General features: G+C 38.9%; 1 protein-coding gene across 1 annotated transcript; it reads left to right on the forward strand.

The window, feature by feature from the left end:
• The first annotated feature begins 15,088 nt into the window (after positions 1 to 15,088).
• LOC106094284 (uncharacterized) lies at positions 15,089 to 55,432 on the forward strand. The gene is made up of 3 exons (XM_059369649.1): positions 15,089 to 15,216; positions 34,677 to 36,130; positions 52,549 to 55,432. Exons 2-3 carry the CDS (start codon positions 34,680 to 34,682, stop codon positions 55,268 to 55,270), a joined length of 4,173 nt encoding a protein of 1,390 aa, XP_059225632.1. The 5' UTR covers positions 15,089 to 15,216; positions 34,677 to 34,679; the 3' UTR covers positions 55,271 to 55,432.
• The last annotated feature ends 16,657 nt before the right edge of the window (positions 55,433 to 72,089 follow it).

The following is a 72,089-nucleotide window of genomic DNA, read 5'->3' on the forward strand; positions in this document are numbered from 1 at the left end:
TCAATATTAAGTTTAAAGTGATTTTGACAGAGGGACAGGCGGACGGAAACGACTAGATCGACTCAGAACGTCGAGACGATCAAGAACATTTACACTTTATGGGGTTTTAGACGAATATTTCGAGGTGTTGCAAACGGAATGACTAGATCAGTGTACCCGCATCCTATGGTGATGGGTACACAAATTTGTAGTAGCCTGGCGACTAATTGGAAAATTTCGAAGGAACGACATGGGAAACAAGTAAAAACGTGTTATGTTCGGCCGTGCCGAACTTTGGATATATTAATCATCATATTTTATTATAACTCCACTACCATATCTATATTTATATCTACGAGATCTATCTACCTAAATAGGGGCTGGTATGGATCACATTTATTCACAGTTTCAGCGAAATTAGTCAATAAATCTGCTTTTTATGGGATTAAGAAATCGGCCTATGTGACAGCTATATCATATATGGGTCGAATATTGGAAGGTTTAAAGCGGCTCACACTATCGACTGATCCGAACCATATTTGGAACGGATGTCGGGAGGTTTCAAATAGCATTTTTTAAGCTTTTATGGGCTTCAGACCCTTTATCGGCAGATCGGTCTATATAGAAGCTATATATATATATTATGTATATAATCCGATCTGAACCACATGTGAATCGGATGTCAGAAGGCTTAAATAAATATTTATGGGCTTCAGATCCTTTATCGGCAGATGTAGGATTGGACCACAACTGGTTTAATTTAGTTTAATATCCTGCCTCGCACCACCTAGGCACTAAAATTTTGCACATAATTTCGTTAACACTTCAGATATAACCATTCAAAATTTCAAAGAGCTATCTCTACCAGTGTTCCACTCGAGAGAATTATTTCCTACCAAAATTTAAGAAAAATCTTACCAAACCCATCAAATGTTCTGCATTCCAAAAGCGGTCACACCACCGAAGAGTTGGCCATTTTGGCACCCCATTCGGGACACAACAAGTAATACATTTTGAGAATATATTTAAGTTATCCTTGGCGATTTTTTCAGTAATTAATATGGTATTTATTTGCCAAAAACGGCAATACGGATCTCCACTATTTTTTAAACGGCATTTATTTATTTTTTTTTATTCTATCCCACTGTGTTTCGCTTATTTTATACCCACCATCATTATATCCACCGATATCCGATTTCGCTGCAATTTTGCACATAGTATTCTGTTATGACTTCCAAGTACGTTCCAAATCGGCCAAGAACCTGACATAGCTCCCATATAAACCGATCTTCCGATTTGCCGCAATTTTCATCCGATTTGGCTGAAATTTTGCATGTAGTGTTCTGTTTCGATTTCCAACAACTGTGCCAAATCAGTCTATAACCTGATATAGCTCCCATATAAACCGAGCCCTTATAAGCCGCGATTTTCATCCGATTTGGCTGAAATTTCGCATTTAGTGTTCTATTACGACTCAAGTACGGTCCAATTCGGTCTATAACTAGATGTAGCTCCCATATAAACCGAACTCCCTCTTTGACTTATTGAGCCCTTACAAGCCGCTATTTTCATCCGATTTGGCTGAAATTTTGCATATAGTGTTCTGTTATGACTCAACAACTGCGCCAGATACGGTCCAATTCGGTCTATAAGTAGATATAGATACCATATTTTAGCAGAATCCATGGTGGTGGGTTCCGAAGATTCGGCCCGGCCGAACTTGGCACGCCTTTACTTGATTTACATAGGTCTAATTGAACCTATTCCGCAGAAAGAAAAATAAAATGGAAGGACGTGAGTGCGAGCGAATTGAGATGTACAGGAGTCAGAATGAAGTCCGGAAATTCTACCAAAGAATTAAACACCAAACCGATGGCTTTGGTGCAGGCACATCCTCCTGCAGAGACAAAGAAGGAAATCTGGTAACTGACACAGACAACATGCTGAGGATATGGAAAGAACATTTTACCCAACTGCTAGTGTCCGATGTTGGCGGCGAAGAGGATACCGCAGAACCTATCCCTGATAATGGTATAGAATGTTTACCTCCTAGTCAGAATGAGGTCCAAGTAGCAGTAACCCGACTAAAGAACAACAAGGCAGCAGGAGCCGACGGGTTACCCGCTGAACTATTTAAGACCGGAGGCGACACGCTGATAAGGCGTATGCATCAGCTTATCTTATGCGGCTTTAGACCAGGTAAATCCACCCTAGACCAGATATTCACACTGCGCCAAATGCTGGAAAAGACCCGAGAAGGACAAATCAACACCTACCACCTCTTTGTTGACTACAAAGCCGCCTTCGATACTCCTTTACGTTCAAAGGTATTTCAAGCCATGTCTGAGTTTAGTATCCCTGCAAAATAATAAGACTCTGCAGGATGACACTTGCTGATACGCGTTCCTCAGTAAGAATGGTAAAGAATCTCTCCGAACCATTTAATACCAAACGAGGTTTCAGACAAGGAGACAGCCTCTCGTGTGATCTCTTTAATATAAGCTGGATATGGCATACTAATCACAAGAGAGCACATGCTACTTGCCTATGCCGACGATATCGATATCATAGGTCGGTCATCGGAAGTAGTAACTGCAGCCTTTGAAAGAATCGAAAGAGAGTCAGTGAAAATGGGTCTGGCAGTGAATGGAGATAAGACGAAATGGATGGTCTCCACTCCCAAAAAGCCTTGTACAACCGAGCAGATAAAGAACATGGAGAAAGTTGGGAACCACAACTTTGAGATAGTCAGTAACTTTATCTACCTCGGCACCGCCGTAACCGAAACGAATGACACCAGTTTTGAGATAAAGCGAAGAATAATACTGGCAAACAGATGCTACTTTGGACTAAGTAAGCAGTTGAGAAACAAGGCCACCTCTCGACAGACGAAGACTACACTTTACAAGACACTGATACTACCCGTGCTGTTATATGGTTCTGAAGCATGGGTACTTGTGAAAGCAGATGAGGCAGTGCTTGGAGTATTTGAGAGAAAGATTCTTCGTAAAATATATGGACCAGTTTGCGTTAACGGAGAATATAGGCGACGTATGAACCACGAGCTGTATGAGCTGTATGACGACGATAGCATAGTTACACGCATCAAAATACAACGGCTGCGTTGGCTAGGTCATGTTGTCAGAATGGATGAAGAAGCTCCAGCAAAGAAGTCTTTTGAAGGCAAATACGGTGGTACACGCAAGCCGGGAAGACCAAAAGCCCGATGGAAAGATCAAGTTGTGGGAGACACCTCGAAACTTGGTGTCAGAGATTTTAGAATGAGCGCAGAAGATCGAGGCGCTTGGAACGCTATTCTACGTTCGGCTAGTGGAAGAAATATTCTGTCACAGCCAATTAAAGTAAAGTAAGTAATTGAACCTAATTTTGGTCAGTACCTCTAGAACGAAGTATTTCGTCATTTCCCAGTTCGACTGATCTGAATATATTTTTATAATCTCCACCATCGAATGAGGGTATACTTATTTCCTCGTTCCGTTTGTAACACCTCGAAATATTCGTTTAAGACCCCATCATCGATATAGCCATGTCCGTCCGTCCGTCCGAATGTCTGTCGACTCTTACTTTCGAAGGAGTAAAGCTAGCCGCTTGAAATTTTGCAGAAATACTTCTTATTAGTGTAGGTCGGTTGGTATTGTAAATGGGCCATATCGGTCCATGTTTTGATATAGCTGCCATATAAACCGATCTTGGGTCTTGACTTCTTGAACCTCTAGAGTGCGCAAATCTTATCCGATTAGAATGAAATTTTGCACGACGTATTTTGGTATGATATCCAACAATTGTGCCAAGCATGGTTTAAATCGGTCCATAACTAGATATAGCTGCCATATAAACCGATCTTGGGTCTTGACTTCTTGAGCTTCTAGAGTGCGCAAATCTTATCCGATTAGAATGAAATTTTGCACGACGTATTTTGGTATGATATCCAACTATTGTGCCAAGCATGGTTTAAATCGGTCCATAACCTGATATAGCTACCATATAAACCGATCTTGGGTCTTGACTTCTTGAGCCTCTAGAGTGCGCAATTCTTATCCGATTGGAATGAAATTTTGCACGACGTGTTTTGGTATGATATCCAACAATTGTGCCAAGTATGGTTTAAATCGGTTCATAATCTGGTATAGCTGTCATATAAACCGATCTTGGGTTTTGACTTCTTGAGCCTCTAGAGGGCGCAATTATCGTCCGAATTAACTGAAATTTGGCACGTAGTGTTTTGGTATTACTTTCAACAACTATGCTAAGTATGGTTCAAATCGGTTCATAATCTGGTATAGCTGTCATATAAACCGATCTTGGATCTTGACTTCTTGAGCTAAGTGATGGCGCAATTCTCATCCGATTTGGCTGAAATTTTGCATGAGGTGTTTTGTTATGACTTCCAATAACTGTGCTAAGTATGGCGTAAATCATTATAGAACCTGATATAGCTGCCATATAAACCGATCTGGGATCTTGACTTCTCGAACCTCTAGAAGGCGCAATTCTCATCCGATTTGGCTGAAATTTTGTACAAGGCCTTCTCTCATGACCTTCAACATACGTGTCTAGTATGGTCTGAATCGATCAATAGCTTGATACAGCTCCCATATAAACCTATCTCCCGATTTTGCTTCTTGAGCCCTTACAAGGCGCAATTGTTATCCGAATGAACTGAAATATAACACAATGACTTCTACAATATTAATCAGCATTCAATTATGGTCCGAATCAGACTATAACTTGATATAGCTCCAATAGGATAACAGTTCTTATTCAATAATCTATGTTTGTCTAAAAAGAGATACCGCGCATAGAACTCGACAAATGCGATCAATGGTGGAGGGTATATAAGATTCGGCCCGGCCGAACTTAGCACGCTCTTACTTGTTTAGCTATTATCTTTTTCACTGTCAAACATCTTCAGTTTGGTGTATAATTTAACCATGAATCGTCTTACAAACGAACAACGCTTGCAAGTTATTGAATTTATTATCGAAATGCGTGCTCTGTTACAAAAATTCATGGCTCAAATTCGAAGCTCATTTTTGGCACGTAAATAAGGAGAATTGTCGATTTTGGAGTGAAGACCAGCCAGAAGCATTGCAAAAGCTTCCAATGCATCCAGAAAACGTCACAGTTTGGTGCGGTTTATGGACCGTTGGCATCATTGGGCCGTACTTCCTCAAAGATGGTACGAATCGTAACGTAACTGTGAATGGTGATCGTGAGATGATAACCAAGTTTTTTTTTTTTTTTGCGCAAAATGCAAGAGCTTGACTGGCATGACACGATGCCACACAGCACGCGTAACTATGGACTGATTTAATTCGGTGAACATTTTATTTCACGTTGGGGACCGATCAATTGGCCGCCTTGACTGTGCGATTTAACGCCTTTAGACTGTTTTGTGTGGCACATGTCTATGAAGACAAGCCCGCTTCAATTGGCGCACTGGAAGACAACATTGAAGCATTTATTCGTGAGATACCGGCTGAAATGTTGGAAAGAGTATGCCAAAATTGGACTAAGCGGATGGATCATTTGAAGCGCAGTTACGGTCAACATTTGCACGAAATAATCTTCAAACATTAAATTATATGGACCGTTCTACCGATTCAAATAAAGAATTTTTACATTTTTCTGAATTGTATGTGTTCTTTGTCGAAAAACGTTCATATGGCTCTTAAAAAATCACCCTTTATAATAATTATTTCTATATATCTAAAAATTAAATTGTGTTTGTTTCTTTGTGAGTTTGTCAATTTGTTTGTTCCGTATAGACTCAAAAACGACTAAACCGATTTCTTTCAAATTTCCACAGATTGTGGAGAGTGTTCCGGAAGGAGCAAAAGGCTATATAAATTTTTGATATCGCAAGGGTGGCTGACCCTCCCCCTTACCCTAAAAGTACCACTTCAAAATAAAAGAGGACCGATCGGGACAATATGAGACTTAAAAAATGAAAGGTATTCAAGAGCAGAGTGCGAGTAAATGAGAAGGGTCGCCCCGAACCCAAACCCCCCAAAATAGATTTATTGGACGCTAATGACAATATGGGGCTCGAATGAAAGGTATTCGGGTGTAGATTACTTATATGGTCAGGAAGGAGCGGTAGACTATATAATTTCTTGATATTGTAAGGGGCGGACTCCCCCCCCTTTCCTCCAAAAACACCACCCAAAATCAAGGTTGACCGATAGAGACAACATGGGTATCAAATGAAAGGTATTGGAGAGTAGAATACGAGTATGGTATTAAAAGTTGGGTCCAAGGAATCCAGGGGCCACTCCAACCACAAAAGTTCCCCAAACAAGAACTAAATGATGAGTATTTAATAGGTACTCATGCAAATGCAAATTTTGCCATGAACATTCCCCTAAGAAACAGGGACAAACTTCTCACATATCAACAAGTGCAGTCCGATTCAAGTTTTAGGCTCAATGATAAGGGGCCTCCTTTTTATAGCCGTAGTACGACACTTCTTTGGAGAGAAGTTTAACAAGGCATAGTACCTCACGAATGTTGCCAGCATTAGGAGGGGAAAACCACCGGTGAAAAATTTTTCTGATGGTCTCGCCAGCATTCGAACCCAGGAGTTCAGAGTCATAGGCGGACATGCTAAACTCTGCGCTATAGTGGCCACCGGCCAGGTACACATATAGTCATTTATAGACAACTACCACATGATGATCAATGTTATAGGCGTTAAGCCACTCCAAGCGAGTAGTAGCACTAACATTTAAGCTAGCGCCATCTACTGGCTGTTTTGAAATGGATTTAGTTTATCCAAATAAAAACATGAACAGAAAGAGGGCAGAGTCTTCAAAATAGATCATACAGCATTTGTCTTCGTTATGACTTCGTTGCGGTTGTTTGCGGTTTTATTTTTTAACTTTCACACTCTAAGACGGGCCTCAACAATAATTTTCAAAAACCCCAGAATCAGAATCTGAGGTGAGGTGTCAAGGAAGGCCGCCCACTGCCAAAACCCGCCAAACGGATTTATAGCCAATCACTACAGTATGGGTAACAGATTAATGTTATTTGAGAGTAAAAACGAATCTGATGTCCTATTAATGGGCTAAGTGTTTCGTGGGTCACCCTACCCCCAAAAAACCACTCAAACCGGATATATTAACCAACCATGGTAGTATGGATCTTAAATGAAAGGACTTTGGGAGTAGAGCACGAAATTGACTTCCACTTTTGAGACCAAGTCGTTGGGGATACCCTTAAACAGAACTCTTACTGATTGCGGTGTTTGACAATAGAAAAATCCGTAGGAAAATTGGAATACCTTTTCAACTGAAATTAGGCAGAAATTTCCAAATTAAGACTACTTTTCTCCAACATAGCATTATCGGGCGCAGCAGAGCGGGCCAGGCACAGCTGGCATTACAATATGAAATGGTCAATCTGACATACTTCAATCTTGCTACGTCAGTATAGATTTATATTCGTTATCAGTATAAAACTATAATTAACTTATGTACGTACTGCAAGTAAATCTATTAATAAATAGTAGTAATAATACTGTTGTTGGGCAAGAAAAACAGAGATGCCGACATTTCATTCTCTTCTTCTACTTCATGTTGACGTATATTGCAAAAACATCTGCATATGCTCGTTGGTAGTGGGGTATATACAATAGTAGTATACATTTGTGGCAGCAAACAGAGTTGCCTACTATATTTCCCAAATTATAGATTGATATTGTTCCCAAGAAGGTGGCATATTGGGAATTCACATAACATCCATATATAATGTGAATGATGAATCGAACTATTTTGTAAGCTTTTTTCGATAGGTGCAATAACAGACCCATTAACGAAGAATGAATGAAAAAAGGGGAAACAAGTAAAAGCGTGCTAAGTTCGGCCAGGCCGAATCTTACATACCCTCCACCATGGATCGCATTTGCCGAGTTCTTCTCCCGGCATCTCTCCTTAGGCAAAAAAGGATATAAGAAAAGATTTGCTCTGCTATTATTATATAACTACATGTTGGAGACCTGTATAAAATGTCAGTCAATTCGAATAAGAATTGCGCCCTTTGTGGGCTCAAGAAGTAAAATAGAGAGATCGATTTATATGGGAGCTGTATCGGGCTATAGACCGATTCGGATCATAATAAACACGTATGTTGATGGGCATGAGAGGATTCGTAGTACATAATTTCAGGCAAATCGGATAATAATTGCGATCTCTAGAGGTTCAAGAAGTCAAGATCCAAGATCGGTTTATATGGCAGCTATATCAGGTTATGAACCAATTTGTACTATACTTGGCACAGTTGTTGGATATCATAACAAAATACGTCGTGCAAAATTTCATTCCAATCGGATAAGAATTGCGCACTCTAGAGGCTCAAGAAGTCAAAACCCAAGATCGGTTTATATGGCAGCTATATCAGGTTATAAACCGATTTTAACCATACTTGGCGCAGTTGTTGGATAACATAACAAAACACGTCGTACAAAATATCATTCCAATCGGATAAGAATTGCGCACTCTAGAAGCTCAAGAAGTCAAGACCCAAGATCGGTTTATATGGCAGCTATATCAGGTTATTAACCGATTTGAACCATACTCGGCAACGTTGTTGGATATCATAACAAAACACGTCGTGCAAAATTTCATTCCAATCGGGTAAGAATTGCGCACTCTAGAGGCTCGAGAAGTCAAAACCCAAGATCGGTTTATATGGCAGCTATTTCAGGTTATGAACCGATTTTAACCATACTTGGCGCAGTTGTTGGATGTCATAACAAAACACGTCGTGCAAAATATCATTCCAATCGGATAAGAATTGCGCACTCTAGAGGCTCAAGAAGTCAAGACCCAAGATCGGTTTATATGGCAGATATATCAGGTTATGAACCTATTTTAACTATACTTGGCACAGTTGTTGGATGTCATAACAAAACACGTCGTGCAAAATTTCATTCCAATCGGATAAGAATTGCGCACTCTAGAGGCTCAAGAAGTCAAGACCCAAGATCGGTTTATATGGCAGCTATATCAGGTTATGAACCGATTTGAACCATACTTGGCACAGTTGTTGGATGTCATAACAAAACACGTCGTGCACAATTTCATTCCAATCGGATAAGAATTGCGCACTCTAGAGGCTCAAGAAGTCAAGACCCAAGAATGGAAATAGTTGAATAAGTTTTTGCCTCGTTTAGGGTCATGTTTAGGAAGAAATTAACTGCCGGTACTATTAACTTTTTATACCCACCACCATAGGATGGGGGTATACTAATCTAGTCATTCTGTGTGTAACATCTCGAAATATTCGTCTAAGACCCCATAAAGTGTATATATAATTGAGTCGATCTAGCCATGCCCTTCCGTCCGTCCGCCTGTCGAAATCACGATAGCGGTCGAACGCTTAAAGCTAGTCGCTTGAAATGTTGCACAGATACTTCCTTTTGATGTAGGTCGTTGGGGGATTGCAAATGGGCCACATCGGTTGAGATTAGATATAGCTTCCATATAAACCGATCTTCCGATTTCACTTCTAGAGTTTTGTCCGAATCGGCTGAATGTTTGCATGTGGTGTTCCATTATGACTAGCAACAACTGTGCCATAGTACAGTCCAAATGGTATATAACCTGATATAGCTCCCATTTAAACCAATCCCCCAATTTGACTTCTTACAAACCGCAAATGTTGTTCGATTTGGCTGAAATTTTGCATATAGTGTTCTGTTATGACTTCTAACAATTGTTTCAAAATACGGTCCGAATCAGTCTATAATCTGATAAAAAGCCCCCATATAAGCCGGTCTCTTGGTTCCTAGAAGCATTAATAATTGCTGATTTGACAGAAGATTGGTTGCGCACTCTAGAGGCTCAAGAAGTCAAGACCCAAGATCGGTTTATATGGCAGCTATATCAGGTTATGAACCGATTTGAACCATACTTGGCACAGTTGTTGGATGTCATAACAAAACACGTCGTGCACAATTTCATTCCAATCGGATAAGAATTGCGCACTCTAGAGGCTCAAGAAGTCAAGACCCAAGATCGGTTTATATGGCAGCTATATCAGGTTATGTACCGATTTGAACCATACTAGGCAACGTTGTTGGATATCATAACAAAACACGTCGTGCAAAATATCATTCCAATCGGATAAGAATTGAGCACTCTAGAAGCTCAAGAAGTCAAGACCCAAGATCGGTTTATATGGCAGCTATATCAGGTTATGAACCGATTTAAACCATACTTGGCACAGTTGTTGGATATAATAACGAAACACGTCTTGCAAAATTTCATTCCAATCGGATAAGAATTGCGCACTCTAGAGGCTCAAGAAGTCAAAACCCAAGATCGGTTTATATGGCAGCTATATCAGGTTATAAACCGATTTTAACCATACTTGGCGCAGTTGTTGGATAACATAACAAAACACGTCGTACAAAATATCATTCCAATCGGATAAGAATTGCGCACTCTAGAAGCTCAAGAAGTCAAGACCCAAGATCGGTTTATATGGCAGCTATATCAGGTTATTAACCGATTTGAACCATACTCGGCAACGTTGTTGGATATCATAACAAAACACGTCGTGCAAAATTTCATTCCAATCGGGTAAGAATTGCGCACTCTAGAGGCTCGAGAAGTCAAAACCCAAGATCGGTTTATATGGCAGCTATTTCAGGTTATGAACCGATTTTAACCATACTTGGCGCAGTTGTTGGATGTCATAACAAAACACGTCGTGCAAAATATCATTCCAATCGGATAAGAATTGCGCACTCTAGAGGCTCAAGAAGTCAAGACCCAAGATCGGTTTATATGGCAGATATATCAGGTTATGAACCTATTTTAACTATACTTGGCACAGTTGTTGGATGTCATAACAAAACACGTCGTGCAAAATTTCATTCCAATCGGATAAGAATTGCGCACTCTAGAGGCTCAAGAAGTCAAGACCCAAGATCGGTTTATATGGCAGCTATATCAGGTTATGAACCGATTTGAACCATACTTGGCACAGTTGTTGGATGTCATAACAAAACACGTCGTGCACAATTTCATTCCAATCGGATAAGAATTGCGCACTCTAGAGGCTCAAGAAGTCAAGACCCAAGATCGGTTTATATGGCAGCTATATCAGGTTATGTACCGATTTGAACCATACTAGGCAACGTTGTTGGATATCATAACAAAACACGTCGTGCAAAATATCATTCCAATCGGATAAGAATTGAGCACTCTAGAAGCTCAAGAAGTCAAGACCCAAGATCGGTTTATATGGCAGCTATATCAGGTTATGAACCGATTTAAACCATACTTGGCACAGTTGTTGGATATAATAACGAAACACGTCTTGCAAAATTTCATTCCAATCGGATAAGAATTGCGCACTCTAGAGGCTCAAGAAGTCAAGACCCAAGATCGGTTTATATGGCAGCTATATCAGGTTATAGACCGATTTTAACCATACTTGGCGCAGTTGTTGGATATCATAACAAAACACGTCGTGCAAAATTTCATCCCAATCGGATAAGAATTGCGCACTCTAGAGGCTCAAGAAGTCAAGACCCAAGATCGGTTTATATGGCAGCTATATCAAAACATGGACCGATATGGCCCATTTACAATACCAACCGACCTACACTAATAAGATGTATTTGTGCAAAATTTCAAGCGGCTAGCTTTACTCCTTCGGTAGTTAGCGTGCTTTCGACAGACAGACGGACGGACATGGCTAGATCGACATAAAATTTCACGACGATCAAGAATATATATACTTTATGGGGTCTCAGACGAATATTTCGAGTAGTTACAATCAGAATGACGAAATTAGTATACCCCCCATCTTATGGTGGAGGGTATAAAAATGTTTTCGCAGAAAATTTCTACATTTAATTTGGTGAGATGTATGCCAATTGGGGTTTTGAAAGCATTTGGAGGATGAATGGAAATAGTTGAATAAGTTTTTGCCTCGTTTAGGGTCATGTTTAGGAAGAAATTAACTGCCGGTACTATTAACTTTTTATACCCACCACCATAGGATGGGGGTATACTAATCTAGTCATTCTGTGTGTAACATCTCGAAATATTCGTCTAAGACCCCATAAAGTGTATATATAATTGAGTCGATCTAGCCATGCCCGTCCGTCCGTCCGCCTGTCGAAATCACGATAGCGGTCGAACGCTTAAAGCTAGTCGCTTGAAATGTTGCACAGATACTTCCTTTTGATGTAGGTCGTTGGGGGATTGCAAATGGGCCACATCGGTTGAGATTAGATATAGCTTCCATATAAACCGATCTTCCGATTTCACTTCTAGAGTTTTGTCCGAATCGGCTGAATGTTTGCATGTGGTGTTCCATTATGACTAGCAACAACTGTGCCATAGTACAGTCCAAATGGTATATAACCTGATATAGCTCCCATTTAAACCAATCCCCCAATTTGACTTCTTACAAACCGCAAATGTTGTTCGATTTGGCTGAAATTTTGCATATAGTGTTCTGTTATGACTTCTAACAATTGTTTCAAAATACGGTCCGAATCAGTCTATAATCTGATAAAAAGCCCCCATATAAGCCGGTCTCTTGGTTCCTAGAAGCATTAATAATTGCTGATTTGACAGAAGATTGGTATGTAGAATAAAATTATGCCCTTCAACTAAATTTATGTACGCTTTTACTTGTGGTTACTGCAAATGAGCGGTTTTCGTTCGCTCTTATGTCAAAACCAGCTGATTTCACTAAGCAAAAACAGATGATTGAGTGACTGGAGTCCCTCACTGTAGTGACACAAAGTTAGTGGGCATAATTTTATTCTATATACCAAACTTCTGTAGAATCAGCAAAAATTAAAGCTTCTAGGAACCGAGAGACCGGTTTAAATGCGAGCTATATCAGGTTGTAGACAGATTTGGACCGTTTTCGGTACAGTTGTTGGAAATCGTGCAAAATTTCAGCCTAATCGGACAAAAGGTTGCGGCTTGTATGGACTCAAGAAGTCAAATCGGGAGATCGGTTTATATGTACAGTTTTGTACAGTTGTTGATAGTCCTAACAGAACACCGCAAGCCAAATCGGACGAAAATTTCAGGCTCCAGAAGTCAAATCGGGAGAGCGGTTTATATTTATTTCAGCCAAATCGGACAAAAATTGCGGATTACAGGGGCTTGCGGAGAAGTCAAATCGGAAGATCGGTTTATATGGGGACTACATCTAAATCTGAACCGATATAACTCATAGAAACCGGTCTCTCGATTATCCTTCTTGGCATGTAGAACAAAATTATGCAGTTGAACTATATTTAGTTTTTATAAATTTTAACGGAATCCATGGTGGTGGGTTCCCAACATTCGGCGCGACCGAACTTAGCACGCTTTTACGTGGTTTTAATTAAAACAAAAAAAGTTGTGGATAACAATGAAATTCTTTATTTGTGTGAAGTCACGGCAACGACCAATATGTATGGAACTCGATTTCTTTTGCATGGCCACTACGGGCACGCTTGCAGAAGTTGCACCTAATTTTCGACAATTTTCAAGCATAAATCGGCCGGTACTGCTGCAATTTCGTTTTCGATATTCGTACGAAGTTCATCAATCGTCGCTGGCTTTTTGGCATAGACTTGACGTAGCCCCACAGGAAATAGTCTAACGGCGTCAAATCGCACGACCGAGGCGGCCAATCGACTGGATCATTTCGTGAGGATGGATCATTTCGTTCTCCAAACTTGTGTGGCTTGAGGGTCTTAAGCCCGCAAAAGCGGCGTTTTTTGTCCGATGTCACTGTAATTCAAAACAGAAAGTTGTGCTAGGGGCCCTATATGCCATAAAGACCGATATGCCGGTTTAAGTTTTAAGTCCATAAAAGCCACATTTTCTGTCCGAATTCGCTGAAATTTAAAACAAACAGATATTTAAAGCCGCCCGACGTCGCACCTGAAAATGGTCCAGATAGGACAATATTTAGATATTTAGTTGCGATATAGACCAATCTGCTGATTTAGGGTTTTAAGCCCATAAAAGCCGCATTTTTTGTCCGATTTCGCTGAAATTTGAAATAATGAATTGATTAAAGCCTACTGATATGCGTCTCGAAAATGGTTCGGATCGGTCTCTATTGAGATATAGCTGTCATATAGACCGATATGCCGATTTAGGGTCTTAAGCCCATAAAAGCCGCAATTATTATCCGATTACGATTATGGGAGGCTTAAAGTGAGTTTATTTAAGCCTCCCGACATCCGATTCAAATATGGATCACATCGGGCTATATTTAGATATAGCTGTCATATAGACTAATCTGCTGGGCCTTAAGCCCATAAAATCTGCATGTATTACCCGATTTCAATGAAATTTGACACAGAGACTTGTATTAAGCCTGCCGTCATCCAACCTGCATATGGTCCAAATCAGACTATACTTAGATATATTGGGTTGCCCAAAAAGTAATTGCGGATTTTTTAAAAGAAAGTAAATGAATTTTTAATAAAACTTAGAATGAACTTTAATCAAATATACTTTTTTTACACTTTTTTTCTAAAGCAAGCTAAAAGTAACAGCTGATAACTGACAGAGGAAAGAATGCAATTACAGAGTCACAAGCCGTTGAAAAAATTTGTCAACGCCGACTATATGAAAAATCCGCAATTACTTTTTGGGCAACCCAATAGCTTGTTTGTTTTTGGGTGATTGGGTGATAATAGAAAAATTAAACGGCAACACTGGTGTCATTTTTCTCACTATTTCCAATTTCCGTTACGAACTACTAGTCCGGCCTTTCATAAACAGGTTTAGTTCTGCATATATGAGCACTTTAGAGCATTTAATCGTGCAAGCTATACTTACCATTTATATATTTTACTTTATTTTATTTTATGTTATTTAATTATTTTAGAAAAGCATAGGCCGATTATAGATTGCAAGCAACGTTTATATGTGTTAAAACACCGTTTCATCATTTTAAATGGATTTGAATGGTGATATACATCACCCTTAAAATATCAAACGTACTTGCTGAACTTCTGTGTGTATGACCGGCCTTATTTTATTATCCAGCTTGCAACGACAATATTGCTCACAATTACTCTCACTCTCTTTCAGTATCCACAGCAGCAGTGTCATAACGTTGCATTACGTGGTCTTGCTCTTGCTTGCTTTTCAGTCTTTAATTTACATTCAGTGCGATAACATATGCGCTTGCAGTGTACGCTTGGCAGTTTGTAAAACAATTGAACCATATAGGGTAAATATATTCTGGAAATTTCTTCGAGTGTGTGTTACATTTTTGCCTTCAAAACTTATCTATTGCGGTTAAATTCCGGGAAAACAAGTAAATCAATTGTAGCATGCAAAAGAAATGTATTGTTGTTTAACAACTGGCTCAGGCGAAGTATAAGTGTTTATTTATTGAGACTGGACGGACTCCCAAGTTATATGTGAACCCCATATATCAAATTCCTCTCATAGTGATAGTTACACTTGTTTTTTTTTAATTAATAAATTTGGAAACATGTAAACTAAAGGAAAGGAAATATCCTTATCTGAAAGAAAAATAATTATTAAATTGTGGAAAGAAGGACAAAGCTTTAGAAATATTGGTGGAACAGTTGGAAGAACGTATTTTTCTGTCCAGCGCGTATTAATAATTACAAAGAAACCGGCATTATAACTTGAAAGCCTCGACCTGGGCGTCCAAAAAAATTATCCGTTAGAGAAGAGAGCAAAGTGATTAATATGGCAAGCAACAACCCTCGTATAACATCAACCAAAATTGTTGAAAATATTAAAACAATGTTTAAACAAGTAAAAGCGTGCTAAGTTCGGCCGGGCCGAATCTTATATACCCTCCACCATGGATCGCATTTGTCGAGTTCTTTTCCCGGCATCTCTTCTTAGGCAAAAAAAAGGATGTAAGAAAAGATTTGCTCTGCTGTTAGAGCGATATCAAGATATGGTCCGGTTTGGACCACAATTAAATTATGTGTTGGAGACCTGTGTAAAATGTCAGCCAATTCGAATAAGAATTGCGCCCTTTGTGGGCTCAAGAAGTAAAATAGAGAGATCGATTTATATGGGAGCTGTATCGGCCTATAGACCGATTCAGACCATAATAAACACGTATATTAATGGTCATAAGAGAATCCGTAGTAAAAAATTTCAGGCAAATCGGATAATAATTGCGACCTCTAGAGGCTCAAGAAGTCAAGATCCCAGATCGGTTTATATGGCAGCTATATCAGGTTATGGACCGATTTGAACCATAATTATCACAATTGTTGGATATAACAACAAAACACGTCGTGCAAAATTTCATTTCAATCGGATAAGAATTGCGCCCTCTAGAGGCTCAAGAAGTCAAGACCCAAGATCGGTTTATATGGCAGCTATATCAGGTTATGAACCGATTTGAACTATATTTGGCACAGTTGTTGGGTATCATAGCAAAACACGTCGTGCAAAATGTCATTCCAATCGGATAAGAATTGCGCACGCTAGAGGCTCAAGAAGTCAAGACCCAAGATCGGTTTATATGGCAGCTATATCAGGTTATGGACCGATTTGAACTATACTTGGCACAGTTGTTGGATATCATAGCAAAACACGTCGTGCAAAATTTCATTCCAATCGGATAAGAATTGCGCCCTCTAGAGGCTCAAGAAGTCAAGACCCAAGATCGGTTTATATGGCAGCTATATCAGGTTATGAACCGATTTGAACTATATTTGGCACAGTTGTTGTATATCATAGCAAAACACGTCGTGCAAAATTTCATTCCAATCGGATAAGAATTGCGCACTCTAGAGGCCCAAGAAGTCAAGACCCAAGATCGGTTTATATGGCAGCTATATCAAAACATGGACCGATATGGCCCATTTACAATACCAACCGACCTACACTAATAAGAAGTATTTGTGCAAAATTTCAAGCGGCTAGCTTTACTCCTTCGGAAGTTAGCGTGCTTTCGACAGACAGACGGACGGACGGACGGACGGACGGACAGACGGACGGACATGGCTAGATCGACATAAAATGTCACGACGATCAAGAATATATATACTTTATGGGGTCTCAGACGAATATTTCGAGTAGTTACAAACAGAATGACGAAATTAGTATACCCCCCATCTTATGGTGGAGGGTATAAGAAAGCATCTGTGCCGAAACTGCCAGAAAAATATTACATAGAGCTGGATTTCATGGAAGAGTTGCTCGAAGAAAGCCGTATTTTTCAGTCATAAACAGACAAAAGCGGACTGCATTCGCTAATACTTTCATCAAAAAGTCTCCTGAATTCTAGAAACAAATTATTTTCCCCGACGAGATCAAATTCCGTATATCTGGCATTAAAGGTCGGCAAATAGTGTGGCGCAAATCCGGGACTGAGCTATTGGGTTGCCCAAAAAGTAATTGCGGATTTTTTAAAAGAAAGTAAATGCATTTTGAATAAAACTTAGAATGAACTTTAATCAAATATACTTTTTTTCTAAAGCAAGCTAAAAGTAACAGCTGATAACTGACAGAAGAAAGAATGCAATTACAGAGTCACAAGCTGTGAAAAAATTTGTCAACGCCGACTATATGAAAAATCCGCAATTACTTTTTGGGCAACCCAATAGAAGAACAAAATTTAGTTGGACCGGTGAAGCACGATGGTGGTGGAGTTATGGTGTGGGGATGTATGGCTACTTGTGGAGTGGGTCAATTAGAATTTATTGAGTCCAAAATGGATAAATGGGGTTATCTCAATATTTTGAAAAAAAAAACAAGTAAAAGCGTGCTAAGTTCGGCCGGGCCGAATCTTATATACCCTCCACCATGGATCGCATTTGTCGAGTTCTTTTCCCGGCATCTCTTTTTAGGCAAAAAAAGGATATAAGAAAATATTTGCTCTGCTATTAGAGCGATATCAAGATATGGTCCGGTTTGGACCACAATTAAATTATATATTCGAGACCTGTGTAAAATGTCATCCAATTCGAATAAAATTGGCGCCCTTTGGGGGCTCAAGAAGTAAAATAGAGAGATCGATTTCTATGGGAGCTGTATCGGCCTATAGACCGATTCAGACCATAATAAACACGTATGTTAATGGTCATGAGAGAATCCGTCGTACAAAATTTCAGGCAAATCGGATAATAATTGCGACCTCTAGAGGCTCAAGAAGTCAAGATCCCAGATCGGTTTATATGGCAGCTATATCAGGTTATGAACCGACTTGTACTTTATTTGACATAGTTGTTGAAAGTAACAATAAAAAACGTCTTGCGAAATTTCAGCCAAATCGGATAGAAATTGCGCCCTCTAGAAGCTCAAGAAGTCAAGTCCCCAGATCAGGTTATAAACCGATTTGAACCATATTTGGCACAGTTGTTGGATATCATAACGAAATACTACGTGCCAAAATTCATTCAAATTGGATAAGAATTGCGCCCTCTAGAGGCTTAAGAAGTCAAGACCCAAGATCGGTTTATATGACGGCTATATAAGGTTATGGACCGATTTGAACCATACTTGGCACAGTTGTTGGATATCGTAACAAAACACGTCGTGCAAAATTTCATTCCAATCGGATAAGAATTGCGCACTCTAGAGGCTCAAGAAGTCAAGATCCCAGATCGGTTTATATGGCAGCTATATCAGGTTATGGACCGATTTGAACCATACTTATCACAATTGTTGGATATAACAACAAAACACGTCGTGCAAAATTTCATTTCAATCGGATAAGAATTGCGCCCTCTAGAGGCTCAAGAAGTCAAGACCCAAGATCGGTTTATATGGCAGCTATATCAGGTTATGAACCGATTTGAACTATATTTGGCACAGTTGTTGGGTATCATAGCAAAACACGTCGTGCAAAATGTCATTCCAATCGGATAAGAATTGCGCACGCTAGAGGCTCAAGAAGTCAAGACCCAAGATCGGTTTATATGGCAGCTATATCAGGTTATGGACCGATTTGAACTATACTTGGCACAGTTGTTGGATATCATAGCAAAACACGTCGTGCAAAATTTCATTCCAATCGGATAAGAATTGCGCACTCTAGAGGCTCAAGAAGTCAAGACCCAAGATCGGTTTATATGGCAGCTATATCAGGTTATGAACCGATTTGAACTATATTTGGCACAGTTGTTGTATATCATAGCAAAACACGTCGTGCAAAATTTCATTCCAATCGGATAAGAATTGCGCACTCTAGAGGCTCAAGAAGTCAAGACCCAAGATCGGTTTATATGGCAGCTATATCAAAACATGGACCGATATGGCCCATTTACAATACCAACCGACCTACACTAATAAGAAGTATTTGTGCAAAATTTCAAGCGGCTAGCTTTACTCCTTCGGAAGTTAGCGTGCTTTCGACAGACAGACGGACGGACGGACGGACAAACGGACGGACATGGCTAGATCGACATAAAATGTCACGACGATCAAGAATATATATACTTTATGGGGTCTCAGACGAATATTTCGAGTAGTTACAAACAGAATGACGAAATTAGTATACCCCCCATCTTATGGTGGAGGGTATAAAAAAGCATCTGTGCCGAAACTGCCAGAAAAATATTACATAGAGCTGGATTTCATGGAAGAGTTGCTCGAAGAAAGCCGTATTTTTCAGTCATAAACAGACAAAAGCGGACTGCATTCGCTAATACTTTCATCAAAAAGTCTCCTGAATTCTAGAAACAAATTATTTTCCCCGACGAGATCAAATTCTGTATATCTGGCATTAAAGGTCGGCAAATAGTGTGGCGCAAATCCGGGACTGAGCTATTGGGTTGCCCAAAAAGTAATTGCGGATTTTTTAAAAGAAAGTAAATGCATTTTGAATAAAACTTAGAATGAACTTTAATCAAATATACTTTTTTACACTTTTTTTTTTCTAAAGCAAGCTAAAAGTAACAGCTGATAACTGACAGAAGAAAGAATGCAATTACAGAGTCACAAGCTGTGAAAAAATTTATCAACGCCGACTATATGAAAAATCCGCAATTACTTTTTGGGCAACCCAATAGAAGAACAAAATTTAGTTGGACCGGTGAAGCACGATGGTGGTTGAGTTATGGTGTGGGGATGTATGGCTGCTTGTGGAGTGGGTCAATTAGAATTTATTGAGTCCAAAATGGATAAATGGGGTTATCTCAATGTTTTGAAAAAAAAAAATTGAAACCAAGTGCTGCTAAACTAGGGTTAGCAACGACATTTTGGTTCCAACAAGATAACGATCCAAAGCATACATCGGAGGTTGTTAGGCTTTGGCTTCTACATAACACTCCCAAGCAGCTTAAAACACCACCCCCAATCACCAGATCTCAACCCCATTGAGCATCTTTGGGATCTATTGGAGAAACCAGAGAAACTTTATAACCAGCAAGGAGATGTTACGAAGTGTCATGCAGGCAGAATGGGGGAAAAAACATCTGAGGAAACAGAGAAGTGGGTAAACTCCATGCCAAATAGACTAAGCGCAGTCTTAAAACAACGTGGCTCTCCTAGCAAATATTAGGAATGTGTTAATGTGTTTTTATTTTGTGTTTAAATAACTCTTTTGTTTATTTTTAATTACTGAACAATCATATTTAAATCGCTCTAGAGTAAAAGTGCTTAACCAAACTTAGAATTTTGTTTTTGTTTTTTGATGTTAGGAATATGAAGAAAAAATATATGTAAAGGAGTTGATTTGATTTATATTGGGTTGCCCAAAAAGTAATTGCGGATTTTTCATATAGTCGGCGTTGACAAATTTTTTCACAGCTTGTGACTCTGTAATTGCATTCTTTCTTCTGTCAGTTATCAGCTGTTACTTTTAGCTTGCTTTAGAAAAAAAGTGTAAAAAAGTATATTTGATTAAAGTTCATTCTAAGTTTTATTAAAAATTCATTTACTTTCTTTTAAAAAATCCGCAATTACTTTTTGGGCAACCCAATAATTTTATTTTGTGTTCTTTAACCAATCATAAAAGTTTGTCAGGTGAACGCAGACTTTATGGGCTATGTGTATATTCTTGATCGTCTCGACGTTCTGAGTCTCGATCTAGCCATGTCCGCCCGTCGGTCAATATCACGATAGCGGTAGAACGGGTAAAGCTAGCCGCTTAAAATTTTGCACAGATATTTAATATAGATGTATGTCAATCCCATGGCAGCCGGTTGTTCGTACCGGATTGTCTCGATGGTTTCCTTCATCGGCAAAGGCTGCCATTTTAGTGTACAACACTGCTACAACAACAACATTGATGTATGTCATTGGATATTGCAAATGAGCCATATCGGTTCAGATTTGGAAATAGCTCTGATATAAACCGATTTGATTTCTTGAGCCCCTGGAAGCCGCAATTTTCATACGATTAGGCTGACTTTTTGCACATTGTGTTCTGTTTTGACTTCCAACAACTGTGCCAAGTACGGTCCGAATCGGTCTATAACCTGTTATAGCTCCCAAATTAACCGATTTCTCGATTTTTGTTCAATTTGGTTGAAATTTTGCACATTGTGTTCCGTTAGGACTTCCAACAACTTTGCCAAGTACGGTACAAATCTGTCAAGAACCTAATGAAGCTCCCATATTTTAGCAGAATTCATGGTGGTGGGTTCCCAGGATTCGGCCCGGCCGAACTTGGCACGCTTTTACTTATTTTATGTATTAAATTTCATCACATAGAATGACCATTAGATCATTCTTTCTTAATTAAATCTTTGTTTATCCATATTAATTTATGTATTTCTACAAACTGCATTTTCGCATACTGCATCTCGGCAATACTGACGGCATTTTTTCTCAATATCTTTTTCCATTACCAACAGGCTTAGTTCTGCCAAAAGACTTTTATGTGGAATATAATCAAATTGAGCACTTTATAGTATTTAAACATGCAAGCTTAACACACCATTGCAGAGTGTAACAGGATAAGAAGAATGTTTCATATATTTTATTATACCCTCCACCATAAGATGGGGGGCATACTAATTTCGTCATTCTGTTTGTAACTACTCGAAATATTCGTCTGAGACCCCATAAAGTATATATATTCTTGATCGTCGTGAAATTTTATGTCGATCTAGCCATGTCCGTCCGTCTGTCCGTCCGTCCGTCCGTCCGTCCGTCTGTCTGTCGAAAGCACGCTAACTTCCGAAGGAGTAAAGCTAGCCGCTTGAAATTTTGCACAAATACTTCTTTTTAGTGTAGGTCGGTTGGTATTGTAAATGGGCCATATCGGTCCATGTTTTGATATAGCTGCCATACAAACCGATCTTGGGTCTTGACTTCTTGAGCTTGTAGAGTGCGCAATTCTTATCCGATTGGAATGAAATTTTGCATGACGTGGTTTGCTATGATATCCAACAACTGTGCCAAGTATGGTTTAAATCGATCCATAACCTGATATAGCTGCCATATAAACCGATCTTGGGTCTTGACTTCTTGAGCCTCTAGCGTGCGCAATTCTTATCCGATCAGAATGAAATTTTGCACGACGTGTTTTGTTATGTTATTCAACAACTGTGCCAAGTATGGTTGAAATCGGTCCATAACCTGATATAGCTGCCATATAAACCGATCTTGGGTCTTGACTTCTTGAGCCTCTAGAGTGCGCAATTCTTATCCGATTGAAATGAAATTTTGCACGACGTGTTTTCTTATTATATCCAACAACAATGCCAAGTATGGTTCAAATCTGTCCATAACCTGATATAGCTACCATATAAACCGATCTTGGGTCTTGACTTCTTGACCCTCTAGAGGGCGCAATTCTTATCCGATTGGAATGGAATTTCGCACGACGTGTTTTGTTATGATACCCAACAACTGTGCCAAGTATGGTTCAAATCGGTCCATAACCTGATATAGCTACCATATAAACCGATCTTGGGTCTTGACTTCTTGACCCTCTAGAGGGCACAATTCTTATCCGATTTGAATGAATTTTTGCACGAAGTATTTCGTTAAGATATCCAACAACTGTGCCAAGTAAGGTTAAAATCGATTCATAACCGGATATAGCTGTCATATAAACAGATCTGGGGATTTGATTTCTTGAGCTTCTAGAGGGCGCAATTCCTATCCGATTTGGCTGAAATTTTGCATGACGTATTTTATTTTTACTTTCAACAACTGTGTCAAATAAGGTTTAAATCGGTGCATAACCTGATATAGCTGCCATATAAACCGATCTGGGATCTTGACTTCTTGACCCCTAGAGGTCGCAATTATTATCCGATATGCCTGAAATTTTGTACGATGGATCCTCTCATGACCATCAACAAACGTGTTTATTATGGTCTGAATCGGTCTATAGCCCGATACAGATCCCATATAAATCGTTCTCTCTATTTTTCTTCGTGAGCCCCAATTGGCGCAATTCTTATACGAATTGGCTGAAATTTTACACAGGTCTCCAACATATAATTTAATTGTGGTCCGAACCGGACCATATCTTGATATCGTTTTAATAGCAGAGCAACTCTTTTCTTATATCCTTTTTTGCCTAAGAAGAGATGCCGAGAAAAGAACTCGACAAATGTGATCCATGGTGGAGGGTATATAAGATTCGGCCCGGCCGAACTTAGCACGCCTTTTCTTGTTTTAATTAATTACATCCTCCACCATAAGATAGGGTTATACTAACTTCGCCATTTTGTTTGCGACACATCGTAATATTGGGCTAAGACCCCATAAAGTATATATATTCTTGATCGACATGACATGTTAAGTGGATCCAGCCATGTCTGTCCGTCTGTCTGTCCATGGAAAGCACTCTTTATTCGAGGAAATAAAGCTAGACGCTTTTAATTTTGCACAAATTTTGGCTGGGATTATAAATGGATCATATCGGCCCATGTTTTCATATAGCTGCTATATAAACCGATCTTAGATCTGGACTTCCTGAGCCTCTAGATGGTGCAATCCTTATCCGAATTGACTGAATTTTTGTTATGACTTCCAACAACCGTCAAAATCGGTTCACAATTTGATAAAGCTGCCATATAAACTTATCTCGGATCTTGATTTTTTTAAGCCTCTAGAGAGCGCAATTATTATCCGATTTGGCAATAATGTTGCACGAAGTCTTTTGTTCGTACTTCCAACAAGTATGGTCAGAATGGTATTGCCAAGTATCGGTTCATAACCTGATATAAACTGATCTCCGGATTATACTTCTTGAGACCATAGAAAGCGCAATTTTTATGGGATTTGGTTGAAATTTGTACAACTACTCCTACTATGATCTTCAACATGTGTGCCAAATATGGTCTCCACTACAAATTTTCCACAATGATTTCTACCCTGGTCATGTCGGAGACCAAACCAAGTATGGTCCGAATCGGTCCATAACCTGATATGGCTTCAACAGCATTACAATTTTTGTCCATTATCCTTTGTTTGCATATAAAGAAATACTGGACAAAGAAGTTGACAATTGCGATCCCTGGTGGAGGGTATATACAATTCGGCCCGGCCGAACTTAGCACGCTTTTACTTGTATCATTTCATTTCACTTCATCTCATTTTATTTCATTTCATTTCAATATTAACAGCAACAATGCAGTCATGTTCCAATACGTGGTCTTCCTGATTCTCAATCGTTAATTAACCATCAGTCGGAAAAATCAACATCTCCCGATTCTCATTAAAGCCTCTGTTGCTAAAAGGCACATAAGCTGTCGCGACAGATCTGTTAAAAGTGGTCATAAAGCAGCAACAATGTCATTAGGCAAGCTAGTATTTTCTGCTAACGCCTTCGACATATGCATACAGCCCTCTACAGCTGTGGTTGCCGATACATTTTCATGGAATGTTTTTGACACCAAACTAAATAACGCACTACATGCAAAACTTAATGATATGGTCAAAAAGGCAGATTTAAATATTTTGCACTCCGAGATTCAGCAACTTCGCAAAAAAAAAAAAAATAAAAATCTCAAATCAGAACTAACCGATAAGAAGCTGAAAATGGAAAAGCTGTCAAAATGATGCAATGTTGTGCTCTCAGGCAGAAATGTAGCACAATAAAAGAAGCTGACAATGGATTCTCCAGTCTTTGCTCAAATATACTAACTACGAGATCAAACGTTACTAAACGTAAACTTCCGTTCAACAAAGGTTTATTGTTTATGTTAAATTCTAACATGGAGTTAAATACTGTCTTATCCACGTGACAGACTATTCACTTATGACAATTCGAAAAAATAGGGCGTTTTTATGGAAATTGCAAATTTAGCCATGAACATTCCATTGCAGGAACAGGGGCAAACTTCTCACATATTACCGAGTGCTGCCCGATTCCACTTTTAGCTCAATGATAAGGACCTCCCTGCTATAGCCGAGTCCGAACGGCGTGTCGCCATGAAGGAAAGTGATGCTGAATATCTAAGCAATCGTATTGGAATAGTGAAGTTCGTTTATACGATTACGATTAAGAAGAGAATTAAGAATTGATAGTTGGGTAAGCCATAAAGGTATGATGAATGAGTTCCAGATAATATGTTTACTTCAACGAACCTGGCACATATGAATTTCAACATTGGAAGAAAGACTATTGTGTTTTCGTCGATTTTACGTTCGCATTCTATAGGTTTCCGCGCAACTCTTAATTGAACAAAACTATCTGCCATTGGGCCCTCGACCAAAACTGATTTATCAGGGCAATATTAGTAAGGTATGGAACGGTAGTCTATTATCGGATGGTTTCAGAGAGTCAGACAAGGTCATCTGTTGAGTCCCCTGCTGTTCTCACTGTTTTTGAATAATATGCACAATGAACTGCCCTCCGGTTTAGTTATGGAGGATATGGAAATCAAGCTGCATATGCACGCAGACGACCTATAATCCTATTGGCGGACTCTCCTTCAAAATTACTCTTCCCGAAATTAATGCTTAAAATGGGCTCTTCAGGGGAATTTTTAGGAGGGACACCCAAGGTTACATGGATCTCATCCCATACAGTTAGTTCATAAATATAAATATGTTGGGATTAACGTAACCTATAAAATGTAATTCAGAAAACATCTCGATAGAAATTAGAGGGATCTAAGTTGACAATAAATGCCACATGTGTACGATAATTTTTCGAAACGGCAGCAATGTTGGTTTTATTCTCGGTATTCGAATGTTATGAACAGGCAGGGAAACTTTTAAACTTTTAAAACTAAAAAGATTTGATTTCTACCTAATAATACCGAAAATAACATGATTCATCTGGAGACTGGTCACCCCAGTATGTGTTCGGAAACACTTAAAATGAACTTCAAGTATATGGCGAAAGTACTCTCAATGCCTTAGGAAAGGCTCCCCCGAATTGTGGCCGATAATGTTATTCATACTGACAACTTACGAATAAGAAAACCGGGGGGATTTATCTTCGGATCTAGGAATTGTAATGGACTTCAGCCTCATGATGTATTGTATATTCAAATTTCCAATATAACAATTAACATATTTTGTGGATATGAACTCATACAAGAAGATGAGTTTGATATTTCCAGCAAGAGAAATAATAATACAGAGGGTATTTGAACAATAGAGATGAGACGGATAACAGGTATCACTTTTTAGCCATTGTCCAATTTTTGATCACTTAAGAACAGTTTATTTCGGTAAAAATATACTTCCACTTACAACACTGAGTGTTATGAAATTCTTAATGGTAAAGTTTTAATACAACTGCATAAATGTTGAGCAAATAGCTTAGGATACAGAAGGTTTATACAAAATGAGTTTTCTCCTTGAAATTTTGTTAATCAAATAATTCAACTTTATATAAATACAACATTGTCATATCATAATAAAAAGCCAATCTTACAAAGAACATATATGTAATGTCAAATTCTATTAGTAGTTTTTTTTTCCTTTATAAATGAACTATTATAATAAAAAACTCTAATCTAGTCAGATCAAATCAAATCAAATCATTCGGTGCGATAACATATGGTGTTGTAGTATACGCTTGGCAATTTGTAAAACCAGAGTAATTGAACGATATATGGTGAGTATATTCTGGAAAATTCTTCTAGTGTTAAATTTTTTCCGCCACAGTTCATCATATTGGGGTAAAATTTTGGGAAAACGACTCTTTTCAATAGTGACATACTAAAGAAATGTATTGTTTTTATACCCTACACCACTACAGGTTATTATAACTTAGTAAATTTGTTTGTAATAACCAGAAGGAAGAGAGCTAGACCCATTGATAAGCATAGCGAACGACTCAGAATCACTTTCTGATTCGATTTAGCTTTGTCCGTCTGTCTGTCCATGTTAATTTGTGAACAAAATACAGATCGCAATTTTCATCCAATCACCTTCAAATTTGGTATAGGATTTTTTTTGCCAAGAGACGAAGCCTATTGAAATTGGAAAAAAATCGGTTCAAATTTTGATACAGCTCCCATATATAAGTTCGTTTGATTTGGACTTGGTTAGGTTTTAGTGGAAGTCTGCCATCAGATTCACTTAAACGTTTTCGTCCATTGTAATACCACAGGAACAGAAAAGAAAGATGACTTCTAGTTTCTACCGTTGAACCATCCAGATCGCTTTAAAAATCCCAATAACTTTCGAATGTTCACATCTGTTAAATTAGACAGGTTCTCAAAGAAATGAGAACCTAAAGTGGAAAGTGGTGGAAAGGTGTTCTAAAGTCTCTTCTTCTTCAATGTCCTTACAGCTTCTGCAAAAGTCGTTGCTTTTGTCAGTCTGTCAGCATGATTACCGATTAGACAGTGACCTCTCGTAATGGACATATTGACTGAGACGTCTGTTCTGTTCTAGACGTCTGGTCTAATATTGCAATGATGTGGTTATTTGCTAACAGATTCTCTCGAAGGGAAGGATTTTCTTATGACTCTCAATACTTCCGGCGAATTTCACTGAAATCGGTTCAGATTTGAATATAGCTCCCATATATATATCGCCCGATTTTCTCTCCTACAGCCACTACAAGTGAATTTTTTTTTTACCAATCTTCTCCAACGCTTTCCTCAACAACTACTACATTATCTTAGAAATTTTGTCGAAATCGGTTTAGTTTAGATATAGCTCTCATATATATGTTTCGTCCGATTTTAAGTAATTTGCAATTATGTTTTCATGTGTCAATCGATTGTCACGAAAATTGGCATACGTATTTCTCTAATAACTGTTAAACTGTTTTGCAATTTTTATCCATTATCCTTTGTTTGCCTATAAAGAGATATCGGCCAAAAAAAATGACAAATGAGATCCATGGTAGAGGGTATATAAGATTCGGCCCGGCCGTGTTCATGTTTTCACTTGTTGTCACTCGATTCAATCGCCAAGCTATTTTCCCCTTTATGAAACCAGCTGCTTTTAATGACTAGGCGTACGAATCGAGTGACAAAATGAAAAAAATATGTGTGCTTATCGGCACGCCACTTGGGCTCGACTATAAAAAGGGGCCTTCTTATCTTTGAGCTAAATTTTCAATCAAACTTGTTCCACTGACCTTTCGCTTTCAAGGCGTAGAAAATTTTCACCTCTGTAACGTAACTGACTCTCCAAAAGCTCTGATTCTGTGTACCTTCGTTGAGCCTTCCCCTCAGTTTAACGCAAACTTGGGCATTCACACTCTACTAAATAAATATTTATCTGTGGCAAAGATTGCCACCTAAACTACCTGAAACGCTTATTGTTAAGGCCCGTCTTAGGGTGAGAAATTTAAAAAACAATACATCAAACAACCGCAACGAAATTCCTATACTTTATTTTTCTTTGTCGAGCATTTGTCGAGTTCTTTTCACCGGCAACTCTTCTTAGGCAAAAAATGATATAAGAAAAGATTTGCTCTGCTATTAGAGCGATATCAAGATATGATCCGGTTTAGACCACAATTAAATTATATGTTGGAGACCTGTGTAAAATGTCAGCCAATTCGAATAAGAATTGCGTCCTTTGGGGGCTCAAGAAGTAAAGTAGAGAGATCGATTTATTTAGGAACTGTATCGGGCTATAGACCGATTCAGACCAACGAAACACGTCGCGCAAAATTTCATTCCAATCGGATAAGAATTGCACTCTCTAGAGGCTCAAGAAGTCAAGACCCAAGATCGGTTTATATGACAGCTATATGAGGTTATGAACCGATTTGAACCATACTTGGCACAGTTGTTGGATATCTTAACAAAACACGTGGTGCAAAATTTTATTCTAATCGGATAAGAATTGCGCACTCTAGAGGCTCAAGAAGTCAAGACCCAAGATCGGTTTATATGACAGCTATACCAGGTTATGGACCGATTTGAACCATACTTAGCACAGTTGTTGGATATCATAACAAAACACGTGGTGAAAATTTCATTCCAATCGGATAAGAATTGCGCTCTCTAGAGGCTCAAGAAGTCAAGACCCAAGATCGGTTTATATGGCAGCTATATCAGGTTATAGACCGATTTGAACCATACTCGGTACAGTTGTTGGATATCACATCAAAACACGTGGTGAAAATTTCATTCTAATCGGATAAGAATTGCGCACTCTAGAGGCTCAAGAAGTCAAGACCCAAGATCGGTTTATATGGCAGCTATATCAGGTTATAGACCGATTTGAACCATACTCGGTACAGTTGTTGGATATCACATCAAAACACGTGGTGAAAATTTCATTCTAATCGGATAAGAATTGCGCACTCTAGAGGCTCAAGAAATCAAGACCCAAGACCGGTTTATATGACAGCTATACCAGGTTATGGACCGATTTGAACCATACTTGGTACAGTTGTTAGAAGTGATTTTAAAACACTATGTGCAAAATTTCAGTCAAATCGGATGAGAATTGCGCCCTCTAGCGGCTCAAGAAGTCAAGACCCAAGATCGGTTTATATGGCAGCTATATCAAAACATGGACCGATATGGCCCATTTACAATACCAACCGACCTACACTAATAGGAAGTATTTGTGCAAAATTTCAAGCGGCTAGCTTTACTCCTTCGGAAATTAGCGTGCTTTCGACGGACGGACGGACGGACATGGCTAGATCGACATAAAATGTCGCGACGATCAAGAATATATATACTTTATGGGGTCTCAGACGAATATTACGAGTAGTTACAAACAGAATGACGAAATTGGTATACCCCCCATCCTACGGTGGAGGGTATAAAAAGAACTATATAAAAAAAAGTTCTATAGAATATGAAATTTGGAAGAAAAAAATCTGTAGAACTAAAATGTTAAATTTTTTATAGACTTAGAAGGAGAAACATATATTTCGCGTGGTGTAAATGAAGTCGCAGTGAAGCGTGCCGGGCTCGGCTAATCTTATCTTATATATTAAAATCAATTAGTGTTTGTTTGTGTTTTCCTTATAGACTCAAAAACGATTTTCTTGAAATTTCCACAGATGGTGCATAATAATACCGTGGTGAAAATAGGGTACTACTTTTTTTGATATCTGAAGGTGCTCGGACCCTCCCCCTTACCCTAATTTTTCAGAAACGCCACACCTTGGAGATGGTAGGTGCGATTTTAGCGAAATTTTGTGTGCTCTCTTTTAGTAACATAAAACCAAAAATTTGGTATACGGATTTGTGATGGGGTACCCTGGGGGGACGACCCACCCCCAAAACCCTCCAAATATATATATATAGACCAATTACGACAATATGGGCTTCAAATGAAAGGTATTTAACATTAGTAAACGTATCTGATATCCAATTTTCGGACCAAGTGTTTGGGAGACCATCTCAATCTCCAAAACACCCCTGAATCGGACATATTTACAGACCATGACAATATGGGACTCAACTAAAAGGTATTGACGAGAAGAATAAGAATTTGATATCCAAATGTGGGACCAAGTTTCTGGGGGTCCACCCCTCTCCCAAAACATCCCCCAATACAAGACTTCTTTTCTGACCATGGCAATATGAGGTTGCGCCTCAATAAAAGGTATCGAATACGAATCTGATATCCAAATGTGGGACCAAGTATTTGGGAGGGCCGCCTCTCCCCAAAAACATCCCCAAAGAGGATAAATTTAGCAATATGGGACTCAAATGATAGGTCTTTGGAAGTAAAGCACGAATCTCTTATCAATATTCGGGAAAAAAAATCTATGGTGCCACCCCACCCCCATACACCACCAAAAATAGGACGTATTTGCTGACCATTGCAATATGGGGCTCAAACACGAGGTATTTTAGAGAAGAACACTAATCTGATGTATATTTTCAGGGCCAAATCACTGAGTGGCCGTGAAAGGTATTTGGGAGTAGACCACGAATCTGATATCATCATTCGGGACCAACTGTCTAGTGGACGTCACACCCCATAACAATACCCAAATTGGAAATTTTTGCTTACCATGACAATTTGGGTCTTAAAGAGAGTGGAGCTCGATATTCATAGTTTTTAGGGCCCAAACCCCAAACCGGACATATTTGCTGACTTTTGCAAAAACGAATTTGATATCCAATTTTGAGCCCAATGACTATATGGGGTTCAATTAAATGATATTTGAGAGTAGAGCGTGATGCTGATGTATTTTCAGGCTTAAGTGTTTGGGAGTCCACCCCACATTTTTGCTCAACATGACAATTTGGGTATTAAAGATAGTGGACCAACTCGATATTGATAGTTTTTAGGGCCCATACCACAAACCGGACATATTTGCTGACTTTTGCAATAACAAATTTGATTTCCAATTTTGAGCCCAATGGCTATATGAGGTTCAAATAAATGATATTTGAGAGTAGAGCACGAGCATCCAAATGTGAGATCATGTATTTGGAGCACAGCCCCTACCCCGAAGAGTACAAGTTAACCGACCATGACAATATGTAGCTCAAACGTGTATTTGAGAATAGAAAACGAATTAGATAACACATTTTGGGGCCATGTGTTTGGGACGCCTCGTCCCATAAACACCCCTTAAACCAATGGCAATATGGGGTTTAAATAAAAAATTTTTCAGAGTAGAGCACAATACTTTGAGAGTAGAGCTCGGGCTTAGTGTCCGAAAAGACCCCTAAATCGGTATGTCCGTATTTACCGATCATGGCAATATGGGGCTCAAATGTACGGTATTTGGGAGTAGAGCAGGAAAGGGGGCCTTCATACTTCCAAAGTACCCATGAGAATATCGGGCTCAAATAAAATCTTTTAAGAATGTAGTGCAACTAACATCCAAACTTAAATGACTATATACAATATTTGGAGCGGTGGCGACAGTCCTTAGTAATTAGACCATGTAAAACTTTTGAACAAAAAAGTGTTAACCAGCAGCACGTCCTTTGGACTTGTCTTGGAACAAAAAAGCGCCTCTTACCGTTGAGGTAAAAATGGCGTCCACCTTGACGTTAAGGTTTGCATCTCATCCCATAACTCTGAACGAATCATCATAATTTAAAGGTATGGCGCCCTACATTTATTTATGTTCTCATTTTAATTAAATCACACAGTGTCCTGTTAGGTAATTACGATTGATCGACTGTTTTGGGGTGAGGCTGTCCGCTAGATTTATTAGGACCCCATCAAGTATATATTATTGATCATCTCGACATTCTGAGTCGATCTAGCCATGTCCGTCCGTCTGTAGAAACCACGATAGCGGTCGAACTCGTAAAGCCAGCCGCTTGACATTCTGCACATATACTTAATATCGATGTAGGTCGTTGGGGATTGCAAATGGGCCAAATCGGTTCAGATTTAGACATAGCTCCCATAAACCGATCTCCCGATTTGACTTCCTAAGCCCTTACAAGCCTCAATTTTCATCCGATTTAGCTGAAATTTTGCATGTAGTGTTCCAACAACTGTGCGAAGTACGGTCCGAATCGGTTTATAACCTGATATAGCTCCCATACAAACCGATCTTTCGATTTGACCTCTTGAGCCCTCACAAACCTCAATTTGTATTCGATTTGGATGAATTGTTGCATATAGCGCTCTGTTATGACTTTCAACAACTGTGCCAAGTACGGTCCAAACCGGTCTATAACCAGATATAGCTCCCGTAGTTAAGCAGAATCCATTGTGGTGGGTTCCCAAGATTTGGCCCGGCCGAACTTAGCACGCTTTTACTTGTTATTTGTTATGTATATAGATAGATAGATAGACTAGGTCAATTAAACGTGTTTTTGAAAGAGAAACAAATTTTTCGTTAAATTGGTTTATTAAGTTAATTGAATTATTCAGATCATACACATTTGTTTATAGGACCGCTTTTAGCAAAAGACTTAATTGAATGTACAAATTTCTTTATTAAATCAAGATTTGAATATATTCTGTGTAAGATTATTTGGCTTGGCCAACCATAGGAATGGCGATAAAATGTCCTCCTGGGACGTTCCCCGTGCCACTTTTTCCTTTACATTATGCCATGGGACCCACGCTTTATCCACCCCCGGTACTGCTTTAATGATTGTTTCAGTGTGTCGGTCCGCACATTGTTAAAGTCCCCTCGATGTCAATGCATACTGCCAATTTTTAAGCTTTGGCATTGAAGCTTCTTTTCGATGCACAATTCGTGCAGGGGAGTCTCCACCATGCTAAGTATAGTCTAAATTGGTCTATAACCTTATGTAGGTCCCATATAAACCAATTTTCCGACATGACTTTTTGATTGACTGCACTTTATACAATTTGGCTGAAATTTTTTAAGAAGTGTTCTGTTTCGACTTTCAACAAATCTGATGTAGCTCCCATGTAGCTAGCGATCTCCCGATTAGTCGTATAAGGCCCTTAGAAACATCAATTTTTGCCTGATTTGGCAGCAATAGGATACCTAAAGTATTAATACGAGGGTTGCCTTTTATATTTCGGGATTGGACAAATCTTATGTTGCAATCTGCCAACTGACAGCTCTCTCGTAAAGCTTGACATTTTTTGATGATTTTTGATGGATATACGTACTCAGAACCTTTTGACATACGAACGCTTAAAAAATTCATCTTGTTAAAAAAATGGTATTAAATTATTATTTGTAACAACTTTCGACGTGGATTAACTCAAAAACAGTGCATCGATGAACTTGATTCAATTTTTGGCAATGAAGCTTCATCAAGGACCAGTGTTTATCAATGGTATAGTGAATTCAACCGAGGTCGTAGTTCACTCCAAGACGAATTTCGTGAGACAACCTTAGGCATTAGTGGGACCAACATACATGCAATATGGCAATTTCAATTTCAATTCTTCTATGCAATTTGTCAATCACTGAAGAAACGGCTAGTGTCGATTGGTCGAAAGAAATGCTCCAAAAATACAAAACAACTGCATTTTTGAGCACTCAAAACTTCGATTTGATGAGTCATCCTCCATATGGTCCTGACTTGGCACCGAATGACTTCTTTTTATGCCCGTAGGTAAAAAACAAAATGAGACGTCAACGTTTTTCGACACCTGAAGAAGCGGTTGATGCGTTCAGAATGCATGTTTTGGAGATACCTCAATCGGAATGGCAAAAATGCTTCGACGATTGGTTCAAACGCATGCAAAAGTGTTTAGATCTTATGGGGAGTATTATGAAAAAAAAAAAAAAAAAAAAAAATAAAGCGATTTTCGATGATTAATATATGATTTTGTGTTCTCTAATCCCGAAATATAAAAGGCGACCCTCGTATGATCCTCAACTAAATGGATTTGTGTAAATTTTTAGTAGAAATCCTGGGTATCTACCCCCTGTCGAACTTAACATTTTTTACTTGATTTTGATTTAGCTATCTTCTTTTGAATTGATTTTAGAAAATGGTCTACATGTGCCCTCGTTGCGACAAGGAGTTCTCGCACAAGAGGAAATATAACAATCATTTAAATACCCACTGTCCAGATTGTTCTGTTACAATAATAAATGGAAACCAAATGAAACAACATCAAAGAAGAATGCATCCAGAAAGAGCCACTGCCGTTACAAAAGATAACCAAAGAAAACAAATGACATCAAGGAAAGAAGACCTTAATGATCAGGCTACCACACAAGTGGACAACTCCACGTTACCCAGTACGAGTACGGAGAGAAATGGTAGAGAAACTTTGCAGCCATTACCATTAAGCGATCAAAGCGATCTAGGGACAAGGTCATCAGACAATACATCACATCTCAATACTAGTTCCTCTAATCTTGTAAAGCCGGCTAAACCCTTATATAGGTGTGGGGATTGTGATATTGAAACATCTTCCAAATATCAACACGAGCGTTCGAACCAGCACAAGGAAAATGTTAGAAAAATAGTTAATGAAAATCTAAGCCTAGTTACCAGTGCCTTTAAAAACCGCATTGCTACCTACGAATATTGGCATAACAAGAACCACACAGTGACAGAACTATTTACAGGTGATGCTAAAGTTTGCCTCATGAAGCTACTGCATTTAAATCGAATCGAACATACAGCTCTAAAGTTTAATATTGAACTCCAATGTGATTACGAAAAACCTGCAGTAAATAGTGAGCAACAGATAGCCCAAACATTTAATCACATAACAAAAATGGTTCTTCTTACCATGGATGATGATATTGAGGAATTGTATAATCAGCAAATTGATAGCCTTAACAAGGAAATGTCAGAATTCGAGCTAACCGATTCAGGTTGGAGTTTGCAAAGTATTTTGAAATTGGATATAAATATCAATAAGGTATCAATGACCAAGTTGCCGTCGGATATTGAGAAACCAAAAACTCAGGGGGCCAACATAGATGAGTTATGCACAGGTTCATCTGATAATAAAACATCATCAACTCTACAATCACAGGATACTGGTTCCAATGTCCAAAACAATGTTGAGGGCTCCTCGTATATTGAAACACCAAACAGTCTATACTCCAAAAAAGCTTGCCTAAACATTCAAAATAAAGATGAGTTCTGCTTCAAATGGAGCATGGTAGCAGCATTGGATGAAAAGCCTAAATCGAATGCAAATCGATGTAGTTCATATAATGTCAAGATCAATGAGGTTAAGCTGCAGCTACAAACTGGCATTCTTCTGAATTTCCAAGGCTTGGAATTCCCTTTGGCGGTAGAAGATGTAAAACATTTCGAAGCTAATAACCCAGATATTAGTGTAAATGTTTTTGGATATGAAAATGATGAAGTTGTTGGCCCTTATTACCTGACTAAAGAGGAGAGGGAGCATCATGCCAATTTACTTTTACTGTATAACGAGGAAAAGTTTCATTACATTTGCATAAATGATACATCAAGGTAAGCATAAACAATTGAACTTTTTATTTTTAGCATCCATTTACCCGATATTAGGCACTGAGATTAGAAATATGTTCTATGAGTTCTTCAATAATGATAATAATTTATCTTTAAAGGTTACTCCTATATAAACCGATCTCCCGATGTGACTTTTTGAGCCGCAAAGGACGCAATTCTTATTCGATTTGGCTGAAATTTTGGATGACGACTTCTGTTATGACCTCCAACATCTGTACCAAATTTGGACCAAATATGGTCCAAATCGCCCAATAACCTGATATAGCTCCCATACAAACCGATCTCCAGATATGAGTTCTTGAGTCTCTAGAGAACCCAATTATTGGGTTGCCCAAAAAGTAATTGCGGATTTTTCATATAGTCGGCGTTGACAAATTTTGTTCACAGCTTGTGACTCTGTAATTGCATTCTTTCTTCTGTCAGTTATCAGCTGTTATTTTTAGCTTGCTTTAGAAAAAAAGTGTAAACAAAGTATATTTGATTAAACAGTGAGTAGTTTATGGATTCCCGACATCCGACATCCCAAATATGATTCAGATCGGACTATATTTAGATATAGCTGCCATATAGACCGATCTCAAAAATGATTTTTTTTGTATCCGATTTCGCTAAAATTTGAAATAGTGAATAATTTTAGGCCTCCAGGCATCTGACCCAAATATGGTTCATCGAACTATATTTAGATATAGCTGCCCTATTGATCGATTTCCCGATAAACGGTCTGAAGCCCATAAAAGCTTTATTTTTTATTCGATTTCTTCGAAATTTGAAATAGTGAGTTGTTTTATGCCTCCCAACATAGGACTCAAATATGGTTCAGATCGGAGTATATTTAGATATACCTGTCATATGGACCGATCTTCCAATTTAGGGTCTTAATACCATAAAAAGCTGATTAATTGTCTGAATATGTTACTTGTATATGAGTTCTCGGGACCTGAATAAAATATGATCGAGACCAGCCCCTATTAATATATAAAACTACGTAGTAGTGGAGTTATAATATAATTTGATGCTTATTATATCCTTGTTTAATTTGGTCCACATTTGGTTAAAATCTTGGCCCTATAAAAAGTGCATTGTTTATCCGATTTCGTTGAAATTTGACGCAGTGACTTATGTTAGGCTTTTCGACATCCGTGTCCTTTATGGTTCAGATCGGTTTATATTTGGATACTAGCCGAAACGGGCCCGCTCCGCTGCGTCTTCTTAAATTCTCTAATATCTGTGTAGAGTGGGACACTTTGCCCTGATTGCGGATATCGAATTCGTGCCATTGTGGCCTATGACGCTGAACACGTTCGAATCCGGGCGAGAACATCGGACAAAGCGGTGTTTGGCTACATTTGCAAGTTACAATGCCATGCATGGTAATTTAAAACATTTTCCTCAAAGAGGTGTCGCACTGCGGTACGCCGTTCGGAATCGGCTATAAAAAAAGGTCCCTTATCATTTAAACTAATCGGAAAGCACTCGTTGTCACACATCAATGAGAATATGCCCTTGCTCGGTTTCTGGTGTTTTTAAAAATTAGGGTAATGAGAAGTGCGACTCAAATATGGATATCAAATTCGGGCTGCACTTCCGACTCCCTTTAATTTGAACCGTTTGGAGGGTGTTTTGGGGCTGGGACTGCCACCGCCACTTTACACTGAAAATAGATATCAAATTCGTTCTATATTCCCAACAGAAATGAAGTTCTGTTTAGCGAGTGCTTTAGGACGTACCCCAAAACACTTGGCTCCAAAATTGGATATCAAATTCGTTTTCTACTCTCAAACACCTTTCATTTGAGTCCCATATTGCCTTGGTCGGTTAATATGCCCATTTGGGGGTATATGGACCCAATTACTTGGACACAATGTTTTATCCCATATTTGTAATCTACTGTCCAATACTTTTCATTTGAGTCCCATATTGACATGAACTTGGAATAGATCTGTTTAGAAGAGTTTTGGAGTTGGGGGGCCCTGCTGGGTACTTGGACCCAAATTTTCCATGTTCGTTTTCTGGTCTCCAATACTTTTCATTTAATGCCCTTGTTATGCCCAGCGGACCACTTTCGGATATGGTCGGCGTTTTTGTGGTAAAGGGGAGGATCCGCCTCCAACCGATATCTAAAAATTATATAGCCTATGTTTCCTTCCAATAAACGTACACAATCTATGAAAATTTTAAGGAAATCGGTTCAGCCAAGTATCATATAGTCATAATGGATCTAATGGCATTTTTAGGGCTGGCGTGACCCCCCATACATCGATCTGATTTTGTCTGCCAGATTCGAATACCTTTCATTTGAGCCCCATATTAAAACAAACGTCCAATATGTCTGTTTGGGGAGTTTTGCGGTTGGGGCGGACCGATGGGTACTTAGACTCAAATTTCAATGCCATATTCGTATTCTTCTCTCCAGTACCTTTCATTTGATGCCTATATTCTCTCGATCGGTCCACTTTTGATTTTGGGTTGTGTTTTTGGCATAAGGGGCAGGGTCCGTCCTATATCGAAAAATTATATAGCCTATGTTTCCTTCCAGACCAACCTACACAATATGCGAAAATTGGTTCTGCCGTTTTTCAGTCTATATGGAACAAACAAACCGACTCCCATATATCCGTGATTGTCTAATGTGTCCATTTTGGCGGTTTTTATGGGGGTGGGGTGACCCCCTATGCTTCGACATGAATTTGTATGCCAGATTCGTTATCTACTTCCGCATACTTTTCATTTGATATCCATATTCTCCTTATCGGTCCACTTTTGATTTTGGGTGTTGTTTTTGGAGTAACGGGGGAGGGTCCGCCCCTTCCGTTATCAACAAATTATGACGTCTATTCCTACTACGTGACTATATTCGTAATCTGCTCCCGAATACGTTTCATTTGAGACCCATATTGTCATGATCGTCAAATAAACCTATTTTAAGTGATTTTGGGGCTGGGGCGGCCCCTCCAGGAACCTGGACCCAACTTTTATTATGAAATTCGTACTCTACCCTTGAATACCTTTCGTTAGAATCCCATATTGTCCGGATCGGTCCACTTTTATTTTTGGGTAGTACTTTTGTGGTAAGGGGGAAGGTCCGTCCCCCTCCCGATATCAAAAAATTATATAGACTATGTTTCCTTTCAGACCAACCTACACAGTCTGTGAAAATTTCGAGGTAATCGGTTCAGCCGTTTTTGGGTCCAAACGGAAAAAACAAACAAACAAACATATATATAAAGATTTTGCGGCCATGTTTTTATAGAACTTTTGGACTAGGGTAGGAGGGTTAAACAAAACAAACGGGATTCATTTGAATCCCATATTGTCACGATCGGTTCACTTTTATTTTGTGGTCGTACTTTTATAGTAAGTCCTCCGGACCACTCCCCACAATCTGTGAAAATTTGAAAGAAATCGGTTCAGCCGTTTTTGAGTCTATACGGAACAAACAAATTTACAAACCCACAAACAAACAAACACAAATTCATTTATATATATATATATATATATATATATATATATATATATATATATATATATATATATATATATATATATATTTATATATATATATATATATATATATATATATATATATATATATATATATATATATATATATATAATATATATATATATATATATATATATATATATATATAATATATATATATATATATATATATATATATATATAATATATAGATAGGTCCAAAAAAGACCAATATTTTGATCTACAAAATTGAACGGTGACTTATATTTATTAGATCACTCAATGTCCGTGCCGAATTTGCGTGCACAAGTTATCCAATATTCACCGGATTGTGATGAAAGTGGGTTTACATATATTCCCGAGGTGGTGGGTATCCAAAGTTCAACCCGGCAGAACTTAATGTACGGATTTCGCGGCATTTTCCATTGCGTGGGCAATAGTTTGCCACTGCGCCATTATATCATCGGAACAAGCAGTGCTTTCATCAAGCAGTTGGGTCAGTCTAGTGGAGTATGCCGCTGCCAGTTGTTGTGTCTGCGGCTTTTCAATGTCCAGCTTCCGTGCAGTGTCAGATCGTACTTTCCTCGCCATGTTCAAACGGGTGCGAACCTTTGCTGTAACAAGGTAATGATCCGAATCTATATTCGCTCCACGGATCGATCGTACATCTAACACGCTGGATGAATGCCTTCCATCTATCACAACGTGATCAATTTGGTTTCTCGTGTTTTGATCGGGTGACAGCCATATGGCTTTGTGGATATTTTTATGTTGAAATCTGGTGCTACTAACTACCATGTTTTTTGCCGCGGCGAAATCTATCAGCCTCAACCCATTACTGGACGTTATCTCGTGGAGGCTAAACTTTCCGACTGTTGGACCAAAAATTTCTTCCTTTCCTATTTTCGCATTAAAATCTCCCAGAACGATTTTAATATCATGGGTGGGGCAGCGGTCATATTCTTTGTCTAGGCGCTCGTAGAAAATATCCTTGGTCTACTCGTCTTTGTCTTCCGTCGGGGCATGGGCTGATGTTGAAGAATTTGGCTTTTATGCGGATTGTGGCTAGCCTCTCATCCACCGGAGTAAAGCTGGAGACTAGGTGTTTCAGTCTTCGACTAACCACAAATCCGCAGCCAAATTCATGCCTCGTGTTATGGCAGCTATAGTATAGTTCGTCACCGTTTGGTGATGTAGTGACGCCATTCCCAGTCCATCGCACTTCCTGTAAGGCGGTTATGTCTGCCTTGTACTTCTCTAATACATCCGCCAGCGCGTATACTGCACCTTCTCTATAAAGAGTGCGGACATTCCAGGTGCAGATCCGCAAATCATGGTCCTTTTTTCGTTTGCGTGGGTCGTTAACGTTGGGGGGGTCCGTTTTTATACCCACCACCGAAGGATGGGGGTATATTCATTTTGTCATTCCGTTTGCAACACATCGAAATATCCATTTCCGACCCTATAAAGAATATATATTCTTGATCAGCGTAAAAATCTAAGACGATCTAGACATGTCCGTCCGTCTGTCCGTCTGTCTGTTGAAATCACGCTACAGCCTTTAAAAATAGAGATATTGAGCTGAAACTTTGCACAGATTCTTTTTTTGTCCATAAGCAGGTTAAGTTCGAAGATGGGCTATATCGGACTATATCTTGATATAGCCCCCATATAGACCGATCGGCCGATTTAGGGTCTTAAGCCCACAAAAGCCACATTTATTATCCGATTTTGCTGAAATTTGGGACAGTGAGTTGTGTTAGGCCCTTCGACATCCTCCGTGAATTTGGCTTAGATCGGTCAAGATTTGGATATAGCTGCCATATAGACCGATCATCCGATTTAGGGTCTAAGTCCCATAAAAGCCACATTTATTATATTATATTATATTGAGTTGTGTTATGCCTTTCGACATCTTTCTTCAATTTGGCCCAGATCGGTTCAGATTTGGATATAGCTGCCATATAGACCGATTTCTTGATTTATGGTTTTGGGCCCATAAAATGCTTATTTATTATCGAATGTCGCCAAAATTTGGGACAGTGAGTTAAGTTAAACCCCTTGACATACTTCTGCAATATCGCACAGATCGGTTCTGATTTGGATATAGCTGCCATATTGGCCGATATCTACGTTTTAGGTTTTGAGGCCATAAAAGACGCATTTATTGTCCGATGTCGCTGAAATTTGAGACAGTGAGTTCGAAGACCTTCTTCAATTTTGCCCAGATCGGTCGAGATTTGAATATAGCTGCCATATAGACCGATATCGCGATTTAAGGTCTTGGCCTTATTATATATGCGCCTTTTAGCATTTATAATCCGATTTCACTGAAATTTGACACAGTGACTTATGTTAGGCTTTTCGACATCCGTGTCGTATATGGTTCAGATCGGTTTATTTTTAGATCTAGCTAGTGTACTTTTAGTATTTGGTCCAAATCGGAACATATTTGGATATAACTGATATGGAACATAAGGTATGAAATTTCCACCGAATTTTGATGAAAGGTGGTTTACATATATTCCCGAGGTGGTGGGTATCCAAAGTTCGGCCCGGCCGAACTTAACGCCTTTTTACTTGTTACTATTCCTTTGTTTTTCATAGTAGTTCTATGTTTTCCGGGGGCGGGTTACTGGCCCAGCGCCCCAACCGCATGGGTCTGTGGGATTGCATGTATCTCTCGTTGTGGCGAGCCGCTTGCTCCAAGATGCAACAACCTGGGAACAGACCCTAACCTGGGAACAGACGCTGATGTTGGCCATTGGTTATTTGAAGGCGCCAATAACTCGCCTTGTCATCTCGAGTATCATTGGCACTCAGTATTTAGTTAAGAGCCAGTGCCACCTGACTCCTCACTGAGACTCTCCTCTCGAAAACCGCCCCTAACCTGGGAACAGACGCTGATGTTGGCCATTGGTTATTTGAAGGCGCCAATAACTCGCCTTGTCATTTCGAGTATCATTGGCACTCAGTATTTAGTTAAGAGCCAGTGCCACCTGACTCCTCACTGAGACTCTCCTCTCGAAAACCGCCCCTAACCTGGGAACAGACGCTGATGTTGGCCATTGGTTATTTGAAGGCGCCAATAACTCGCCTTGTCATCTCGAGTATCATTGACACTCAGTATTTAGTTAAGAGCCAGTGCCACCTGACTCCTCACTGAGACTCTCCTCTCGAAAATCGCTGACTGCCCGCGGCCGCATTTGCAGCTACTCCGCATAATAACAGAGCTTTCCACCATCCGCAACCTGTGGACGCGCCCGGTAGCTTTCAGCTAAGCTTCCCGTGACAACGATGGGCACCACACAACTCGGAACTAAAAGTTCCAGCCTGTGTGGTGCTCATAGTCATCCCGTACGGCCATTTGTGTTCTTAGTTTATGATGAATTTTTCTTTTAGTTTATTGAGCAATTTCTTTATTTTCACCTCGAATTTGCAAACTTTTTATTGGTATTCTGTAGGCGATATGAATTATACACTCGAATCACCGTATCCAAGCATGAAGTGTCGACCATCCATATTCATACGAATAGTTTTGTGGCTGTCTCAGTTGAACAAGATTTAGATTGTTCATCCTTTTTGGTGTCGACCCACAAATTCCACTAGGCAGTGATGATGATTCCGCTATAGTATTAAACACTTTTACATCGATCATGGTTACATGAAATGGGTTCGTTACTTTAAAACAGCTTAATTTTGTCGGCAGAATTTGTGCAATTTGTCTATTTACATTTTCTATCTCAGCTAAAAAGCTAATGGGCGTGCAGAATGGAATATAAAAAGGGTCGTATATTTTGCCATAGTATTGCGCCTCCTTTTTTAATTTGTATAGGAACAATGCATACAGCAAATTAATGCTCACCAATGGTTCCAGTATCGGAAACACTACCGTCTACCGTCACATCCCCATTTGTATATTGCTTTCGTTACTATTGCCTGCAGTCACGAGATCCTCAAAAGCTATTGCAAAGCCTTGTATTATACGTAAATATAACTGTATGGTCTACAAGACTTTGCAAACCAGCTTCGGTTAAACTTTCAGATACGTTTATGTCACTGGGGTAACACTCCGTTCTTGTTTTAGCAACAACATCGTAGCATGGATAAATATTGCAATTTCGTTCTTTGGAGTATTCTCCATCAATATAAAGAGCTAAAGCTTCCTCAGGTATATACGGAACAGGTGTTTTTGGTTCAGAATCTAAAGTTTTAAGCATTTTTGTAGCTATTGCGGATTCTAAAATTAACATTGAAACAATTTGTGATGCGCTTCTTTTTCCAGCTTTGTTAAGACTTATGCTTCCAGCTACCATTAACTCTTGATGAGGTGTTCATTAGCCATGAATACAACTGTTTGTTTTTGAACCTTACTTGTATACTCTGAAAAAGGTTTTTCTTTACGTTGGACAATGTCCGGATTTAGGAAAATAATATCGCCATCTAACTACGTCTTATTTTGCTCTTCAAATACTACCAAAATTCTGTGACTTTCTTTCCATTTTTGTATGAGTATGGTAATAAAACTTCTCTATTTTTTTTGAATATGGTAGTATTGTGTTTCGTTGTATTTTGAGCGATGAATGACGTTAGAAAATAAAGGGTGATTTTTTTGAGGTTAGGATTTTCATGCATTAGTATTTGACAGATCACGTGGGATTTCAGACATGGTGTCAAAGAGAAAGATGCTCAGTATGCTTTGACATTTCATCATGAATAGACTTACTAACGAGCAACGCTTGCAAATCATTGAATTTTATTACCAAAATCAGTGTTCGGTTCGAAATGTGTTCAAATTTTGACAAATTTTGTTCAGCGATGAGGCTCATTTCTGGTTGAATGGCTACGTAAATAAGCAAAATTGCCGCATTTGGAGTGAAGAGCAACCAGAAGCCGTTCAAGAACTGCCCATGCATCCCGAAAAATGCACTGTTTGGTGTGGTTTGTAAGCTGGTGGAATCATTGGACCGTATTTTTTCAAAGATGCTGTTGGACGCAACGTTACGGTGAATGAACACATTTCGAACCGAACACTGATTTTGGTAATAAAATTCAATGATTTGCAAGCGTTGCTCGTTAGTAAGTCTATTCATGATGAAATGTCAAAGCATACTGAGCATCTTTCTCTTTGACACCATGTCTGAAATCCCACGTGATCTGTCAAATACTAATGCATGAAAATCCTAACCTCAAAAAAATAACCCTTTATATGATTTTCAACTATTAAACTTATTTTTTGTTGGCACTGGCTCCCTATGCCATATTAAACAAGTAAAAGCGTGCCAAGTGCGGCCGGGCCGAATCTTTTATACCCTCCACCATGGATCGCAATTGTCCAGTTTTATGCGCGGTATCTCTTTTAAGGCAAACAAAGAATATTGAATAAGAACTGTTATGCTATTGGAGCTGTTTCAAGTTATAGTCCGATCCGGACCATAAATGAATGCTGAACATTGTAGAAGTCATGTAATATTTCAGTTCATTCTGATAAGAATTGCGCCTTGTAGGGGCTCAAGAAGCAAAATTGGGAGATCGGTTTATATGGGAGCAGTATCAAGCTATTGATCGATTCAGACAATATTAAACACGTATGTTGAAGGTCATGAGAGAAGCCGATGTACAAAATTTCTGCCAAATCGGATGAGAATTGAGTCTTCTAGAGGCTCAAGAAGTCTAGATCGCAGATCGGTTTATATGGCAGCTATATCAGTTTAAGTACCGATTTGCGCCATACCCAGCACAGTTATTGGAGGTCATAACGGGACACTTCATGCAAAATTTCAGCCAAATCGGATGAGAATTGCGCACTCTATTGGCTCATGAAGTCAAGATCCAAGATCGGTCTAAATGACAGCTATACCAGATTATGAACCGATTTAAATCATACTTAACACAGTTGTTGGAAGTGATACCGAAACACTACGTGCAAAATTTCAGTCAAATCGGATAAGAATTGCGCCTTCTAAAATCTCAAGAAGTCAAGACCCAAAATCGGTTTATATGGCAGCTATATCAAAATATGAACCGATTTGAACCATACTAACCGCATTTGTTGGAAATGATACCAAAACACCACGTGCAAAATTTTAGTCAAATCGGATGAGAATGGCGCCCTCTAGAGGCTCAAGAAGTCAAGACCCAAGATCGGTTTATATGGCAGCTATATCAAAATATGGACCGATTTGAACCATACTCAACGCAGTTGTTGGAAGTGATACCAAAACACCACGTGTAAAATTTCAGTCAAATCGGATAAGAATTGCGCCTTCTAAAAGCTCAAGAAGTCAAAAACCCAAGATCAATTTATATGGCAGCTATATCAAAATATAAACCGATTTGAACCATACTAACCGCAGTTGTTGGAAGTGATATCAAAACACAACGTGCAAAATTTTAGTCAAATCGGATAAGAATTGCGCCTTCTAAAAGCTCAAGAAGTCAAAACCCAAGATCAATTTATATGGCAGCTATATCAAAATATGAACCGATTTGAACCATACTCACTGCAGTTGTTGGAAGTGATATCAAAACACAACGTGCAAAATTTTAGTCAAATCGGATGAGAATTGCGTCCTCTAGAGGCTCAAGAAGTCAAGACCCAAGATCGGTTTGTATGGCAGCTATATCAAAACATGGACCGATTTGGCCCATTTACAATACCAACTGACCTACACTAATAAAAAGTATTTGTGCAAAATTTCAAGCGGCTAGCTTTACTCTTTCGGAAGTTAGCGTGCTTTCGACAGACAGACGGACGGACGGATGGACATGGCTAGATCGACTTTAAATGACATGACGATCAAAAATATATATATACTTTATGGGGTCTGAGGCGCATATTTCGAGGTGTTACAAACAGAAGGACGAAATTAGTATACCCCCATCCTATGGTGGAGGGTATAAAAGAAGGTGCGTTTTGATTCAGCCATCTATTTATATAAAGGGTGATTTTTTTGAGGTTAGGATTTTCATGCATTAGTATTTGACAGATCACGTGGGATTTCAGACATGGTGTCAAAGAAAAAGATGCTCAGTATGCTTTGACATTTCATCATGAATAGACTTACTAACGAGCAACGATTGCAAATCATTGAATTTTATTACCAAAATCAGTGTTCGGTTCGAAATGTGTTCATTCACCGTAACGAATTTGTGTTTGTTTGTTTGTGAGTTTGTAAATTTGTTTGTTCCGTATAGACACAAAAACGGCTAAGACACTTTCTTTGAAATTTTCACAGACCACTCCCAACATATAATTTGTTGATAGCGCAAGGGGGGCGGACCCTCCCCCTTACCTCCAAAGTACTACCCAAAAGTAAAATTGAATCGATTGGGACAATATGGAACTTACAGTATTTCTCAGTATTTCTCAGTCGTCCCACATGACAGTTTAGTATTGTTTTTATTCGGAGGAAAGGGTTGCTCCCCCCAACGCTAAGACCCAAAAGACAATTTATTTCAGTCCTTTATTGTCGGGATATACATGTCCTGTCGAACGGCAGGACGGTTGGACTTGACGCAGATTCTTGAATCCTTGTATCAACAGTAGATTCGAACTCTACTGGCATAGACCTTTCTTTTAATTCACATATCATTCCGCACGAACTACACGTCCTATTGAAGGTTATTTAGTGGGTGCGCCGGTCCCAGACTCTATCCTGGGCGCCTCACAAACCAAAAAATAAACTTTTATGTCAGATTTGTATTCTACTTGTAAATACCTTTCATTTGATACCCATATTGCCCAAAGAGGTGAAAGAGTCCTGTTGGGGGGTTTTTTGGGGTGGGGGACCCCCCGAACACTTAGGGTGAACTTTGGATACCAAGTTCGTACTCTACTCTTAAATACCTTTTGCTTGATACCCATATTGTCCCAATCGGTAGACATGTCCGTTCGGGCGGGCTTTAGGATGGGGCCTCCCCCCATGTTATTTGACTCGAAAGTTTTATGCCAATTTCGCGCTTATGAGAACAGTCATGTATCCTGCTTAAGAAATATAATATTAAACAATAAACATTTTCAAATATCATTATAGAAAATGATAAAAATAAACTTTGGAATTTTGTGAAATATTTAAAATAAATTTTAGAATAGATTAGAAAATAATATTGTTTATGAGAAAAAAAAAATAATTTTAAAACAGCTATTTTCAAAAAAAAGGGAAAGCCTTTTTTTAAAAAATTGGAGCGTTGCTGATGTTTTGGATATTGTGAGGAAGAGTATTCCAAAGGCGTATAAAACTGTCATTCAGATACTAAGCTCCTGCTTCTAAAAGGGAAAAGTTTCCTACTCCTTCTAGATCGGGCAAATATTAATTTGTCATAGAGGTATTTAGGTGTTTCCTTCCTAATGATTTTATGTAAGAATAGTAGAGAACTAGTTCTAAGTGGATTGTCGAAGCTACAGCCATAAGGGAAGTAGCCAAGTGAGAAACATGTTGAGTCCTTCTTGTACCATAGACATACTTATTAGAGAATCGCAGTTTGAAAAAAGTTCACACTTATAGATCAGACTAGGAATTCGATATGTCTTTGCTAACAGAATTCGTATTTCGATTGGTGTATAAGAGTGTGTTATTCACAGTGCACGCAGCTTTGCATATGTCTGCCCGGCAATAGCATTTAGATGATTTGACCAAGTTAAAGAACTGTTAAAAATCACACCTACACCTACCACAATATAAAATTTCTATTGATTAATAGTGATATCCAGGTCTCGCAAACTAAATCTTTTATTTTTGTGAATAACAATCACTTTCGACTACTGGGGGTTCAGAAATAAACCATTTGCGGTAGCCCATCTAAAAGACATGGGACAGGTTCTTGTTGAGTTTTGCAACGCATTCACTAATATTATTAACAGAGCCGCTAAGAAATATCTGAACGTCATCAGCATACATAAGGATTTGGCTATGAACCAGCTGGGTAGGAAGATCGTTTGCGTAGAGAGAAAAAAACGAGCGGACATTTTTATTGAGCCTTGTGGAACCCCCTTAGGCTCTAGAATTGGCTCTAAAATTGAAAATTCTTCTGAGCTTCATATATAAGTTATGATGTTCAACCGAGTCGAAAGACTTTGAATGATCTAATAGGACGATAAAAGTAACATTGCTATCATCAATTTTGCTTCTAATTGATTCCGAAACTTCAACTAATGCACTAACGCAACTATGATGGGTACGAAGCCCGGATTGTCCATCGGACAACAAAGATTCATGATGGAGATATTCGAACATTTGTTTATGCAAAATCTTCTCGACAACTTTCGAGAGGTAACATAATATAGAAATTGGACAGAAATCGATGTAGGGTTTAGCATTATCTTTGATTTTTTCCCATTAGATATGCACTGGAGATTAGAATTGAATCAAAGAGATGAGTAAAATAAGGTAGAAGGTAAGGAACTAATATTCTAATAAATCTTGAGTCAATGTTATCAAGACCAATAGCATTTGAGTTGACTGATCTAAGACAATGTAAAACTTCGTCGTGCGATACATATCTAAACTCAAAACAGCAGACAACATTTGTGCTTCCTGAAAGCCTATTAGTGTCTTGGTAAAAAGTTGAGTCTATATCTAAGGTCAGAATATTAACAAAATTTTCATTCAATTCATTTATACCACCATGGTAATTAGAAATTGCCTTGGATTTTCCAATCCCGATATCGTTTATAACCCTCCACTTGCCTTTCGTGTCAAATGCCGAATAATATTTAGAAGAATAATATCGTAATATTGCATCACTACTGAGTTCATTAACTTTATGTCTTGCCGCGCGGAATTTCTGATAAAGTTCAGGCATTTTAAAACGTTACCACCTGGAGTAGGCTAGGTCCCTGTAACGAATAAAATTCCTAATAGTGGAATTAAATCAATGCTTAGTATCCGATTTCTTCATCTAAGTCCGAATGGGGACTGTTGCATCATAGATACGTCCAATGTTATATCCCTTGTCGTTGACACAGTGAAATTGTAAGCCAGATAAATCAAATCATGTCTTGAGAAAGAAGGGGCAGATATTTGGTCATCAAGCGAAATATTAGAAGTATTATTCATTTGAACCATACTTGGCACAGTTGTTGGATATCATAACAAAATACGTCGTGGAAAATTTCATTCCATTCGGATAAGAATTGCGCCCTCTAGAGGCTCAAGAAGTCAAGACCCAAGATCGGTTTATATGGCAGCTATATCAGGTTATGAACCGATTTAAACCATACTTGGCATAATTGTTGGATATCATAGCAAAACACGTCGTGCAAAATTTCATTCAAATCGGATAATAATTGCGCACTCTAAAGGCTCAAGAAGTCAAGACCCAAGATCGGTTTATATGGCAGCTATATCAGGTTATGAACCGATTTAAACCATACTTAACACAATTGTTGGATATAAAAACAAAACACGTCGTGCAAAATTTCATTCCAATCGGATAAGAATTGCGCACTCTAGAGGCTCAAGAAGTCAAGACCCAAGATCGGTTTATATGGCAGCTATATCAGGTTATGAACTGATTTAAACCATACTTGGCACAATTGTTGGATATTATAGCAAAACACGTCGTGCAAAATCTCATTCAAATCGAATAAGAATTACGCACTCTAGAGGCTCAAGAAGTCAAGACCCAAGATCGGTTTATATGGCAGCTATATCAGGTTATGGACTGATTTAAACCATACTTAACACAATTGTTGGATATAAAAACAAAACACGTCGTGCAAAATTTCATTCAAATCGAATGAGAATTGCGCCCTCTAGAGGCTCAAGAAGTCAAGACCCAAGATCGGTTTATATGGCAGCTATATCAGGTTATGGACCGATTTGAACCATACTTGGCACAGTTGTTGGATATCATAGCAAAACACGTCGTGCAAAATCTCATTCAAATCGAATAAGAATTACGCACTCTAGAGGCTCAAGAAGTCAAGACCCAAGATCGGTTTATATGGCAGCTATATCAGGTTATGGACCGATTTAAACCATACTTGGCACAGTTGTTGGATATCATAGCAAAATACGTCGTGGAAAATTTCATTCCATTCGGATAAGAATTGCGCCCTCTAGAGGCTCAAGAAGTCAAGACCCAAAATCGGTATATAGGGCAGCTATATCAAAACATGGACCGATATGGCCAATTTACAATCCCTACCGACCTACACTAATAAGAAGTAATTGTGGAATATTTCAAGCGGCTACTTTTACTCCTTGGGAAGTTAGGGTGCTTTCGACAGACAGACGGACGGACAGACGGACGGACGGACATGGCTAGATCGACATAAAATGTCGCAACGATCAAGAATATATAGAATATATATATATAGTAGTTACAAACAGAATGACGAAATTGGTATACCCCGCCATCCTATGGTGGAGGGTATACAAATAAACACCTACCATCTCTTTGTTAACTACATAGCCGCTTTCGATACCCCTTTACGTTCAAAGGTATTTCATGCCATGTCTGAGTTTGGTAAAATTGCAAATTTTGCCCATGAACATTCCACTAAGGAACAGGGGCAAACTTCTCACATATCAATGAGTGCAGTCCGATTCACATTTTAAGCTCAATGAACGGTACCAAGGAGGCCCCTTCTCCGACACCTCTTTGGAGAGAAGTTTTACATGGCATAGTACCTCACAAATATTGCCAGCATTAGGAGGGGGAAACCACCGTTGAGAATTTTTTCTGATGGTGTCGCCAGGATTCGAACCCAGGCGTTCAGCGTCATAGGGGGACATGCTAACCTCTGCGCTACGGTGGCCAGTGAAAATGGGTCTGGCAGTAAATGGAAATCGATGGTTGAAACCATCCCAAAACGCCTTATTCAACCGAGCAGTTAAAGAATATGGAGAAAGTTGGGAACCACAACTATGAGATAGTCAGTAACTTTATCCACCTCAGCACCGCCGTAACCGAAACGAATGATACCAGTTTAGCGATAAAGCTAAGAATAATACTGACAAACAGATGCTACTTTGGACTAAGTAAGCAGTTTAGAAACAAGGCCACCTCTCGACAGACAAAGATTACACTATACAAGACACTGATACTACCCGTGTTGTTATAGGGTTCTGAGGTATGGGTACTGGTAAAGGCAGATGAGGCAGTACTTGGAGTGTTTGAGAGAAAGATTCTTTGTAAAATATATGGACCAGTTTGCGTTAATGGAGAATATAGGCGACGTATGAACCACGAGCTGCATAACGACGATATCATAGTTACACGCATCAAAATACAACGGCTGCGTTGGCTAGGTCGTGTTGTCAGAATGGATGAAGAAGCTCCAGCAAAGAAGTCTTTTTTAATGGCAAACACGGTGGTACACGCAAACCGGGAAGACCTAAAGCCCGATGCAAAGATCAAGTGGTGGGAGACACCTCGAAACTTGGTGTCGGAGGTTTTAGAATGAGCGCAGTAGATCGAGGCGCTTGGAACGCTGTTCTGCGTTCGGCTAGTGGAACAAATGTTCTGTTATAGCCAATTAAAGTAAGTAAGTAATATTGGGTTGCCCAAAAAGTAATTGCGGATTTTTCATATAGTCGGCGTTGACAAATTTTTTCACAGCTAGTGACTCTGTAATTGCATTCTTTCTTCTGTCGGCATTGACAAATTTTTTCACAGCTAGTGACTCTGTAATTGCTTTCTTTCTTTCTTCTGTCAGTTATCAGCTGTTACTGTTAGCTTGCTTTAGAAAAAAAAGTGTAAAAAAAGTATGTTTGATTAAAGTTCATTCTAAGTTTTATTAAAAATGCATTTACGTTCTTTAAAAAAAATCCCCAATTACTTTTTGGGCAACCCAATAGTTATAGTTAAAAAATTCGGCCAGCCTGAATGAACATGGCACACATCTACATACTTGTTTGTGTTTCATAGTGATACTGTAGTACTTCTTTGTAATTTTGTTTTACTTTTGCAGATTGTTAAGTGGTCAACTACGTAAACACCATGGAAAAGCTTTTATATGCAACCAATGTATACAGCATTTTTCCACCAGCTTACATTTGGAAAATCACAAGGCAGAATGTGCTAAGGTAGTAACTAAGCTACCCGAAGGTGATGAAGCCTTTTTAAAATTTAAACAACATCACCGAAAGCTGGATGTACCATTTGCCATATATGCTGATTTCGAAAGTGCGCTGATAGATTTGGGGCCAACAGAGGAAGGAGCGAAAGCAAGCAAACAGAAGCCCATAAAAAAGCATGATCCTTGCGCTTTTGGCTATTACATCAAATGCTCATTTGATGCAAGATTAAACAGGTTTGAGTCATATACTGGTGAAGATGCTTCTAAGAAATTCGTAGAGTATATCATTAGAGACTGCAAGGATATCTACAACAAGTATTTGAATCAGAAAAAGAAAATGAAAAAATTAACGACTTTGCAGCTGCACCAATTTAATGAGAGCACAAATTGTCACATATGCGACCGACCTTTGATAAAGGATAAAGTGAAAGATCATTGCCACTTGACGGGTTTGTATAGGGGGGCTGCGCATACTGATTGCAATTTAAAGTATACGATTCCCAAATTCATCCCCATATATTTCCATAATTTCTCATCGTATGATGCCCATATGTTTGCCAAAAATTTGGTGGAGCACGAGGGTGAAATCAAGGTTATACCTCTGAACAGGGAACTGTATGTGTCGCTATCGCTTTATATACAAATGAGTGTGGCAGATGGACAAGGGTCTCAGGCTTACAGCAGATTGGAATTGAGATTCTTGGATTCATTTCGTTTTATGGCAGCCAGTTTGGAATCGCTGGCCGAGAATTTGACTGACAAAGAGTTTCACATTGTGCGTTCGATGTTTCCCAACGACGAGCAATTCAAGCTGATGAGAAAGAAAGGCATTTATCCCTATGATTACATTTCCTCGCATGAGAAGCTAAACGAAAAGGACTTGCCTGCTAGAGAGGCCTTTTACAATTCAATGAGCGATGAAGAGTGCACAGTGGCAGAGTATCAGCATGCCCAGCAGGTGTGGGCCAAATTCAATTGCGAATCTCTTAAGGATTATATGGAGCTGTACCTAAAGGCAGATGTCCTGATACTGGCCGATGTATTTGAGAACTTTAGAGCGCTTTGCCGCAGCATACATTGTTTGGATGCCTGTCATTATTTTACGGCACCGGGTCTTTCTTGGGATGCCATGCTGCGTATGACAGAAATCAATTTGGAGCTGCTCACCGATATAGATATGTTCAATTTCTTTAAGCACGGCATCAGAGGCGGCCTAGTCCAATGCTGCAAAAGGCACACAGTGGCAAATAACAAATACATGAGTGCCTATGACGAGAGCAAACCTTCGGTGTGCCTCATGTATTTGGATGCCAATAATTTATATGGCTATGCCATGTCGCAATGTCTGCCCTACGGTGGCTTCAAATGGGAGGAGGGAATTGATTTCGAGAAGTTCTCCCGCCAAGAGTTTATAGAAAGCATTGCCGCGAAGGGCGATCAGGGCTTTATGTATGAAGTTGATCTGGAGTATCCTTCGCATTTACACGATGCCCACAATGACTTGCCCTTTTGTGCCGAAAACAAATTGGTCCAGGGCTCTAAATGCAGGAAATTAATAGCAGATCTTAACCCCAAACAGGCATATCGCCTACATTATCGCAGTCTACAGCAATGCCTGCGACATGGTCTACAATTGAAAAACGTTAGACGCATCTTATCCTTCTGCCAAAAGCCATGGCTGGAGAAGTACATTATGGAAAACAACCGTCATAGGGCGCTGGCTAAAAATGCCTTTGAAAAGGATTTCTTTAAGCTGCTCAACAATGCTGTCTACGGCAAGACCATGGAAAATGTGGACAAACGCAAGGATGTGCGCATTGTCAACCATTGGGAACGCACCAACAAGAATCGTTTGGGTGCCCGAGATTTCATTGCCAAACCAAATTTCCATAGTCTGACTGTGTTTTCGGAAGATATGGCGGCCATACAAATGAATCGTCTCTCTGTCCTCTACGACAAACCCATCTATCTGGGCTTTAGTGTATTGGATCTTTCCAAGTGGAAGATGTATGACTTCCATTATGATTTCATGAAAAAGAAATTCGGCGATAGTCTATCGCTCAATTATATGGACACAGATTCATTTGTTTACACATTCCAGGAGCAAAACTTTTATGAATCCCTAACCCAAAATGATTTGGAGACCCAATTTGATACCTCTGAATATGAGCCAGATAATCAATTCAATTTTCCCCCGGTCAACAAGAAAGTGTTGGGCATGATGAAGGATGAAAATTGTGGAAAAATTATGACCGAGTTTGTGGGTCTGAGATCCAAGATGTATGCCATCAATGTGGAAAATTCCAAGCAAATAAAAAAATCCAAGGGTGTCAAGAAGGCCATACTCAAAAGATACACCATTGATACTTACCGCCAGGTGTTGATGGAAAAACGAAAACTCTATGCTGACATGTTGACTTTTAGATCTCACAAACATGAGGTCTACACGCAGAGCATAAACAAAGTAACCCTATGCGGTGATGATGACAAGAGGTATATAGCACCCAATGGCATTGATACGTATGCCTGGGGTCATTATAAGATAGCCGAAATTGAAGCAGCAAAGGAAGAGGCTCCCAGTCTACCCATGGAAGTTGAGGAGAATTGTAACTAGTAGTAATTTTTTCATAGGGAAAAAATATTAAGAAAATCATATTGTCGATTTTTTTCTTTAAGTTTTTATTACAGCAAAAAAGGATTAAATTAAAAAAAATTAAAATATGCATAAACAGCATTTTTCCATTGTGAAATACTTTCATTTTCCCAGAAATTATGAAAACAAGTAAAAAGGCGTTAAGTTCGGCCGGGCCGAACTTTGTATACCCACCAACTTGGGTATATATGTAAACCTCCTTTCATCAAAATTCGGTGAAAATTTCATACCTTATGTCCCATATCAGTTATATCAAATTATGTTCCGATTTGGACCAAATACTAATAAGTACACTAGCAATATCTAAAAATAAACCCATCTGAACCATATACGACACGGATGTCGAAAGGCCTAACATAAGTCACTGTGTCAAATTTCAGTGAAATCGGATTATAAATACGCCAAGACTTTAAATCGAGATATCGGTCTACATGGTAGCTATATCCAAATCTGGACCGATTTGGGCCAAGTTGCATAAAAGTGTGGAAAAGCGTAACACAAAGCACTGTCCCAAATTTCGGACAATAAATGACTCTTTTATGGGCCCAAAACCTTAGATCGAGAGATCGGTCTATATGACAGCTATATTGAAATCTGGACCGATCTGGGCCAAGTTGAAGAAGGACGTCGAAGAGCCTAACCAAACTCACTGTCTCAAATTTCAGCGACATTGGACAATAAATGCGTTTTTTATGGCCCCAAAACCTAAAATCTAGATATCGGTCTATATGGCAGCTATATCCAAATCTATACCGATCTGTGCGATATTGCAGAAGTATGTCAAGGGGCTTAACTTAACTCACTGTCCCAAATATCGGCGACATCGGACAATAAATGAGCATTTTATGGGCCCAAAACCATAAATCAAGAAATCGGTCTATATGACAGCTATATTCAAATCTGAACCGATCTGAATCAAATTGAAGAAAGATGTCGAAGGGCCTAACACAACTCACTGTCCAAAATTTCAGCAAAATCGGACAATAAATGTGGCTTTTATGTACCTAACACCATAAATCGGAGTATCGGTCTATATGGCAGCTATATCCAAATCTGAATCGATCTGAGCCAAATTAACGTAAGATGTCGATGGGCCTAACACAATTCACTGTCCCGAATTTCATCAAAATCGGATAATAAATGTGGCTTTTGTGGGCCTAAGACCCTAAACCGGAGGATCGGTCTATATGGCAGCTATATCCAAATCTGAACCGACCTGGGCCAAATTAACAGAGGAATTCGAAAGGCCTAACATAACTCACTGTCCCGAATTTCAGCAAAATCGGATAATAAATGTGGCTTTTATGGGCCTTAGACCCTAAATCGGAGGATCGGTCTATATGGCAGCTATATCCAAATCTGAACCGATCTGGGCCAAATTAACAGAGGAAGTCGAAAGGCCTAACACAACTCACTGTCTTAAATTTCAGCAAAATCGGATTATAAATGTGGCTTTTATGGGCCTAGGACCCTAAATCCGAGGATCGGTATATATGGGGGCTATATCAAGATATAGTCCGATATAGCCCATCTTCGAATTTAACCTGCTTATGGACAAAAAAAGAATCTGTGCAAAATTTCAGCTCAATATCTCTATTTTTAAAGGCTGTAGCGTGATTTCAACAGACAGACGGACAGACGGACGGACATGTCTAGATCGTCTTAGATTTTCACGCTGATCAAGAATATATATACTTTATAGGGTCGGAAATGGATATTTCGATGTGTTGCAAACGGAATGACAAAATGAATATACCCCCATCCTTCGGTGGTGGGTATAAAAAAAAAATAAAATTCAGAATTAATTTCAAAAGAGAAACATGTTTTTTAATGAAATTAATTACCAGAAATGAGGAGCAAAACACCAAAAAAAAAACAAGTAAAAGCGTGCTAAGTTCGGCCAGGCCGAATTTTACATACCCTCCACCATGGATGGCATTTGCCGAGTTCTTCTACCGGCATCTCTCCTTAGGCAAAAAAGGATATAAGAAAAGATTTGCTCTGCTATTATTATATAACTACATGTTGGAGACCTGTATAAAATGTCAGTCAATTCGAATAAGAATTGCGCCCTTTGGGGGCTCAAGAAGTAAAATAGAGAGATCGATTTATATGGAAGCTGTATCGGGCTATAGACCGATTCAGATCATAATAAACACGTATGTTGATGGTCATGAGAGGATTCGTAGTACATAATTTCAGGCAAATCGAATAATAATTGCGATCTCTAGAGGCTCAAGAAGTCAAGATCCCAGATCGGTTTATATGGCAGCTATATCAGGTTATGAACCGATTTGTACTATACTTGGCACAGTTGTAGGATATCATAGCAAAACACGTCGTGCAAAATTTCATTCAAATCGGATAAGAATTGCGCACTCTAGAGGCTCAAGAAGTCAAGACCCAAGATAGGTTTATATGGCAGCTATATCAGGTTATGGACCGATTTGAACTATACGTAACACAGTTGTTGGATATCGTAGCAAAACACGTCGTGCAAAATTTAATTCCAATCGGATAAGAATTGCGCACTCTAGAGGCTCAAGAAGTCAAGACCCAAGATCGGTTTATATGGCAGCTATATCAAAACATTTACAATATCAACCGACCTACACTAATAAGAAGTATTTGTGCAAAATTTCAAGCGGCTAGCTTTACTCCTTCAGAAGTTAGCATGCTTTCGACAGACAGACGGACGGACGGACGGACGGACAGACGGACGGACTAGATCGACATAAAATTTCACGACGATCAAGAATATATATACTTTATGGGGTCTCAGACGAATATTTCGAGTAGTTACAAACAGAATGACGAAATTAGTATACCCCCCATCTTATGGTGGAGGGTATAAAAATATTTTGTTCAAAAATTTTACTCCGTTAATGGCATAACTCCCTCACTGATAATGCCATAACTCCCTACCAAAGAGCAGATCATGTCTCATTTATACAAAATGAATCGAAAACTGTTTTGTTTTGGGTGAAAAACCGGCAAACATCAGAAAATGCCAGAAGTCACCCAAAACTTTCAATTTCGAAAATGTAAAGGCATTCAGCCTTTAGGGGAACAAGAGGAATCGTTTTCTATTTATCTTTTTCAGGAAATCAATCTATTCATTTTTGAGAAGGTTCAGTTGAAAATTTCGATTTTCTATAATTCAACGATTTTTCAGGTTTGCAATCCGTAATGCAGTTCATGCCTTAATTATACGATCTAAATCAAAAAATTGGAAAATATTTTTGCTACAATTTTACTCCGAAAATGCAATGACTCGCCCAGAACCTTGAACCGCTTTCAGGAGAACTCAAGGAACCGTTTTCTATAAAAAAATTTCCAAGAAATCAAAATTTTCATTTTTTTCGAAAATTGTTGACATTGAAAATTTCGATTTTCGATAATCCAAAATTTTTTTGGGGTTGCATTCCGATGTGCAGTTCATGCCAAAGAAATGCAGTAGTTATATAATTGATTTATTTACTTGCTCAAATATTAGCCAAGCGTTAAGACATTGTTTACCTAATAGACTACATTTAAGTTATAATATAAACAAGTAAGAAGGCGTTAAGTTCGGCCGGGCCGAACTTTCGATACCCACCACCTCGGGTATATATGTGAACCACATTTCGTCAAAATCCAGTGAAAAATGCATACCTTAAGCCCCATAGCAGCTCTATAGATATCATCCGATTTAGACCAAATGCTTATAAGTACAAGTCATTGTTCAACCGAGAGATCGGTCTATAAGGCAGCTATATCCAAATCTGGACCGATCTGAGCCAAATTGAAGACAAATATCGAAGGGCCCAACACAAGTCATTGTCCCAAATTTCGGCGACATCGGACAATAAATGCGCTTTTTATGAGCCCAAAACCTTAAATCGAGAGATCGGTCTATATGGCAGCTATATCCAAATCTGAACCGATCAGGGCCAAATAGAAGAAAGATATCGAAGGGCCTAAGGCAAATCACTGTCCCGAATTTCAGCAAAATCGGATAATAAATGTGGCTTTTACGGGCCTAAGACCATAAATCGGAGGATCGGTCTATATGGCAGCTATATCCAAATTTGGACCGATCTGGGCCAAATTGACGAAGAATGTCGAAGGGCTCAACGCAACTCACTGTCCCGAATTTCAGCAAAATCGGATAATAAATGTGGCTTTTATGGGCGTAAGACCATAAATCGGAGGATCGGTCTATATGGCAGCTATATCCAAATTTGGACCGATCTGAGCCAAATTGACGAAGGATGTCTAAGGGCCCAACGCAAATCACTGTCCCAAATTTTAGCAAAATCGGATAATAAATGTGGCTTTTATGGGCGTAAGACCATAAATCGGAGGATCGGTCTATATGGCAGCTATATCCAAATTTAGACCGATCTGGGCCAAATTGACGAAGGGTGTCGAAGGGCCTAACGCAACTCACTGTCCCAAATTTCAGCAAAATCGGATAATAAATGTGGCTTTTATGGGCCTAAGACCCTAAATCGGAGGATCGGTCTATATGGCAGCTATATCCAAATTTGGACCGATCTGAACCAAATTGACGAAGGATGTCGAAGGGCTCAACGCAACTCACTGTCCCAAATTTCAGTAAAATCGGATAATAAATGTGGCTTTTATGGGCATAAGACCATAAATCGGAGGATCGGTCTATATGGCAGCTATATCCAAATTTGGACCGATCTGAGCCAAATTGACGAAGGATGTCGGAGGGCTCAACGCAACTCACTGTCCCAAATTTCAGCAAAATCGGATAATAAATGGGGCTTTTATGGGCCTAAGACCCTAAATCGGCGGATCGGTCTATATGGGAGCTATATCAAGATATAGTCCGATATAGCCCATCTTCGAACTTAACCTGCTTATGGATAAGAAAAGAATCTGTGCAAAATTTCAGCTCAATATCTCAATTTTTAAGGACTGTAGCGTGATTTCAACAGACAGACGGACAGACGGACAGACGGACGGACATGTCTAGATCGTCTTAGATTTTCACGCTGATCAAGAATATATATACTTTATAGGGTCGGAAATGGATATTTCGATGTGTTGCAAACGGAATGACAAAATGAATATACCCCCATCCTTCGGTGGTGGGTATAAAAAAAAAATTTATACCCTCCACCTTAGGATGGGGGTATACTAATTTCGTCATTCTGTTTATAACACCTCGAAATATTCGTCTCAGACCCCGTAAAGTATATATATTCTTGATCGTCATGGCATTTTATGGCGATCTTGCCATGTCCGTCTGCCTGTCGAAAGCACGCCAACTTTCGAAGGAGTAAAGCCAGCCGCTTGAAATTGTGCACAAAAACTTCTTATAGTCCTCTCACTTCCCTAATTTTCAGAAATGCCAAATCTCGGAGATAGGTGGTGCGATTTAAGCTAAGATTTTGTGTGCTCTCATATAGTACCCTAAAAATAAAAATTTGGTATCCAACTTTCGGATGGGGTACCTAGGGGGGCCGCCCCACTCTTAGTCCTACCCTACATATATTTAGACCAATCGCTACAATATGGGACTCAAATGAAAGGTATTTAGGATAAGAAAACGTATATGATATCCAATTGTAGGACCAAGTGTTAGGGGGACCACCCCAACCCCCAAAACACCCCTAAATCGGACATATTTACCGACTACGGCAATATGGAACTCAAATGCAAGGAATTTGCGAGTAGAATACGAATCTGATATCCAAATGTGAGACCACGTTTCCACTCCTTCCCCAAAACACGCCCCAAGCAGGACTTATTTACTGACCATGGGAAAATTGGGCTTAAACTAAAGGTATTTGAGTGTCGAATTAGAATCTGATATCCAAATATGGGACCAAGAGTTTGGGGGGCCGCCTCTCCCCAAAAATATCCCCCAAAGGGGACAAATTGAGTAGTGTTTTAACTTATGTTAGAAAAGGTACGTCTTATGCATAGTGTGATTATTTATAGGCCTGATGGCTTCGCATTGCATGAAATGAAATAAATAAAATAAATAAATTTATGACCATAGCAATATGGGGCTCAAATGAAAGGTCTTCGGGAGTAAAGCACGAATCTGATAACCCCCCACAACACAACCCAAATAGGAAGTATTTGCTGACTATTGCAATATGAGGCTCAAATAAAAGGTTTTTTAGAGTGGAACACGAATCCAATATATATTCTCAAGGTCAACTCACTGAGTGGCGTCCATTCCCCAAAACACCCCCCCCCCCCAACCGGCCATGTTTGCCGACTATGGAAATATGTTGCTCAAATTAAAGGTATTTGGTAGTAGACCACGTATCTGATATCAACATTAGGGACCAACTGTCTAGGGGACGTCTCACCACCATAACAACCCCCAAATAGGACGTATTGGCTCACCAAGACAATTTGGGTCTTAAAGAGAGTGGAACTACAATAAATTTTTATAGTTTTTAGGGCCAATACACCAAACCCGACATATTGGCTGACTTTTGCAATAAGAAGTTTAAATGAGATTAGAAAACGAATTTGATATCCAATTTTGAGGCCAATGGCAATATGGGGTTCAAATAAATGATATATAGATATATGAGAATAGAGCACGTTGCTGATATATTTTCCAGGCTTGGTGTTTGGGGGACGTCCTCAATCACCAAAACACCCCTAAAACGGGCATATTTACCGACCATGTCAATGTGGAGCTTAAATGAAAGGTATTGGGGGTAGAGCAAGAATTGATACTCACTTTCGGGAGTGATTTTCTGGGGGTCTACCCCTTTCCCAAAATACCAAACAAAAAGCAATTTTTTAGTGACCATCCCATTTGCGAGTAGAATACGAATTTGATATCCAAATGTAGGACCATGTATTTAGGGCATCACCCCTTCCCCAAAACACCTCACAAGGGGTTAAAAATTTTCGACCATGCCTATATGTGGCTCAAATGAAAGGTATTTGAGATTAGAAATAGGAATTTGATAACCAATTTTGGCGCCATGTGTTTAGAAACAAGGCCACCTCTCGACAGACGAAGACTACACTTTACAAGACACTGATACTACCCGTGCTGTTATAGGGTTCTGAGGCATGGGTACTTGTGAAAGCAGATGAGGCAGTACTTGGAGTGTTTGAGAGAAAGATTCTTTGTAAAATATATGGACCAGTTTGCGTTAATGGAGAACATAGGCGACGTATGAACCACGAGCTGTATGACGACGATATCATAATTACACACATCAAAATACAACGGCTGCGTTGGCTAGGTCATGTTGTCAGAATGGATGAAGAAGCTCCAGCAAAGAAGTCTTTTGAAGGCAAACACGGTGGTACACGCAAACCGGAAAGACCAAAAGCTTTGCATGGTTTGTGAGATTTTGGTAAATACTTTAAACTGGGGGCGGGACTATAAATTATCTTCATGGAACATCTCCATCCCACCATACCTCTACACGCAATGACCGATGAAAGACGAAAAAACCAAAGCGGGTATGCGGGTGTTTTAGAGGGTGAGGTAGAGCCACGTATATCAGATTCGTGCTCGAGATTCAACTACGTTTCATTTGAGTCTAATCGGGCTTTGGAGGTGGAGGTGGGGTCGCCCTAGACATTCCACCTTAAATAAGTAAACCAAATTTCTGTTTTTGAGTTATTCTCTTCATCTTCGAGATCTGGCGTTTTTTGAAAAAAGGGTAAGGGGAGGGTCCGCCCAAACTACCCCCAAACACTTGACCTCAAAATTGGATATCCAATTCGCCTTCTACTATCAAATACCTATTATTTGAGCCCCTTTATGCCATAGTAGGCAAACATGAGCAGTTTGAAGGGAATTTAGGGGGCGGATCCTGAAATAGTATCAGCATTGTGCTAGAGCACGATTTTGTTTGAGCCCCATAATGTCAAGCAATTTGAAGTTGGCGATCAAGATATTCAGGGAACCCCAGATTCTTTGTCCCGAAAATGAGTGTAAATTTGCCGAAAAGTATGAGTATCAATTCGACTCAAATATGGATATCAAATTCGTGCTCCACTCCCTTTAATCCCTTTAATTTGGACCCCATATTGCCATGGTTGTTAAATATAAACCGTTTGGTGGGTGTTTTGGGGCTGGGAAGGCGACCAACACTTTGGCAAATTCCAAATTCGTTCATTACTTCAAAAACTGTTGATTTCAACTCCATATTGCCAAAGTCGGAAATGAAGTTCAGTGCAGGGGGTGCCTTAGGGCGTACCCCAAATATTGGATATTAGTTTTCTACTCTCAAATGCCTTTCATTTGAGTCCCATAATGTCATAATGGGTCAATTTACCTATTTGACTTGTTCTAGGAGGAAAGTGGCACCTAGACTTGAACGCAAATTTTAGTGTCATATACGTAATCTACTCTCAAATACCTTTCATGTGAGTCCCATACAGCCATGGTCGGGTAATATGCTCATTTGAGGGAGGGGGTGACCTCTCATTACCTGGACCTAATTTGTTATGCCAAATTTGGAATCTACTGCCGAATACTCTTCATTTGAGTCCCATATTGACATGAACGTCGAATATCTGTTTAGAGGGGTTTTGGGATTGGATGGACCCAGAGATGGACCCAAATTCTAATACGATATTCGTTTGAATACCTTTCATTTCATCACTTTTGGATTTGGGTGGCGTTTTTGGGGTAAGGAGGAGGATCCGCCACCATCCGATATAAAAAACATGTACAAAGGCGTTAAGTTCGGCCGGGCCGAACTTTGGATACCCACCACCTTGGGTATATATGTAAACCAACTTTCATCAAAATTCGGTGAAAATATCATACCTTATGTCCCATATCAGTTATATCCAAATATGTTCCGATTTGGACCAAATACTAATAAGTACACTAGCTATATCTAAAAATAAACCGATCTGAACTTTATACGACACGGATCTCGAAAAACATAAGTCACTGTGTCAAATTTCAGTGAAATCGGATTATAAAGGCGCCTTTTAGGGGCCAAGACTTTAAATCGAGATATCGGTTTATATGGCAGCTATATTCAAATCTGGACAGATCTCGGCAAAATTGCAGAAAGATGTCGAAGAGCCTAATACAACTTACCGTCCCAAATTTCGCAAAAATCGGATAATAAATGCGCCTTTTTTGGGCCCAAAACCTTAAATCGAGAGATCGGTCTATATGGCAGCTATATTCAAATCTGGACCGATCTTGACCAAATTGAAGGAGGATGTCGAGGGGCCTTACGCAACTCAATGACCCAAATTTCAGCGAAATTGGACAATAAATGCGCCTTTTATGGGCCTAAGTCTTTAAATCGAGAGATCGGTCTACATGGCAGCTATATCCAAATCTGGACCGATTTGGGCCAAGTTGCATAAAAATGTCCAAGAGCCTGACACAAAGCACTGTCCTAAATTTCGGCGAAATCGGATAATAAATGTCTCTTTTATGGGCCCAAAACCTTAAATCGAGAGATCGGTCTATATGGCAGCTATATTCAAATCTGGACCGATCTGGGCAAAATTGAAGAAGGACATCGAAGAGCCTAACCAAACTCACTGTTTCAAATTTCAGCGACATCGGGCAATAAATGCGTCTTTTATGGCGCCAAAACCAAAAACCTAGATATCAGTCTATATGGCAGCTATATCCAAATCTGGACCGATCTGTGCGATATTGCAGAAGTATGTCAGGGGCTTAACTTAACTCACTGTCCCAACATCGACATCGGACAATAAATAAACATTTTATGGGCCCAAAACCATAAATCAAGAAATCGGTCTATATGACAGCTATGTCCAAATCTGAATCGATCTGGACCAAATTGAAGAAAGATGTCGAAGTGCCTAACACAACTCACTGTCCCAAATTTCAGCAAAATCGGACAATAAATGTGCCTTTTATGGGCCTAACACCATAAATCGGAGGATCGGTCTATATGGCAGCTATATCCAAATCTTGACCGATCTGAGCCAAATTGACGGAGGATGTCGAAGGGCATAGCACAACTCACTGTTCCAAATTCGGAACAGCAAGATCGGATGATAAATGTGGGTTTTATTGGCCTTAGACCATAAATCGGCGGATCGGTCTATATGGGGGCTATATCAAGATATAGTCCGATTTAGCCCATCTTCGAACTTAACCTGCTTATGGACAAAAAAAAAGTCTGTGCAAAGTTTCAGCTCAATATCTCTATTTTTGAAGACTGTAGCGTGATTTCAACAGACGGACAGACGGACGGACATGTCAAGATCGTCTTAGATTTTTACGCTGATCAAGAATATATATACTTTATAGGGTCGGAAATGGATATTTCGATGTGTTGCAAACGGAATGACAAAATGAATATACCCCCATCCGTCGGTGGTGGGTATAAAAAGTGGCATTAAAAATTCTAATAGGATGTCCGCCCTTTAGGAGCTCAAGAAATAAATTAGGGTGATCGGTTTATATGGGAGCTGTATCAGGCTATAGACCGCTTCAGACCATATTTAACACGTATGTTGAAGGTCATGGTAGAACCATATTTGGCATAGCTGTTGGAAGCCATAACAAAATACGTCATGCAAAATTTCATCCAAATCGGATAAGAATTGCGCTCTGTAGTAGCTCAAGAAGTCAAGATATTTTAGATATCAGGTTATTTACCGGTTTGAATCATATTCGTTGTTGGTAGTCAAAGCAAAACACCGCGTGGAAAATTTCAGCCAAATCGGAGAGGAATTGTGCCCTCTAGAAGCTCAAGAATTCAAGATCGGTTTATATGGCAGCTATGTCAGGTTATGGACCGATTTCAACCACACTTAGCAGATTAGTTGAAAGTTATAGCAAACGACGTCATGCTAAAAATCAGCCAAATCGGATTTTTTTTTTTTTTTTTTTTTTTTTTTTATAATTCACTTTATTTGCAATCTATCTTAAAAATACAAGATAATAAGCAAAATTGATCACAGAGATTATTCAATAACAGGTGTTATGTGCTCCAATGAACTACATAACATAAGAAACAAACTAATGTTGTAGATTTATATTTTAATTATGGTAAAAGTTTTGGTTTATTATATGCTACTGACTAAGATCTAGTACATGTTTTCTCTTCAGTCTTCTTGTGTCATTGCTGTCGTCCAGAAGGGAAACAGCAAGGGGATTTGGGTGATGACGTAGTCTTTGGAAATAGTTTGTGCTATGTTTACAGATTTCTTCTTTAATAGAGAGCATTTTGAGATCTTTTAAAATATCTTTGTTTCTTACAAACCATGGTGCATTTGTTATTAATCTTAAGGTTTTCGATTGGAATCTTTCTAAAATTTCAATATTTGAATTCTTTGCAGTACCCCATAGTTGAAGTCCATAGGTCCATACTGGTTTTAGTATCGCTTTATACAGGCGTAGCTTGTTATTTAGATTTAGCTGTGATTTTGGTCCAAGGAGCCAGTACAGTTTACGGGTTTTGATTTTTAATTGCTGTTGTTTTGCTTTGATGTGTGCTTTCCAAGTTAGTCTCCTATCTAACGTCATCCCAAGATACTTGACTGTGGAGTTTTGTGGTACAACGTTTCCATGAATTTGCACTGGAGGGCAGTCTTTTCGCCTTGTTGTAAATGTTGTATGTGTTGACTTATCTGAATTAACTTTAATGTTCCATTTGAGAAGCCACTTCTCGAGGTCGTGAATTTGTCTTTGTACAAGACTTGATGCATGGATAGGACACTCACTACAGCCAAATATTGCTGTGTCATCTGCATACGTTGCAAAAGTAACATTGTTTGAGACGGGAACATCTGCTGTAAATATGGTATATAATACTGGTCCTAGCACGCTGCCTTGAGGAATACCAGCCTTGATTTCAAAGAATGGTGACGTTTCATCCTTAACTTTTACATAAAAATGTCTTTTAGATAAATAGCTTTTAAAAAAAAAATAAGTAAAATTGAGCTGGCAACAACTTTTTTATCTTGAACAATAGGCCATCATGCCACACACGGTCAAACGCCTGTTGAATGTCGAGAAAAATTGCTGAACAATACTTTTTGTTCTCTAAAGCATCAATTATGACATTAACAATCCGATGACACTGCTCTGGTGTCCCATGATTATGTCGGAAACCGAATTGATGCTCAGGAATAATGTTTTGCTCTTCCAATATTGGCAATAAACGTCTTAAGAATATTTTTTCAAATATTTTAGAGAATATTGACAAAAGGCTTATGGGTCTAAACGATGAGAGCAAATGTTCAGGCTTATTTGGCTTTGGTATCATAATGACTTCAGCGCACTTCCACTGCGTTGGGAAATAGTCAAGCCTCAGCATCGAATTGTAAATGTAAGTTAAAAGCAGAATACCCTTTTTTGTCAAACTTTTAACAACTTTTGAAGTGATTTTGTCATATCCGGGAGACTTGCCGTTTCTAAGATCATTAATCTCACGTTTAACTTCTTGAGGCGTTATATGTTTCAGAGGTAAATGCATTTGACATGGCGAGTTCAAAAAGTTGGATATTTCTTCTTTATCACTTGAAGAATTAAAATCATAAGGAGAAAATATATTATGTAAATGGTTTGCAAAAGCTTCTGCAGTACTTTTTTCGGATCTACACCAGGTACCATCAGGTAATTTAATCAAGGGCTTTCTTTTAACTGGGCGCTTAAGATATTTTGTAGCTTTCCAAATTAAATGGTCGCCGTATATAGAGCTGTTGTTTATTTTCTCCATAAATGAAGCTGTCTTATCGTTTTTGAAGTCAGATAGCACTTTTTTTTAGCTCCTTGCAGGCTTTATTAAATAGTCGCTTGTCGATTGCGCTTCTTGTGTTTTGCCATCTCTTTCTTAACCTTCTTTTTTGCCTTATAAGTGACCTTATTTCTGTAGAAATATGCATATTGCTTGTTACATGTTTGTGTGGTTTTAATGTGGATTGAAAAGCAGCTTCGTGAATAAGTCCTGTAAAATATTCCACAGCATTATCAATATCCTCTCCATCCTTGAGTTTTATATTAAGGTTTATATTCGCGTCTAGCCATCGTTGAAATGTTATGATATCAGTACGAGTTGAAAATAAGTTGGAATTGCGAGTTTCGGTATTTATTGAAATGTTGTAGTTTATCAAAACAGGGCTATGGTCAGAGCTTAGATCTTCAGAGCTACAAACATCTAAACGATGACTTGGTATTCCTGCGTAAACAGCAAAATCAAGCAGATCCGGAATTTTAAATTGATCGGTAGGCCAATACGTGGGGGATCCAGTAGATAGAACCGAATATTTTTTCTTTGTCAAGCATTTATAAAGTTCTCTTCCCTTTGGATTTATTAGTCTGGAGCCCCACCATGGGTGCTTAGCATTAAAATCTCCTCCTACAATGAATTTGGAACCCATTGACGAAAATATATCTAGGTAGTACTGATACTGAATGCTGTGGCGGGGAGGGAAGTATATAGCGGAAACAATAAAATCACCTGAGTTGCTGCTTACTTTAATACGAGTTGCCTGTACTCTATCTTCTTGAATTCCCTCTAGGGGTTCATATTTAATTGAGCTTTTAATCAAAATGCAGGAACCTGCGTGAGCACGATTGCTTGGATGGCTGGTACTGATAAGGTCGTAACCCCTTATTCGAAAATAAGTCCTATTCGTAAAATGTGTTTCCGACACCAGAAGAATGTCAACATAGTTAGTGTTAAGAAATATTTCAACTTCGTTTTGATGATTTGGAAGCCCATTGGCATTCCATAATGCAATTCTCAGATTTATTTGCATAGTTTAGACACTAATAATGACATCATGCTTATTAAAGAATTGGTTAATTCAATTTGTTTATTGAGTAATGCTTCGATTTTTTCAAAGGAATTGCTTTGAGGGCCATTGTTACCTGATAAAACTTCGGCATACGATGTCTGATTGTGGTTATTCGAATGTATGTTGGCATTCCAAGTAGACGGTAAATTGGGGATATTAGTACTAAATGTATTCATGTTATTCGTGTTGCTATCTCTCTTACTTGCATGTCGCTTCTGAACTAGCTCTTTATAAATTCTGCACCCTTTGTAACTTGCAGTATGACCTCCTAGACAATTACTGCATTGGGGTGGAGTAGTTCTTAGTTTCTTGCACTCAGATGTTGGATGGTTTAGACCACATTTAACACACGTATAAATTTTCCTACAGTATGTCTTACTGTGTCCAAATTGTTGGCATCTGTGACATTGAATGATATCATCCCTTTTTATAGGTGGTTCAATTTTAACCACAGCGTTATATATATACCGGATATTGTATACTTCAGTGTTTTTTGGACCAGGCTCTAAATCAACAAAAAACATTGAAAGAGGACTTTTGTCGAATCTGCTTTTAACATTTACAATATTTCTAACTTTATGACCTTGTTGTTCGACTGCTTGCTTGATAACATCAATAGGTGTTGTAAAATGTAAATTTTTCACTACGACCCTGTACGCTCTCTCCTGCTTTAGCTGATACGTATGGAATAAAATTTTTTTCTCATCAAGATATTTAATCATTGTTCTATATGAATTCACAGACTTTATTGAGAGACGAATTTGGCTATCTTTGAACGATTTATAAGTAAATTCACTTGGAATTATTACCTTTGATATGTCATCTATCATTTTTCTTATATCCATAATATTAGGCAGTATTATTGGAGGTGGTTTTGGTTCGGTGGTCTCGATGTTGTTATTGCTGTTATTTTGATTTTCATCGCTGTTTTCAGTACTTAATATTGCAAATTGATTGTTGCTGGTGCTTGGTTGGTCTTCTTGAGTCGACAAACGTTTTCGTTGATGAAGCAGAGGAGATTCTGCATTGTGTCTTTTTCTCGACGAGACAACTTGCTGCCAGCCTACACAGTTATCATTGCCATTGTTGTTGGAAGCAGTTCCAGCATCATCGCCGTCTTCGCCACCGTCCATGCTGTTGAAACAGCAGAACAGCAGTAGTTGTTGTTGTGATGTTTTTTTTTTTTTTTTTTTTTTTTTTTTTTATTTTTTGTTGATTTAAAGAAGGTGGTTAGTGTGTTGTTGGTGACTTCAACACACAGTTTGTAAATAGAGTTTTAAAGGTTTGGCACCTTTACGCGAAAAAAAGAAAAATATTCAAATTGTCTAGCACTGCACACGACTGGTTGGGATCACTGTCAATGACTCGACTGAGCCAAATCGGATGATCCCCAGAAAATTGGTCCCGAAAGTGGGTATTAATTCTAGTTCCACATTGACATGGTCCGTAAATATGCCCGATTTAGGGGTGTTTTGGGGATTGGGGTGGTCCCCCAAACACTAAGCCCCGAAAATATTGGGTTGCCCAAAAAGTAATTGTCGTTAATATAGTAGTAATATAGTCGGCGTTGACAAATTTTTTCAACGGCTTGTGACTCTGTAATTGCATTCTTTCTTCTGTCAGTTGTCAGCTGTTACTTTTAGCTTGCTTTAGAAAAAAAAAAAAAGTGCGCGAAATTTTGTTTACATTTGTTTGTTTGGCGTCAATTTTAATATGGAGCCCACAAAGGAGCATTTTCGTCATATTTTACTTTATTATTTCCGTAAAGGAAAAAACGCGGAGCAGGTTGCTAAAAAGTTACGAGATGTGATATGATGTTGATAAAGCCTTAAAAGGAAGACAGTGTCAAAATTGGTTTCGCAAATTCCGTTTTGGAGATTTTTCACTTAAAGGTGGGCCACGTTCAGGTCGGCCAAATGAAGTTGATGATGACCAAATCAAAGCATTAATCGACTTGGATCGTCATGTAACTGAGCGTGAGATAGGTGAGATAAAAAGTCTTGGACTGGTGAAAAAGCTTGATATGTGGGTACCACATGTATTGAAAGAAATTCATTTAACAAACCGAATCAACGCTTGTGATATGCACCCTAAACGCAATGAATTCGATCCGTTTTTAAAACGAATCATAACTGAAGATGAAAAATGGATTGTTTACAACAACGTTAGTCGAAAACGATCATGGTCCAAGCATGGTGAACCAGCTCAAACCACTTCAAAGGCTGATATCCACCAAAAGAAGGTTATGCTGTCTGTTTGGTGGGATTGGAAGGGTGTGGTATATTTTGAGCTGCTTCCAAGGAACCAAACGATTAATTCGGATGTTTACTGTCAACAATTGGACAAATTGAATACAGCCCTCAAGGAGAAGCGACCAGAATTGGTCAATCGTAAAGGTGTCATATTCCACCAGGACAACGCTAGACCGCACACATCTTTGGTCACTCGCCAAAAACTGAGTGAGCTTGGCTGGGAACTTTTGATGCATCCACCATATAGCCCTGACCTTGCACCATCAGACTACCATTTATTTCGATCTTTGCAGAACTCCTTAATTGGTAAAACTTTCGGCAATGATGAGGCTATAAAATCGCACTTGGTTCAGTTTTTTGCAGATACAGGCCAGAAGTTCTATGAGCGTGGAATACTAAATTTGCCAGGAAGATGGCAAAAGGTTATCGAATAAAATGGCAATTATATATTTGATTGAAGTTCATTCTAAGTTTTATTAAAAATGCATTTACATTCTTTTAAAAAATCCGCAATTACTTTTTAGGCAACCCAATATATCAGCAACGTGCTCTATTCTCATATATCTATATATCATTTATTTGAACGCCATATTGCCATTGGCCTCAAATATGTCCGGTTTGCGGTGTTGGCCCTAAAAACTATCTTTAAGACCCAAATTGGCTTGGTGAGCAAATACGTCCTATTTGGGGGTTGTTATGGTGGTGGCACATCCCCTAGACAGTTGGTCCCTAATGTTGATAATGTCAAGAATTCAAGATCGGTTTATATG

This window comes from Stomoxys calcitrans, chromosome 1 (assembly GCF_963082655.1).
Source record: "Stomoxys calcitrans chromosome 1, idStoCalc2.1, whole genome shotgun sequence".
NCBI classification, from domain to species: domain Eukaryota; kingdom Metazoa; phylum Arthropoda; class Insecta; order Diptera; family Muscidae; genus Stomoxys; species Stomoxys calcitrans.

Bases quoted from the DNA above. Each gene is read 5' to 3' on its own strand.
- LOC106094284 (XM_059369649.1), top strand. From the start codon at position 34,680: ATGGTCTACATGTGCCCTCGTTGCGACAAGGAGTTCTCGCACAAGAGG. The intron at 36,131-52,548 runs GTAAGCATAAAC...TTACTTTTGCAG, and splicing joins TGCATAAATGATACATCAAG to ATTGTTAAGTGGTCAACTAC.